The sequence below is a fragment of the Homo sapiens genome, chromosome 7 (genome assembly GCF_000001405.40).
Source record: "Homo sapiens chromosome 7, GRCh38.p14 Primary Assembly".
Taxonomy (NCBI): domain Eukaryota; kingdom Metazoa; phylum Chordata; class Mammalia; order Primates; family Hominidae; genus Homo; species Homo sapiens.
This window is the reverse complement of record NC_000007.14, coordinates 155,881,901-155,953,989: the sequence shown is the minus strand read 5'-3', so window position 1 is coordinate 155,953,989 and position 72,089 is coordinate 155,881,901. Positions and strand designations below refer to the sequence as shown.

Sequence of the window (72,089 nt, the reverse complement as noted above, 5' to 3'; positions counted from 1 at the left end):
CATCAGCAACGCAGCTCCCACTGCTGAGAACAGCCGCCTGCTAAAGACCTCGGAAAAGCCAGAGGAAAAATGCAGGCAGACAGGAACCGAGGCAGCCGGGCAGCTGGGCAGACCTGGGCAGAGTGGGCGGTGACGCTGCAGTGGCACAGGAGGGCCTCTTGTGTGTCCCCCCAACCATCCAACGTGCTCTGCTCATTGCCCCTGCAGACAGGACAGGACCTGCTCGGGCCCCACTCATGCACAGCAGGCTCTTCCTTGGAGCCATCCTCCCCGGGCTCTCGGGGGTTCCTCTCAGCCTCCCTGGGAGCTCCTTCCAGCTCATTGGTGGCTTCTCTGTCACGCTGGCGAGCACTGCATCCCCCACCCCTGGCAGGGCTCCCTTTTCTCCTCTCTCCCTGACATCTCCCTACCACCCACTACCATGGCTTCAGTCTCCACCCATTGCCTTCTCCTAAACTTATGTCCCTTTCTTTTCTTTCTTTCTTCTTCTGTTTTTTTTTAGACAGTTTTGCTCTTGTCACCCAGGCTGGAGTGCAGTGGCGTGATCTCGGCCCCCGCAGCCTCCAGCTCCCAAGTTCAAGCGATTCTCCTGCCTCAGCCTCCAGTGTAGCTGGGATTACAGGTGTCCACCACCACCCCCGGCTAATCTTTGTATTTTTGGTAGAGAAGGGGTTTCACCATGTTGGCCAGGCTGGTTTCAAACTCCTGACCCTCGGGTGATCCACCCATCTCGGCCTCCCAAAGTGCTGGGATTACAGGCGTGAGCCACCGCGCCCAGTCTAAACTTATTTTCAACCCAAATCTTTCCCCCGGGCCCCACTGTGTATTCCCAGGTACCTTCCTATTGAATATCTCCAACCAATTACCCCTTAGACTCATCCAACTTCATCTACCCGAGATGGAGCCCACCCATTCTATGCACCCACATCTGACATGGCTCTCCCTCCCCTGCCTTCTGCACCAGGAGATGCCTGCTCATCCCAAGCCGCTCATGCCGGGACAGGATGTCCTCTCACCACTTTCTCTCACGTGCCCTCACATCCAAGCCCTGTCCCACTCGCGCCAGGCCACATCTGCAGCAAATCCACTTCTCTGCAACATGGTGCTCCAGCCCCAGCCACATCCTTGCTTCCTACCAGGCCACACCAGCTGCCTCCCCGCTGTCTCCCCACCGCTGGGCTTCCCCTGCACCCACGTTATATTTAATACAAGAGCCAGGTGTTCTTTCCAACACCAAAACCAGGTGAGTTTACTGGCTGAGCCCTTCCTGGTCTGTCGCGGACGTGGTCCAGGACTCCCTCCCCACTGTGTTTCTCCCCTCCTGGGCTCCTTACTCACTAAGCCCCCACACCTGGCCCAGGGCAGGCACCGTTAGCAGAGCTGAAGGCTCAGCTTGTGGGCTTGGGGGCTGGCTCAGAAAAGGCAACGTGAGCACACCCACATCTTTGCCTATTTCAGAAGAGGAATTCAGGGCTTTGCAGCCTAAAGCCATCAGACCCAAGAGGACATCCACAGGGATTCTTATCCTTGAAGACGCAGAAGCCCCACCTCATCGCTTGAGGCAGTGAAGGGGAAACCCACCTGCCAGGCACCTGCAGGCTTCCGCTGGCCCCCTTCACTCCCCTCTCCATCCAGTAGTCTTGAGTTCTAAGGATCCTCACAGGTCATAGCTCCAAGCACTCAAGAGAATGGAGGTGTGGGGATCCCAGGCAAAGAAACCACCTGGTGTCACTGAGAGAAGCAGAGGAGGTGGGCAGGGGCCCGGAGTCCCAGACGAACAGACAACCGCGAGGATGTGGGGTCTGAGTGCTCTCCTCATGATCAAACACACTAAACTGTCACCAGAAGACTCCATTCTTAGGCCTGGCTGTGTCACCAACCAGCCAGGTCACTAGGCAGGTCTCCCTGCCCCTCTGGACACAGCTGCCTCTCCTGGCAGAGCTGTGGGTCGAGTTGGAAGCTCACACGGCCCCTTTTGGCTCTGACACTCCACTGTCTGTGAGTCACTCTGGGTTCCGGTGGTTTGTCACTGGGGCTCACAGGGAAACCAAAGAAAGAACAATCGCAGCCCAGGGTAGCGAGTTCATGGGCGCCGGGTCCAGGGCTTGCGTAAGGAGGCCCAGTGACCTTCAGCACCGCGGTGACTCAAGGCGGTACTTTTCCACTGCTGGCAGGCACAAGCCCTCTAACGTGTGGCACCGGCACCTGCATTAAAACAATGTTTTGATGATGTTGCAGGGCTTAGATCCACCCTCAAACATGAAAACAAATAAGAGTCCGGGCCTGATGTTGTCGGAGCAATTCCCTGGATTCCTTGTCGAGTCGAGTCCTGCACGGAGGGACGGTCAGGGCTCGCTGGTTACCCGGCCTTGAGTCACCAGCAGCCTTCTCCCAGAGCCTCTGATTCATGGGCATGTTATTTGGGGAAAGAGTCACAAAGCCATCACCGGCTCCTTCCTCTTGTTCCTCCCAGCTCCACACTTGGCCATCACGGAGTGTTTTTGTTTCGCTGCAGTAATCCAGATAAGCCCTAATTGTTTTCGGATATCCCAAATGAGAGGCATTAAACCATCAGAATTTTCTGCATTCAATGTGTAGGACTAAGTGGCAATTCCTTACAGAATGGGCTTAGGTTCCAGATTCATCTGAAAACAAAACACTTCTAGCTCTGACCCCTGCGGAACAATAAAATCATGTTTTCAGTGTTCCCCTAGGGCCTGGCCAGATCCTCAGGTATCCTCAAAGAATCTGTCCTCCACATCATTTCTGCTCCTGAAGTCGGGGCAGACGGGTTCACCAGCCAACATCCTCTACCGAATCCTGGTTGACCAGCACACTTTTCCTCCCACTGTTTGTAGGTAGAACTTTCCTAGGCCACGCTCACTCTGCTGGCCGTGGACTATGCTCTTTGATGGCAAGGGCAGTCACGTGAGCGTGATGCACGGGGCCTCTGCCATCAGACCCCCCTGTTCCAACCCTGGTGCCCCTGTTCTGCCTGAGGTCAGCAAAATGGGGCACTCACGAATCCTACTTTAGAGGGTTTTCTTCTGAGTACTTAGTGAGTATTCATGTAGAGAAATTAGCCCAGCTCCTTCCCCACAAGGACCTTAACAATCCTGTCCATGATTGTCATCCAGGACAAACTGCTGCTTACTTATAACCAGAAGAGTTAGAACTCGTTCTGAACCTCCTGAGGCCAAACTGCCACAAAATTCCAAACAAATAAAATGTGAATGAATATTTGAAGACAGGGTCTTGGAAGCCCGACTCTTTAAGAGCTTGCTTTTAAGTGAAATATGTACACACACACACACACAAAGTGGAGAGAGGGGGTAAAGCAAAGATGTCCTTGAAACTTAAATCATGCGGCTTTTCCGTCCAAGAAAAACACAGGTCTTCCCTTGACATTTGGAGGCAGTTCCTTGTCTCTATTCCCCCACCCTCTTCTCTGGCATTTCTTTGAGAATAGACTGAAGAAAGGGGCTGTAATGCAGCTATAAATCCAGGTTGTATGCATTAGTAGTATTTGGAGCAGGGGGGATCTCGAGAGAAAGAATCCTGCAGAACTGTGGGCCCAGATGAATAAAAATGTCTTTCTAACTGTTTGGCTACCAAACCAAATAGAAATTAAATGTTCACCCTCCCAGATCTTCCACTTTACTTCGAGAAGCTTTTTGTTGCTCCTGTTTTGGAACCCACCACATTACGTTCAAATGGCACACAAGTGGGTCCCACTCATCGAATACCGTGACCCTGTGTATTCACTGAAGGTCAGCTTCACATAACTCCGAAATAGCAACACCGAAAATCTGAAATGATGGCATCTGAGTTATTTTATATCAAAAGTTACACTTCTTCTTGGAATTGAAGGGGAAAACATCAATAGATTCAACATAAAAACATAAAATTTTGTACATCATCAAAATGTAACATTTAAAAAAATTAAATAGGAATCTTGAGAAGTGCTTGTAATACATGTAGTAAAGAAAGGTGATACGCCAAACTACAAAAGTTACAGAAAAAAAACCACTAAGAGGCAGACAGAAAAATAGAAAAGGCAGCTAAATGGACAGAAAAGGAAATAAAAATCGCTAATAAAAAATTAACTGCATTAGTATAAAAGAAGTACAGTTAAAATAGCAAAGTGGTGTTTTTGCCTATCAAATTAGCCAGGGAATGTTAGGGGTGTGTACACAGCCCTACAGAGGGCTGGTAAGGTATGCTGGCGGGAACATAAATTTATTTAACCTTTCTGCAAAATAATGGACTCACATTAATCACAGACCTTGAAACAACACCCTTGCACTTTGGTACACTAGCTCTAGTGAGAGTAATTTATCTGAATGAACCAAGGAAAAATTGTTAATAAAAACATAGTATTTTGTTGACCAAGACAGGTATCAAAACCTCATTTGTAATAGCAAACATGTGAAATCAAAAAAGCATACCCAAATCATGAAATATTATTAAATCACTTTAAAACCCTGCTTACAAATAATCTTTAAGAGTAGAGGAAAATTATATGACAATACCAGAAGTAAAAATAGAAAAGGAAGAATATTAAATTTTAATAGTCTATAAGCTCAACCATTTAAAAATAGGAATAGGGAAAAGACTGAGGGGAATATATTCATATATCGGAGTAGTCATTTCCATGATCCTCATTTTATTTCTTTTTCTCATTTAAAAAGTTGCTATATTTTTAAAATATTCAATTATAAGCATAGATTCTTTTCCAAATAATTAAAAGGTTTTTGAAGCTATTCTATTCTACAGGAATTCTGAATGTGCTAAAACACTGGTGTAAGGTGAATCCAAAGAGTTGTAAGAAACAAACGCTGCTTCCAGACGTGCACAGGTGAATCCAACATGCGTGCACTTCCAACCTCGTGCATGATTCACCAGCCACCTGTCACTGTGGGGCCTGCCAGCCTTCACCTCACACACCTCCGTGACACGGTGCACTCAGCCACACGCATCTGTCTCCTGCACTAGACACACGGCTCTCAGGGAATATGTCTTATTTCTCCTTGTATCTCCAGGGCCGAGCAGGGTTTGTGCAATGCAGTAAACACTTAATAAATATTTGTTGAATAAATCAATGGCATATACCAGGCATTAAATAACTTCTTGTTGAATAACTCGAAACAAGAACTGTCGGGACCATGACCAGGGCAGCTCCACAGAGCTGATGGGGATTCGTGATCTTCAGCTGGGCCATTTCTGAGTCAGGGGTTTAGAACACACCCCATGGATTGGACAGGTGTCCGGTGGGCAGCAGGGACTCCTCCTCCTTCCCAGCCTACTCCTCCCTCTTGACCCCACACCTGCTCACAGGGTCAGTGGGCCCCTCAGCCCATCACAGGGCCGACTTCATGCCAGCCAGAAAGTTAAAGACTTCCCACAGGATGAGGTCCCAGACCTCCCTGGGATGACAGAGGATGACCAGCCCCACAGCACACCCCAGGCTGCTCCACAAAGCTGGTTTGGAGAGAAGCTTGTGAGGAAGAAGCACAGTTCGGTGACTGCAGCTGGACAGCGGTGTTCTCCAGCGTGCCACATCCCCATGGTCCCTTGCTGGCTCAGGAAATCCCTGCAGCTCCCTTAAATGAAGAATTCTACACAGAAGGACCCATCCTTGCCATGAGAAATTTAGACATCTAGGCTGATAATAACATTTTAAGTCTAGTCCATTCTAATTAAAAAAAAGGACCATGATGATTAAATTCCTACTCACAGAAAATTTAGAAAGCAAGCCATGAAAAACAAGCTCTTCGTTTCCTTACTGATTAGATCAAGGAAAGATACTAACAAGCAGTGGGGAAGTTTCATTTTGTTAGAGGACAGGACATTTTACGAAAATCTTAGAGCCCTTCTGCAGAGCTAAGGTGAGAAAAGACACAGTAATTTTCGCCTTGTTGCCATCCCACAGGCGTACATTTTTTCAGCAAGGTCAAGTATGACTCCCTGATACACGCAGTCTAGTAGTTTGGTGGCTAACAGGCAGTTAAGTGAAGGCTTTTGCTTAAGAGGAAGTATCTGGAACATACTTAAACTAGAGCATGTAACGTGTCTGCCTTTTTTTCATTTTTCTAAGGAAGAAGTAGCATTGTTGTCATATAATAAAAAGCAATTGCACAGGCCTGATATTCAAACTCAATTTCACATCAGCATCTCCTAATTCCTTATCCTGTGTTATATACCAACAATGCCCCTTCCCCACCTCCCACCTGACCCCTCACACCCTTTTTTTAAATACTGTAAAAGGCCCCCTTGTCAAAAGTCAGAAAATGCCAAGTCCAGGCTGAAGCTGGGCAATCTATAGTCTTGAAAAAGAAATTTCTAAGGCAACACAATGCCAAGAGTCCAGGAACATCAGCCTTAGCTGTGAATTTCCTCAGTTTGAGTGAGTTCCCAAAAATATCACTGACAAGAGCTCTTCAGTGCTTGAGAAAGTTAGATCACGAAAGATGGGGAAAAGCCTCTATTTTCTCCCTTCGCTGATTCCTGAATCCTCCTTTGAATCTTTGGAAAATAGTTTTGCAGATGACCTGAGAAACATGATGCAGATACTTTTCAAAACAATCTCTGGGAAACTTCATGCAGATAAAAGAAGGAAACCACCAGGTCTTACAAAGGAACATCGCTGAAGTCACCAGCAGCAACTTGAGACTACCTGCTGTATTTGAACTAGCTGGTTCTACGGAAGAGGCAAGAACAGAAAATGACACAGCACTCATGCCCTCAGAAATTTGACCAGAGGCCAGGTGCAGCGACTCATGCCTGTAATCCCAGCACTTTGGGAGGCCAAGGCGGGTGAATCATTTCAGGTCAGGAGCTCGAGACCAGCCTGGCCAATACGGTGAAACCCAGTCTCTACTAAAAATACAAAAAAAAAAAAAAAAAAAAACCCAGCTGGGCATGGTGGTATGTGTCTGTAATCCCAGCTACTTGAGAGGCTGATGCAGGAGAATTGCTTGAACCCAGGAGGCGGAAGTTGCAGTGAGCAGAGATCCCACTGCTGTACTCCAGCCTGGGCAACAGAGCAAGAGTCTGTCTTGAAAAGGAAAGAAAGAAAGAAAGGAAGAAAGAAAGAAAGAAAGAAGAGAGAGAGAGAGAGAGGGAGGGAGGGAGGGAGAGAAGGAAGGAAGGAAGGAAGGAAAGAAGGAAGGAAAGAAAGAGAAGGAAGGAAGGAAGGAAAGAGAAAGAAGAAACAAAGAAAGAGAAAGAAAGAAAGAGGGAGTGAGGGAGGGGAAAAAGGAATGAAGGAAGGAAAGAGGGAAAGAAAGAAAGAAAGAAAGAAAGAAAGAAAGAAAGAAAGAAAGAAAGAAAGAAAGAAAGAAAGAAAGAAAAAATTTGCCCAGAGTATAGAATAACTAGAATAGAGAATTTTAGGAAAGACTTAGTCCTTATGAAGGATCAAGGGAGAGATCGGACCCATCAAGTTCTACACAACGGACAGTTCTGCCTCCTCCCGCCGCCAAGTGGCACCCAGCACGGAGATACCCAAAAAGCGCCCGTTTCCTCGTCCTGCTCAGCATCCTGCCTACAGCCCCAGGATGCGCCTCCACCTTCAACACAACATTTACAGCTGACAGGGGCTTTGCAGGAAACGATACAATCTGGACGAACCTTTTCAGGAAGATCAAAGCGGCCCATGTTAGCAGAAGAGCGTTTTGATCGGAACCACGAGTTTGGAATCGCGCTGGCGATAGTGTTCTTGCCGTGCGCCAGCTAATGCTGACAGACAGAGGGCGGTTTATCCACGGTAGCCGGGTAGAGGGGACATGCAAGGGCGTTAGGGAAAGACTTCCTTGGAGTCCTGGTGTCACTAAGGATACGGCGAACCGCGTCATCTTAGCCCAGTGCCTTGGACCCTTGAACTTCTGTCTCTGCATCCTATGAGGAGGTTAAAAAAGATAATCCACCTGTCAGGGTTGTGAGGATGAAACACAGCAGCGTGCGGGGAAAGCTTGTGAAAATGTCCTCAGGACGTCCCCGGTGAAGGGCTTCACCCTAACACCTAGTGCAGCGGCAGAGTTGAGTGGATCACAGCTGCCGAAACGCACAGGGAAAGGTCCCTGCGGAGGCTCCTGGGTGGCCCAAAGGGATGAGAGCGCAGAAGGGAACCCGGGGACACGCCTTCTGAATGAAGCAGAGTAAAAGTTGTTGACACCAGCATCGGAACCCAGGGCACCGTTCTCACACCCCTAACAACCGCGGCCAAGGAAGCCAGAGTCAAGGCTAAAGTGTCACTGGTAGAGGGCTGTGACTGCAAGTTGTCCAGGTTCTTGGCGTTTTGAACAAAGAATTGGACAAGGCCAGGCGCCGTGGCTCTCACCTGTAATCCCAGCACTTTGGGAGGCCGAGGTGGGTGGATCACCTGAGATCAGGAGTTCGAGACCAGCCTGGCCAACATGGTGAAACCCTATCTCTACTAAAAATACTGAAATTAGCCGGGCATGGTGGCAGGCGCCTGTAGTCCGAGCTACTCGGGAGGCTGAGACAGGAGAATCGCTTGAACCCAGGAGGCAGAGGTTGCAGTGAGCTGCGATCATGCCACTGCACTCCAGCCCGGGCGACAGAGTGAGACTCTGTCTTAAAAAAAAAAAAAAAAAAAAGATTTGGACAAAACGCCCAGCAAAGCAAAGAAAGAATGAACCAACAAAAGAACAAAAGCAGGGATTTGTTGAAAACAAAAGTACGCTCCACAGTGCAGCGGCTCCAGAGCCCAGATACAGAATCTTCTTGGGTCCAAATACCCTCTAGGGGTTTCCCATTGGCCCCTTCCTGCTCACCTCATGTAAATGAGGTGGTAACCAGCCATCAGTCTGACAGGCTGTGGATAGCAACCATTCAGAGGCTAGAGTGAAGTTACAAAGTTGCAAACAAAGACTGGACCGGCAGTCAGCCTGATTTGTTGGGGACAGCCAGTTTCCCATCTGCCGCACAGAAAAGGTCAAAGGGAGTAGCCTCTGGTCCTTTTGTTATTTAGCATACAAAGCTAGGCTTCTCCTTTCAGTTTAGTTCTAGGAAGTCGTCGTGAAACAGCCTTAGGTCCTCTGCCTCCAGACCCTATTCTCCTGCCTCGGAAGGACTGTTCCCACACCATCTTGATAGGTTTTCACCTTCATTCCTGCAGAAGCTGCCCTGGATGAAGTAAACACTAGCAGCACCCAGTTCTCAAGCTCCATGAAGACCACACCTGGGCCCGTTCTGCTCCTACAAGCTCTGACCAGTAAAATGGCACCTTCCAGTACCCCAGGCTCAGATGGGATGCTGGTGTCCAGGGAGAGGTGAGCACTCATCTACTTTACTTTAGGAGAAAGAACAAGAATAATCTACTGAGCAAAACTGCTTCACCTGATGTCAGGCCTCACATGGCCCTTGCATGTTCTGTGATCCTACACGTCCCTCTAAAACATCTGCTGTGTGCCCAGGGCTACACTAGGTGCTGGATACCATAATGAAACCCAAAACACAGCCCCTGCATCCCAGGCAGATGGAGAAGAATGGCAGCGCGGTTAACGGGAGGGGCGTGTTCACAGCCCCGGAAATACTGCAAATACTGCAGCTACTTCCATCGCAGAACCGTGAGCTTGTTGCCCACTGACACGTAAGCTCCATGAGGGAGGGATTTTTTTACTGATGGATCTCAGAGTGTAGACGAGTATCTGGCGCACAGTAGGATCTTTGCAAATATGTGTTCAGTGGATACACGTATCGTCTTTTGCAAATTATCAAGCTACCTGGTGAATATTTTGGACCAGGAGTTCATGATCATAAAAAAGAGATTTCTAAAACACGTCTGTGCTTAAATGGGGGGAAACAAAAATTATCAACACATTTCCTGTTGAATGTAGGATCATTATTATGTACATTTTAGGTTAGAATGACCACAGCCTCTTGCACCCTAATTCCACCACCATCACCGTGAGAACTTTCTATTATCTTTTTGCATTTATCCTTACTGAAAGAACCCATGCCTGATACCAGACTGAACCATCGAGGTATCTTAACTCTATGTCTTAACTCATAAAAGAAACTGCCCCTGCCCCCTGCCCATCGTCATTTAATAAATCAACAGGTCTGTTTCAGTGGCCTGATGTGTAATGGCATTTATGAGCACTGGCGAAGTTATGAACACTTAACTGAAGCAATTAAGCCATGCCTTGCTCTTATTATTGTAAGAGATTGACTGGTGGTAATTTATTTTTTCCAATGCAGCTGACAAAAAGAGGTAATATTCATACTTACAGGTCATGCGGAATATGGGTATCAAAAAACCACTTCCTGTCATTGTTCATCACTGTGTTCTATTTTTCCTCTGAAAGGGATGGTGAAATATTCTCTTAACACAGATTTGGGTATATTTAGTGAGGCTTTCCTCAGAACCAGGTGCTGCCACGGAATCTCAGAATTCTTCTAGAAACCAGAGCTGGGGCTTTAGGGCCAGTCTCAGCTGAGCCTCTTCACTTATGGAGGAGAACACCAAGACCCATGTAAAGGAAGTGGCTGTCCCTGTTCACCCAGAGCCAGCAGAACAACCCAATTAGATGGTCGCTTCCCTCCAGCCTTCCCAGGGATTCCCCTGGGTGGGTGAGGACGAGTGCAACCCAACACTTCCCAGGTGGAAGGAGGCAAATTGAGCAGAGCCTCAGTATGCCTTCTGGAGTCGGGGTTTCCAGATCAAAAGCCATGAGCTTTTTTTAAATAAGTAATTTAAATAAGTTAAATATTACACATTGTTTTAGATAAAAATGTTAACGTTTTAAAATAAATATACAAACCATCCCCCAAAGGGGTGAACTGATTTATACTCCCCTCTACTAATATACGCTTATTAAAATAACATGTTAGCATTAAAAAATCCCTGCCGGTTTAATGGGCAAAAATGATCTCATTATTACTTTGATTGGTGTTTGTTTACTAGTGAGGATGAGCATTTTCTTACGTTCCAATAGCTTATTGCATTTTTCATTTTGTAAATTGCTAATTTACATGCCAAGTATAGTTTTAATAACATCATGAATGGACCGTGTGGCCTTGGAAAAGTTGCTCAAGGTCTGTGAGCCTCAGCTTTGGGACCTGTCTCTCGGGGTGCCTGTGAGACCTGAACACAGCATGACAGAGACCAGAGTGGGCGCTGAACTCCTGAGCCCCACTGTCTCCCCCAGCACTTCTGTCCATCCAGCTCCTCTGACCTCATCGACAAGAGGAAAGAGAGGACCGAGCCCCTGTGACAGCCCCTCCCCATGGCAGGGGCAGCCACCAGGGCACTGGGGCTCCGGGCAGAGGACATATGCCTGCCGGGTGTTCCTTCAGCCCAAGTCTCCATGAATGAGTCCCTTTTCTGACCCTCTTGTCCCTCGATGGTGCGTGAACAACACAGCATCTTTCCTTCTGTGCTGTTTGGGGGGAATCCCAAAGTCTAGATCAGGGAGATGACACCCTCCCTATTTCACAGCCTTCTCTCTTACATCTCAGAGGGGGCTTGAAAGATGGCATAAGGAAGAGGAGCAGAATGGCGCACATACGTCATGAGCAGTTGGTTGAATCAGTTTCTTGCCTGGGCTACACTGGTCTTTCCTCGGTGAGTGTTTGAGTTGCATGCGTGTGCACGAGTGTGCCTGTGTTCATACGTGAGTGTGTGAATGCTTGTGTGGTCGTGTGTGCATGTGTGCGCTTGTGTGTGAGCGCACGTGTGTGAGTGTGAGAGTGTGCATGCATGTGCATGTGTGCGTGAGACAGTGTTTAATCGAAATACTTGTAAACACTGCCCTGTGTGGTTTCCTTACAGACGCAAACAAATGCCATTTCCTCAGGAGCCAAGAATGAGGTGCTCTTTTCAAATTTTCTGTGCTCCACAGAGCTGTGCTTAGATGCTTCATGCTGCTTCGAAGTTCTGAGGCAAGATCCTAAGATCCTGCAACCTCACAAGCTCACTTACAAAGCATTACTGTAATGCATCCCAGCAAGAAGCTCTGTTTCACTGTAGCTTGGAGCACAAGATTGCCTTGTAAATAGGAAACGATGATGGATGGAAGACAGCAGAGGCTTGTGGAATTTTAACCCTGATGGTAAGGCTGCCGCTAAGAATAACCCTGCTGTGCTTCAGGCCAGGGAGGCTGAGCAGAAAACCCTCTTTTCTCATTGCCCCACCTGCCTCTTCTGGACGCAATCAGCCAAGGAGTGAACAGTCTTGTGGATCCCTTGTCTGCATAGCCTCAGAGCACTCTTGAGCCTGCGTTTTCATCATTCCCAGGCCTCCTGGATGAAACTGAGCAGCCCTTGATGCCTGCAGACAGTCTCCACTGAGCTTTCCTAGTTTATCTTTAAGTCCTGTCCCAAGAGGTTTGTCAGTCTCTGTCAAATAAGACATGTTGCTCACACTGAGACCTTGTTCTTATCCAGGCACAAATAAACTGCTATTTTCCATGATGCTTGGACTTCACTCTTGTTAACTTATTAAGGCCCTAAGGGCCCAGAGGGACAAGTTCTATTGTCATCTGCATTTAGTGAACGGAGTGTGTGGATGTCACACGGCAGAGCCAAGACCCATCACATCTTCAGGCTACATCACCCTGCTCACCGCATGGCTCATGGCAGGTGGCAGGTGAGGGTGACAGTGGAGGCACACTTTCCCTAGGATGCTGTTACAGAGCTCAGGGGATGTGGAAAGGCATCACTTTGGAAGTGTTCCCCACACATTAAAGTTACCTATTCCTGAAGATCCTTACAAATGTTCAACCACTTTGGAGGGATGTATGCATTGCCTCTTATAAAGTAGGTTTTTAAATTTGTCCTAAATCCCCTTCCTCTCAAACGTGTTCTCATTAGAGAACTCCAGGATTTCAGCAGACATATCCACATGCTCGTTTTCAAGGTCCTTCATGATATCAGAGACCTGGAGCCATAACCACTGACTGTTACCAGCCACACCCGTCTCATCTGCAGCCTCTCCAGAAGCAAGGAAGCCAAGCTTCACCTGCCTGTGTGCTGAAGCTGCCTTTACCCTTCTTGATTTGTGTTCTAGTGTTTTATTCACAAAGTCTTTTCCTACCAAGGATCTTTTTAAAAATGTATATTTTCTTTTTAAAAAGTTTTGCTTCACATAATGAGAAATGCCCCTGGAAGTTTTTCTAGCCAATGTGAGTTCGGTATGTAATTTTATTGTTTTTCATTTGGAAAGCAAATTGTCCTAGCTCTATTGTTTGGCTACTCCAACTTTTTTCCCACTTCCCTGCTAGTTTTTAATGGTCACTCTTTCATATAATCACTTATTTATTTAATCTATTGGATGCCTCTAGTATGCCAGGCGCTGTTGTAAGTGCTGCTGATATGACACAAAGGCAGAAAACAGCCCTGCCCTCGTGGAGCGCAGATTTTAGTGGACCTGGAGGATTTTCCAGGCAGAGAAAATACCAAGTACAGGGACAAGAAGCAGAAGTTCTGTGTGTTTGAGACACACTTGAGAAGGCAGTGTGTTGGGAAAATAAATAAGGTAGGAAAAGGATAGAAGACAAGATCAGAAAGGTAGCACCTAGAGCCCAAGCTAAAAATTTCGGGATGCATTTAAGTGTGATGAAAATCCACCAAGAGTGAAATCAGCGAGGCCGATAAGAAAGCTCTTCACACAGTTTAGACAGCAGACAATGGTGGCGGCTTAGACGCATGTGCAATGTATGTAGTGCCCTAGGAAGAGTGACTGGATTTTAGATATCACTTGAAGGTCAAGCTGATGAATTTGTGTATAGTCAGAGGGAAAGGGAGAAGGTTTTTTTTTTTATTGGAGTAATTATGTAAAATAGTGGTGTCGTTTTATTGAAATAGAAATCCTGCAGAAGCAGGTTCAAGGGCAGGAGTAGAAAGTGAAGACAAGAGTTCCATTTCTAAAATGTAAGCTTTACACACTTGTTAGACATGGAGATGTCTTGCAGACAGTTAGGAATGCATTCCAGGAGCTCAGGAGTTAGGGTTGTGGATATAAATGTGGTTGTCTTTAGCACATAGCTGAGAACTAAAGCCATAGCATGAGATGAGGTCACCCAGCACATGAGTATAATTAGAGAAGGTGGATTTGTATTGGCTTTTTTTTTTTTTTTTTTTGTAGACTGCAGTGGGAAAGTCATTGGCCCCTTTCTAGACTTAATTCTGTTTCATTAATCTACTGTTTATCCATGTGCTAAAAAACACATTGATTTATTTATTGTAACTTTATCACGTCTTAATTTCCATAGGGTTTGCCCACCCATAATGTTTGTATGCTGATAAGAAAAAGCCAATCAAAAGAGAGAATTTGATAATGAAGATCAATAGTTGCAGGATTAAAGTCCATGAGTAGATGAGAGATGATGAGACCCCCTGCCTTTGCCAGTGTAAAGAGTGACTCTAGATAAGGAAGGTACTCATTCCTGTAATAGATAAGAAAGAAAAATGCTTGAGTCTGTATTTCTGTTATATCCCATTGATCTATTTTGACAGAAATTACACTGAATTTATAAATTAATTCAAAACAAATTGACATGACATTATGCTTGTTTTTCCATGAATAAGGTTTACCTTTACTTTCTCTTTTTCTTATCTTATTGCATTGGCTAGAAATGTCAATGTCTTTTTTGGGGCTTTATTGAGGGTATTTGGTGGGGATATGCTCAGTAAGTTTAACATTTGTTATAGATTTCAGGTTAGGAAAATTGCTTCTATTCTTGGTTTGCTAAGAACTTTTTATAATGTGTTAATGTTGAATTGTAATAAATGCTTTTCTGCATTTAATGACATGGTCATAGTTTCCCCTTTACTCTATAATCTTTTCACAGGAATAGATTTTCTTACCCTGAACTGTGCTTGTCTCCTCTACTTACGCATTGTAGTATTATTACTTTTATAAATGGCTAAGTTTATTTTATTAACATTTTATACTTGATTTTTGCCCCTGTGTTTATAAGTGAGATTGAAATTTTAACCTACAGATTTATTTTGAGTTGAAGATTCTCTCTCTCTCTCTGTCTCTCTCTCTCTCTTTTTCCTTCTTTTCCTCTCTCTCCAGCACCCCTCTTTGTGTGGCAATAATACAGTTGCTTCTGCCCAGCTCCCCACTCTCATATTCTGTAGCCACGTTTTCTAATGGTGTTGGGGGGCTTCTATTCATCACTACTACAGGGGAGATATCAGTTATAGCCAATAAGGAGCTTGGCTCAGTTCCCAAGTATGAGGCTGTATATTCACCATTTCACTTCCTTAGACACATACTTTCATAAAAGACATACCTGGGTCAACAGCACTTCTTATTTCCAGCCTCCCTTATTGAGCTGGCTGGCCTCATGCCCTTCCCTGACTCCACGCAGCAGGCTTGGCTGGTGCTCCCAGCTCCCGCTCAGTCCAGCAGGAGGGATACCCTCCTCCACTGCCTGTAGGAGGTGGGCTCCTAGCCTTCACTGGCTTCTGCACCTGGATTCAGCAGGCCAGCTCACCACAAGAGTGTCAGTTCCATTGCTGATCCATAAAGATGTCTGCCTTGCTTTTCCGCCAGACTATTTCTTTTTAGCTTCCTCTTCTTTGTGTTTTATATATCATTGCTCTGTGTAATGCAGAAAGGATGTATCAAAGTGTAAACTCGTAGCACTCTCTGCCTAAATGGCACAACACACTCTTTAGAGGGAAAACTATGTAAAGCTTTGTTCAAGCCAAAGCTTGCCTGAATTCATTAGCCAATGCATTCATTGCCTACTCTATCCACAGTATAACAGTAGCATGAACAGGAAATGTTTCATCTTTAACTTTCCCAATATCTTCCCAAGAGAAATTTCCTAGTGTCTTACATTTCTATATTGGGTGGAAACTTTTCTATGAAGTTCTCTCTCATTGGCAAGTCATGATTACAGAAATGTGTAGACAGGCCATAATTTCAGATACACATAGAAAATCCCAGAAAGTTAAGTGACTTACCCATGGTATATCAATGAGTTAATGGCAAAGATCAACCTAGATGTAGGCTCCCTGGCTCTGCTTGAAGCTTCCATGAATCCTGGTTTGTAGACCTTAACTTGGAGAAGAAAAGCCTGGGGAGGACCAATGAAACTGGGGAGTGAAGGAGCTGTTGCAGAAACCCACCTGATTGTCACACCTCCATCATATCAGCCCTCATCACACCCCTGTCCTCCAGATTTGCCCTTGACCCCACTTGGCCCTGGAGCTCTGGTCCCTGTTAAACTGTCCACCTGGACTGACCCCAGTCTTGACCACGTGCACCTCTGGACCCATGTTTCATTGAACTCTCAACCTTGGTTCCTAGGCGACAGTCCTACTTTCTCATCACACAGTTTATATCACAAAATCTTGTTTCAACCTTAGAAACAAAGGGAGGGGGATTTTCTTCCTTCTCCCTAGGAGGGAGATTTTCTCTTATGCTCCAGTCTTGTTTCAATAAATATTTATCCAAATTTGATAACCATTTATCTAGAAAGCTAGAAATAATCACAACAGATTTTCCACCCAGCCCCTCACCCCTGACTGCTTTTCCCTGGGGTTATCCTGCCTTCCAGCTGCTGACTTTTCACTTATTGCTTTTGACTTATCCTCTGATAACTCTGTGATAAGTTGTTCAAAGTCAGCGCCCCACTGTCTCTGATCTTAAACCATCCCTGCCCCTACATCTTCTGAAACCCCACTCTAAATAAAATTCTAAAAACAAAGGGAAATCAAGCAGTGCAGTGTGACTATACACAGGAGCTCTCGTTCTCTAACACTTTCCTGACAGCTCTAACCTCAGGCCTCATGGTTATTTTTCCCTCCAGAAGATGGTGAAACTCACTGCATGTGGACCTGACTTTTTCCTCCAGAAGATGGTGAGACTCACTGCACGTGGACTTGTGTTCAGATCTTTTTCTGTTCCCCCTGGGAAGGATGAGGGGAAGGAATGACCATTCCTGTGCGTCTATCATATGCCCAGCACTGCTCTCCAAGCATAACGATTATGGTCTGTTTGTTGGCCTCATTGCATAGATCAGGTACATCAACCTTCGAGGAGCTGCCATTCAGCTACTGAGCGACAGACCCACGATCTGAACCCAGGTCTGTTGGATGCAGAGGCTAGGCTGTCTCAGAATAGAACAGAATGGTCTTCACTCTGTGTGAGAATATGTGTCTTGCTTGGAGACAGCAACAACGTGCAGAGAAACTGCAAAGCAATGCTCTGCAGTGGCTCGCTGGGAAATGCAAATGGGAGGGCTGTGGAGGAGTCCACTCGGCTCTCCCACTCCCCATCTGTGGACTCACAGCCACCTCCTGTCTTCTCCAGTCTGCAGTCTCCTAGTATCAGTTTCTGTTGCTCCCAAAGAAAAGGACAGGACCAGAGGGCAGAAATCACAGCATATCAGGCTGTGCTTCACAAAGTGGAAGCTGCTGGCAGCCTAGTGGGCAAACTTTGGATGAGGTGATGCCCAAGTGGAGACAGGATGACCACTGGGCAGAGGGAGGCCGAGCATCTTTTCAGACATGGGACAAGGCCAGGCCTCCTAATGCCTGGGCTCCATACCGGGGGCAGTTTACTGGGCCTGGGGTCACCATGGAGCCCTGCACAGACCTTGGCTGGCTACCTCAGTCCACCTTCAGTCAGCTCATCCTAGCTCCAGTGCGATGTGCACGTCTTGTTTTCTCTGCGTGCCATGATGTGAAAGAAACTAAGAAACAGCAGGCCAGACACCATTTATACTATCCCCAAGCCTGAGTGTTGATGGTTCTCCCACAGTCACAGGATGGGGCTCTTGTGAGACCCAGCAAGATGACTCACTAACAATTCCCCTGAAAAGCCTGGGAGAGGCAAATCCATCTCAACTCCCATTCCATCTCCAAGCTATGCCAAGTGCTGTCTGGAGCTCTGGAGAACCTGTGGGTCAACCAATCTCCACCCCCATATGCTGACCCCACACACGTCCACACTAACTGCTGCCTGTGGCCTCAGGCCACCTCCCTTGCTGCCTAGGGTCCCCTCTTGTAACCACCCATGGAGCACCTCATATCTGTGGGTTTCAGTCGACTTTTCTTGCCCTGGCACTGCTCCACCACGGCCCCTCTCTCTGCAGCCCCTGGTCTGCTGCAATCGCTGGAGCAGAGAGATGAAGCATCATCTGGCTCTGCCCCTCCCCGACAACACTGGCACTTTGCTGTGGGCATTTCAGGCACCTCAGCCAAAGAGGGAGACTTTGCCAAGTCTGCTGGTGCCACTGCAGGCCCTGCAGAGCCCTGTCTACCAGGCATTCTTCCTGGACTTGGGAATCCCTCACCTTAAGCCCAGCAGGCTCTTTCCTTCTGTGTCTGCCCCTCTCTTTGCTTCAGGCTGAGTCTGTGCCCAGCAGCCTCTCATCCATTACTGCTCTAGTCCTCCAGTCCTCATGCCACATCTCTAGATGAAAATATTATGCCCGTTTTACTGATGAGGAAATGGAGGACCACAGCCTCCCATGGCTGGGGGCAGGCAGCCATTTCAGTTCTACATCAGGAGTAATAGGACCACATTCCAGTTCCACAGCTTCTGGATGGAGAGCTTGAGCAATCCTTCCTCACCTGTAACAGGATGATAACAATAACAGTGCCCTTCTTCCTGGGTAGCTGTGAGGATGAAATGAGTCAATACATGCTAAGTGTTTAGAAAGCACTTCACACGTGGTACTCAAGTGATGATGACAATGAGGGCGATGATGAGAAGCACTCCATAAGTGAGGAAGAGGAGAAGAAGGGGCAGCATGATGATACTGATGACAACAATGATGATGATGATGAGCACTCCGTGAGGAAGAGGAGGAGGAGGGGTACCATGCTGCTGATGATGACAACAGTAGTGATGATAAGGAGGAGCACTATGCAAGTCATCATGATGAGGAGAAGGAGGAAGAGGAGTAGGAGCACTACACAAGTGATGATGAGGAGGAGGGCTACACAGTGATGAGGAGGAGGAGGACTACACAGTGATGAGGAGGAGGAGAAGGACGAGGACTACACGGCAATTATGATGATGATGAGGAGGAGTACACAGTGACGATGAGGAGGAGGACTACACAGTGAGGAGGAGGAGGACTACACAGTGATGAGGAGGACTACACAGTGATGAGGAGGAGGAGGACTACACGGTGATGATCATGAGGAGGAGAAGGAGGAGGACTACACAGTGATGAGGAGGAGGAGAAGGAGGAGGACTACACAGTGATGAGGAGGAGGAGAAGGAGGAGGACTACACAGTGATGAGGAGGAGGACTACACAGTGATGAGGAGGAGGAGAAGGAGGAGGACTACACAGTGATTATGATGATTATGAGGAGGAGTACACAGTGATGACGAGGAGGAGGAGAGGGAGGAGGACTACACAGTGATGATGATGAGGAGGAGGACTACACAGTGATGATGAGGAGGAGGAGAAGGAGGAGGACTACACAGTGATTATGATGATGATGAGGAGGAGTACACAGTGATGAGGAGGAGGAGGACTACACAGTGATGATGAGGAGGAGGAGGACTACACAGTGACGATGAGGAGGAGGAGGACTACACAGTGATGATGAGGAGGAGGAGAAGGAGGAGGACTACACAGTGATTATGATGATGAGGAGGAGGAGTACACAGTGATGACGAGGAGGAGGAGAGGGAGGAGGACTACACAGTGATGATGAGGAGGAGGAGGACTACACAGTGATGATGAGGAGGACTACACAGTGATGATGATGAGGAGGAGGACTACACAGTGATGATGAGGAGGTGGCAATGATGATGGTGATAATGATGATGGTGGTGATGATGGTGATAATGATGATGATGGTGGTGATGATGGTGATAATGATGATGATGGTGGTGATGATGGTGATAATGATGATGATGGTGGTGATGATGGTGATAATGATGATGAGGAGGTGGCAATGATGATGGTGATGATGATGATGATGGTGGTGATGATGGTGATGATGATGATGATGGTGATGATGGTGATAATGATGATGAGGAGGTGGCAATGATGATGGTGATGATGATGATGGTGGTGATGATGGTGACGATGACAATGGCAATTAGCACTACGCCAGTAGTCACAGCAATGATCATCACCATCATTTGCCTGGGTCAAATAAAGAGGAAGTGGCAGTACCAAGAGTTTAGCTCAACCCTTCTGGATTCCCATCCAAGGCATCACAGGAAGAGCCATCGGGCATTTTGGTAAAAGGAAGCTATCTGGTATCGGCTTGTTGCCTTTTGTAATTGGCTGAAAATATTAAGGGTGGTAATTCATAGGCCTTGAGCAGATTCTGACATGCGCCACTCATTTGAGCTCAGCTCCTGAAGCCAAATACACTGGATGTGGCAGCCTCATTTTCAATAAACTCTTCCAAAAGGGAAAAGCCCAAAATCTTTGAGCCCGAATGATCTTGAAATCCACATGAAGAAAAGCCCCCGAATGAAGATATTGCCTTCCTTTTTCTCCCCTCCCCTGACAAGTCACTTTGCCATGTTGTTGGGAAAGTTGGCGTTTTCCTGGCATTTTCCAGGATAGGCCGTAGCCCCTGACACCCAAGATGCCTAAGGGAGGACAAAGCCTTCTTCTACAACACCCAGAAGAGGTGGGGCTAAAGTGCAAACTCCAGAGACCCATGTGCACACACATGTGCATTTTGCACATGCACACACATACACACATGCACACATGCACACATATACACATACATGCACACATGCACACATATACACACACACATGCACACATATACACATACACACATACACACATGCACATTCACACACATACACATGCACACATGCACACACATACACACATGCACACATATACACATACATGCACACATGCACATGCACACACATGCACACATGCACACATATACATATACACACATGCACACATGCACATGCACATGCACACACGCACACACGGACACATGCACACACGCACACACACACACACACATGTTCACACACGCACACATATACAGATACACACATGCACACATATAAACATGCACACATACGCACATGCACACAAACGCATACACACATGGAAGCACATACACAGATACAAATGTGCACACATGCATGCATATACATGCACACATACACATGCACACATGCACACACACACATACACACATACACACACATGCACACACACGCACACGTGCACACATACACACATGCACACAGGCACACACACATGCACGTACATACACACACATGCACGTTTATACACACATGCACACATTCACGCACATACATACACGTATGCACCCATGCACACACACACATGCACACACACATACACACATGCACACACACATACACACATGCACACACTCACACATGCACACACACGCACACGTGCACACATACACACATGCACACAGGCACACACATACACACATGCACGTATATACACACATGCACACATTCACACACATACATACACGTATGCACCCATGCACAAACATACACACATGCACACATACACACACATGCACACACACATACACACATGCATACCCACACACACACACATCCTTCCTAAAGATTCAATGACTGGCCGGGTGCGGTGGCTCACGTCTGTAATCCCAGCACTTGGGGAGGCCGAGGCAGGCGGATTACCTGAGGTCAGGAGTTTGAGGCCAGCCTGGCCAACATGGTGAAACCCCGTCTCTACTAAAAATACAAAAAATTCGCTGGGCGAGGTGGCAGATGCCTGTAATCCCAGCTACTCGGGAGGCTGAGGAAGGAGAATCGCTTGAACCCAGGGGTCAGAGGTTGCAGTGAGCCTGGATCGTGCCATTGCACTCCAGTCTGTGTGATAGAGCAAGAGTCTGTCTCAAAAAGAAAAAAAAAATTTAAAAAGACTCATTGACTCATTGACTGAATCCTCAGGCTTCCTGGGAATAGGGTTTAGAGTGGGGAGCAAGCCTCGAAGGTGGAGGGGTCCCCTCAGGCAGGAGGCATGGAAAGGGGGTGCAGGGACACAACCCCAAAACTGAATGCTTCACAGGCTGATAACAGCTTGCTGTGCTAGTGAAGGACGCAGCCTGACACTCACATTTGCTAAGCCTCTGAGGCAGATGGACCACGCCGCGTTTCCTTCTAAGGCGATGTCTTCATTGTGGCAGGACAGGGGACAGTGCTTCAGCACAGAAGCACCCGGGGGCGAAACCCTCGGTCTTGCTTTCCCACCTTGATCCTCTGATGCTCTTTGGCTGCCAGAGCACAGAGCATCAGGTGATTTTCCAGCTCCATTGCTCCCTTCATATGTTCTGGGGCCGCAGTCACAGCCATCACGTTCTGATCCAGCCCCTCAGACCCCAAAGACAAAAACGAGAGCTGGCAGGGGACTGCTGGCTGCCCTCCAAGGCTGACAGACGGGTCAGACTTCGGAGGAACGTTTCAGGCCGCCATGTGTGCGGCCAGATTCTCCCCGGGATCCGCAAATCGCTTGGGTCAGAAAATGGGGAAGGAAAACCAGCCAACTTCCAGCCAATGTGCGAGAGAAGGGGAGGCAGAGTCTCGGTGTAGGCTGACCTGTGCTCAGCGGCAGTGTGACTGTGGTCTGTTTGACGACTTCATCTTCCATTGCCCTGATTTATTCATCTGCAAAATGGGGTTATTAATAGTATCCTCATCACAGGGTTTTTTATAATGATTAAGCAAAATAATACATGTAAATAAAAAGTGTTTCATGGTGGTTTGCATGTAGGAGGAACTCCACAAGTGTCAGCTATTGTTATTATGGACTTTAATAATATTAAATAAATAATTTTAATCATGTTAACAAACTCTGCCTTTCTGACCATCTAATCTTTTCTGTATAAGTACCGCATGCTAGCCGATTGTGCCACCGGAGCTCCAGACCATCTAATCTTTTCTGTTCTAGGAATGGATTAATCGTAGAGATGGAAGAATTCCAGAGATGACCACAGTTAAGTTTTAACAGGGGTACAGCAAAGAAACAGCACGGGGTGAGCTGGAAGCACGCTGGGCTCAGGGGTGCACGTGAGACATGGATGGGGAGGATGAGGGGAAAGAGGTGGTCAGTGAAAGTGCCAATATTTGCTGGAGCCAGCTGGCCTGGGAGGCAGGTCTTCATGGCTGGTGAGCAGGACCACAGGATCCTCAGCTGCAAAGAGAGGGGCAGAGTGGTTCCCACTTCACAGAGCCCCTGTGAGGCTGGAAGGAGCTCTCATGTGCACGGCATGTTGAGAAGAGTGAGGGACACATGGCAGCTGTCCATCCAAGGCTGGCTCTCATTCCAACAGGGCTGACATGCTTGATGGACAGTTCTAGTCAGTTACTCAAAAGCACTCTGCATTTTTCTTTCAAATAAATCTTTCCTGTGACTAGAGTAACCAGATAAAATTCAAGATGCCAGGTAATTTCAGAGAAACAACAAATGTTTTTTAGTATAAGTATGTCCCATGCAATATTTAGGAGGTGCTCATACCAAAAAAAATTTGTTGTATATCTGAAATTTGAATTTAACTGGGCATCTTGTATTTTCCATTTATGCTAAATAAGGCAATCTTATCTATGATGGGAATTGGCGTGTGCTGTCAACAGTAGAAATGTGCCACAGGAAACGGAGCCTGATGGAAACCAACAGCCAGCAGCAAGGACCTTTAATGGAAATGGTGACTGCGACTTGTCCTGGTCCTCAGAAACTTCAGCTGTGTGAGGCAGATGTGCGATCCTCCTTCCTGAATGTGATTGCATGAAACACACAAGCCTGCCGGCACCGCGGCTGGGAGGTGCATCCGCTTTCAGAGACAGAACCAAGGGAAATGATCATGAGTATGTACAAAGAGTTTGCCAAAATATTAGTCCTGGTAATATTTTTATAACAATGAAGAAGCATAAACAATTTAATTATCCAATAGTAGGAGACAGGTTCAATTCACTGCTGGGCTTTCTACAAAGGAATGAGAGACAGTCATTGACACCCACGGCAGTCCTACTTAGTGGTAGAGAAAGATACTACTGATTTTTTAAAAAAAGAGGGAATAAAACAGAATGTATTGTGTGGTTCAAGTTGTTGGCAGATTAGAAGAGTCTGGAAAGATTAAACCAAATGTTAGTGGTGATTTCTTAGGCAGGTACAATTATGAGTGTTTTTGTTTTCTTCTTTTGTCACTCTGGATTTTCTGATGTTTTTACATCAGGAAGGTTGAAAAAGCATCTATGCTTAGTGTAATAAGGGGAAAGTGGATTGATAAATAAAGTCCTCTGCTCGGCTCTGCCTTCCCAGGTTGGAGCCCCGAGGCTGCTCCACGCTATGTGGAGCTCGCCTTCCCCTCCCTCCCTCCTCATCCAGTGTTGTTGACATCAACAGCCTTCTGCAGCTAAACCCACTCCTGCTTTTCCAGGCTGTGTTTCTCATAGTTCCCAGCATGGCACTTCACAAAAGGAAAAAATCATGATAATATGTAAGTTCTCAAATTATTTTGCAGGAAAAAAAAGGGTGAACGCATATATGCCAGGCACTAAGCTCAGTGCTTTCATGTGCAATGTCTTGCTCTTTAGCCGTGGAAAAGAGTACTAGCACCAAGCTTCTTGTCAGCTTTCAGGGATGGATATTCATAAGTTTTGCACGAGTTCACATGAAGCTTCTTGAAGCTAGAGACCAAAGCTCATCTTGCCCAGTGATGTATTTAGTCGCTCACTGGTTCAACAAGTGGCCACTGAGCACATCCTTCATGCCAAACCCCACACTGTGTCTTGGAGATCCGAGAAGCAGGGAATAGGAGCAAATGCTCCTGTTCTCACTGAGGGTGTCACTCCACTGGAGAGACAATTAGGCAAGTCAGGAAATGTCGCAGTGCCAGAATTGTGGATGTGCAGACTCCCGGCATCCCTGAGCACACAAGAGGCAGCCTTGGACGCCGTGCCTCCGTGCCTTCGTTGAGTCCTTCTGTAGTAAGAATTGCCTGAAGCCAGGCTCCTCTCCAGGTCCAAGGCAAGCAAAAGCGACTTTGCATGAGATGGCTAGGTGACAGCTGGACTGAGAGGGGACATTTGAGCTGAGGCAATGACACCTGAGCTAAGACTTGGATGATGGATGGAGTCTGTCCAGGCGAGAGCTGGAGGAAGAGGGCTGTGGACAAAGGTAGGCGCAAGTGCAAAGGCCCCCGGGTGGGACTGGGCGTGGCTTGCTTGTGGAACAGAAGGAACATCAACAGAGCAGGGGCAGCGCAAGGCAAGAGCGGCGCAAGACGCAGAAACTGGATCTCCTGGAGCTTAGCAGAGCCAGGTCATGAACTCGCCTTGTAGCCTAAGTGCGAGGAAATGCCAGAGGAAGTCTTGGCCAAGTGGGTGACATGACTCCATTCGTATTTTCATCGGGTCACTCTCTCTGCTGGTGAGAAAAATACATCACGTGGGAAGAGGGACAACAATAAAAACAAAAGACCAATCAGGAAGCATTAGGATAACCCAGGAAGGGAAAACAGAGAATGTGGACTAGAGTAGTAGTGGTTGAGGGAGGGAGAGGTGTGACCAGCTTCAAGGTGTCATTTAGAGGTAGCCAGGAAGAGTGACAGCTCCCGTGACATGGAGCTCCCAGGGATCTCAACACTTCATGCACGCTAACCCCACGGAAGCCGCATGACCCTGTGAGTCAGGCGTACTTGTGTCTCCATTCTACAGAGGACATGGAAGTCTGAGATTATGTTTGTGGCGCTCACTAACAAATCTGCTGTGAGAATTAAGAAAAACATTGGACAGGGAATGGGGAGATGTTGGCCAAAGGGTACAAGGTTTTAGTTATACAGGAGAAATAAGTTCTGGGGATCGATTGCACAGAATAATGACTGTAGCTAATAATAATGTATCATATACTTGAAAATTGCTGAGATAGTAGATTTTAAATCTTCTCACCACAAAAAATAAGGACATGAGGCAATAGATATGCTAATTAGTTTAATGTAATCATTCCACAATAAACACATATATCAAAATGTCACATCGCACACCATAAATATATATGCTTTTCCACTTTTCAATTTTAAAACAAATACATTATAAAATAAAATGATAAAAATAAATAAATAAACATTTAAAAAAAAGAAAAAGGCTTGACGTTGCAGGTTGACCGTTGTGTCAGTCAGGATGGTCCAGATTGTGCTGCATAACAAACAGCCCCCACATCTCACTGACTTAAGACATTTCATTTCCTCCTCACACTATGTCCGTCACAGGTCTGTGTGGCCACATGGTGCAGGAGTAGGAGTCAGCCAGTCTTCAGGCTGCCCAGATAGTCACCATCTCGAATGTCAAGGGGTCTGGACCAGAGGGAGAGAGAACTCTTGATTTTCCTAAATTCACAAGTTAGTGATTTGATCCCCAAATGACACCAGTGATATCCACTTATGACTCATCAGCCAGCGCCAATTTCATGAGAATGGGGTCTGGAAAGCATAACCTAGCAAGCAGTATGGCACTAACAAATGTCATTGCTCCATGAATTAAAGTTCTTTGGTTGCAAGCAACCGAAATTAGCTCTTCTTGATGTAAACATTAAAGGAGGGGAGAGTTCAGAGGAACACAAGCTAACACCTGTGCCTCAGGGAGGACAAGAATCCAGGCGGCTCCCAGGGTCCCTGCAGGAGGAACAAATGGACAGCTCAGGACAAGTACCACCAGGAGAAACAGCTCCACAGCCTTCATCCTTGAGTAACTCTTCCCATGGAGAGAAAGCATAGTCAGCTCAGCTCAGATCACACACCAGCTCGGCGGCCAGGGAAGGCATGACACCTTGATGAACCCACCGATGGCAGCACTAAAGGAAATGCACGAAAATGGGAGTGTAGTGCTGAGATGCAAAAACAACGAATGTGCACCTGGTGGCCTGAATGTCCTCATCCATCACATCCGTGTGGTCTGTGATCTTCATCAGGGCCTCCTTCGTTTATCAGTGGGTTTGATCAGCAAGCATTTAGTGTGTGCCTCCAAAGCCACACTCACCCACAGCCACTCCGTGGACCCGCAGATCTTCCCACACATCACATGTCTTTCAGGGAGCAGCTGTGCCCACCTTCATGATGCTGGGTGTTACTGTCGAGCACAGATGCCCCACGTAAGATGCCACCTTTCTTACCTGTGTCCCCAGAAGCCACATGCTTGCATGTGGAGGAGGCTGTTCTGGGAGGAATCCTGTCCCCATGCTTGAGCGAGAGGGTCCTCAGGTCAGAAGCTATTCAGCCAGGGCTGCCCACGACTGACCCCCAGACACAGAGGACCTGCCAGTGGGTGACTGAGGGCCCCACAGGATCGCCTGGGCCAGGGGTTCCCAAACGGTCGTCCTTGGACTAGGTCAAGATTTCATGGAGGAAATGAGCACAATAAGTACAGTAGAGGTGAATGTTTCCATAAACCCAAATTATTAAATTTAAAGGACTGTCTTCATTCTGAAGGTTTCCTTTTTGATACTAAAATGTTCTATTGTTTATAAAGCAATTAAGCTAGCTGGGCATGGTGCCTCATGGCTGTAATCCCAGGACTTTGGGAGGCTGAGGCAGGTGGATCACCTGAGGTCAGAAGTTCAAGACTACCCTGGCCAACATGGTGAAACCCTGCCTCTACTAAAAATACAATAATTAGCTGGGCGTGGTGGCAGGCACCTGTAATCCCAGCTACTCAGGAGGCTGAGGCATGAGAATTGCTTGAACCTGGGAGGCAGAGGTTGCAGTGACCCGAGATCCTGCCATTGCACTCCAGCGTGGGTGACAAGAGTGAAACTCAGTCTCAAAAAAACAGACAAACAACAAATAAACAAACAACAACAAAAACAATTAAGAAAAAAAATAGATCTTTCTAATGTCCTCGGCAATAAAAGAGAGAGAAGAGGCCAGCTTGTTAGTCAGCAAATTCATTTGTTCATTTGTTTTGAATGTCCCAGTAGACGGTATCCAAGCCTGGGAATCACTAACAGAATCTAACTGCTTACTGATCCGACGAGGAAGTCAAAGCCTAGTAGGTGGAGATGCCCAGGCTCACATGCTCCCCACGGGCCTGGCTCTTCCACTCAGCGAGTGTGACGCCCTCTCCCAGTTCTCCTCCTGCCCGGGTCCTTGCCACCTCCTGTGGGTCCTTCTTTGACCTGAAACTCACAGGAGCAGCACTCCCAGCTGGCCGCTGAATGTTCCTGTCCCCAGACCGAAGAGAACAGACCACCTGCCGCCTCATCCGGTCATCTCAGCGCAGGGAGCCGCTCTGCACTGACCACGTGCCTCCTTCCAATCCAACATGGTTTTCAGTGGAAGGTTAAATTATAGGTGCTGCCTTCTTAATGTTATCAAAAGTAACTATAGTCATTTAAAAAGCCAAGAAGTCAAACTTCCACCAATTAGTTAGGTAATTTGTTTCTTTAAGAGCCCCCACCATGAATTACCCATTAAATAAATATCTGATGCATTTACTGTGTCCTGCACCATCAAGCTGAAAGGGCAAATGAATGATAATTACACATAAATATACTCCAGTTCCATAGTACTCATTCCCAGGGTCGGATATAATTTACAAACCCCAGTGAGATTAACTCAGTAACCCTAGGCTCTCACCCATTTTCATGACAGGAAAGCTGAAGAGAATCAACAAGAAATATTTAGGTAGAAAACATGCCTTTTGGACTACTAAGAATCCCCAGTATCTCATTTATTTATTTTGAATCATTAATGCATGCTTACCATGCACCAGGGTTTCAGTTCGCAGCCCAGGGTTTTGACTTCCGATTGCCATTTGTCCTGGGCTATTGGGTTTATAGAGGATGAGGTTGTTCAGGAAAATAACTTGGGAAATGCTTGGTTAGATGCCAACGGCCCTTCTGAACTTCTGTGACATGAGTGTTCACCAAGAGCCATTTTAGGATGTTGTATTAGGCCATTCTTGCGTTGCTATAAAACAACACCGGGGCCAGGCACGGTGGCTCACACCTGTAATCCCAGCACTTTGGGAGGCCGAGGCGGGTGGATCACAAGGTCAAGAGATCGAGACCATCCTGGCCAACATGGTGAAACTGCATCTCTACTAAAAATACAAATATTAGCTGGGCGTGGTGACATGCCTGTAGTCCCAGTTAATTGGGAGGCTGAGGCACGAGAATTGCTTGAACCCAGGGGGCGGAGGTTGCAGTGAGCAGAGATCACGCCACTGCACTCTAGCCTGACAACAGAGCGGGATTCCGGAAAAAAAAAAAAAAAAAAAAAAAAAAACCTGAGACTGAGTGATTTATAAGAAAAGAGGTTTAATTGGCTCACAGTTCTGCAGACTGTACGGGGGCTTCTGCTTCTAGAGCGGCCTCAAGGAGCTCTTATTCATGGCAGAGGGGAAGGGGGAGCAGGCATCTTACATGGCAAATGCAGGAGTGAGAAAGAAGGGGGGAGAGTGCTACACACTCTTAAACAGACAGATCTCACGAGAACTCACTATCGCAAGAACTGCACGGAGAAGGAAATCCACCCCCATGACCCTCACCCCACTAGGCCCACCTCCAACACTGGAGATTACAATTTGACATGACACTTGCGGAAGGAACACAGATTCAAACCACATCAGATGTGGAAAGTTGACAGCGTGTGCCTGTGGTCCCAGCCACTCAGGAGGTTGAGGCAGGAGGATTGCTTGAGCCCAGGAGGTCAAGGCTGTAGTGAGCCATGATCACACAGCTACACTCCAGCCTGGGCAACAAAAAACAAAACAAAACAAAACAAAACAAAACAAAGTGGAAGAAATTCAAGAATATTCCCAAGAACAAAGATCCTAGTAATTTTTTTAACCAAGCTGGAATGTTTCATGAAAATGAAAACCTTTATTCTGCCTAATATCCTATCTTATTAACTTGATAGAAAATGTTTCACTTTTTCAGAAGAAAAAGCCCTTTTCTAAATGAGTCAATGTTTGCATGTTTTCTAATTAATTTAAACCTCAGGGCCCTTCTCTTCTTAGAGGCTGCCTGGGACTTGGGATCCACCAGACGAGCATGGCCCTCATTGTTCCACTGCCTGCCCGTGGTGTGACTTTTTCGGCAAATCACCTCGTGTTTCCAGCCTGTGCTGTCTGATCTGTAGAATGGGGAGCATTGCAGCTGCCCCGCGGGGTTTGTTACGAGGAATGAAGATGGTGAGCTTGAAGCACACAAACCCTCAAGAAATGAGGCCTAAACCTTCCCAATGACACTCATCTCCAGGAGGAGCTCAGGGATTGGTCTCGATGTCCGTGAGTACCAGCCTGCCCGGGCATCGCAGCCGCCATCCACAAACACGAGCACAGCACAGACACACAGCAAATGTGCTTGTGAGTGATCCAAGCCCACACTGCCAATCTCCCACCACTGGATTAGGACATTTAAAGAATTGCTTCTCTTTGGAACTACAGTTTTCTCTTAGAACTCAAATGCAAAGAAAAGCCTCTCAGCATGGGGGTGGCACAGAAAATCTGCAACCCTGATTACTCTACGATGTACAGTTTTATTTCTACTGATGTTCACGTGAGCTTGGGAAACAAGATTTTAGCTTCAGTTCTCAAATAATTAGAAGATGTCAGCCAGGCATGGTGGCTCACGCCTGTAATCCCAACACTTTGGGAGCCCAAGGTGGGTGGATAGCCTGACGTCAGGAGTTTGAGACCAGCCTGGCCAACATGGTGAAACCCCATCTCTACTAAAAGTACAAAGATTAACTGGGTGTGGTGGTGCCTGCCTGTAATCCCAGCTACTCAGGAGGCTGAGGCAGGAGAATCACTTGAACCCCCACTAGGCAGAGGTTGTAGTGAGCTGAGATCGAGCCACCGCACTCCAGCCTGGGTGACAAGAGTGAGACTCCATCTCAAAAAAAAAAAAAAGGAAAAAAGAAGATGTCCTCTCTAGGTGGAAAGGGCAGTGAGCCTGCCTTCTTGCCTTTGTAGCATAGTGAAGAATGGGATGTTCAACTTGTCACTTAATCGCTTCAGGTTGCGGCTTTTAATCTATTAAATAGAGACATTCACAGAACAGTTGCAAAGGATTAATGAGATAATATTTGTAAAGCGATTGGAGATAACATGATGAAAAGCACATATAAATACAGAGTATTACTATTAAGTCTCTAAAGAATAATAAAATGCATAATGACACGTCTGTGGTAATCTATACTTAATTATGTAATTTTCTAATACCCAGAAGGTATGCACAAGCCTAGATGAGTAAATGGCATTGCATGGCATTCATTTCATGAGGTCACTGGCCATTAAAGTTTAATCATGTCCCATTAAAAAATAAAGACTTCTGTTTTCACTCTTTCCCAATACTTACTAATACGTGCGTGTGGTAAGGTATGAAGTCATATCGATTTTTTAAAGAGAGAGAGGTTTCATATCAGGCTTAGCCAACTCTCTCCACCCATTCCCCATAAGCACCTGCCAGGCCATCACAAATGCCAGAGGCGGGGTCCCCGTCTTCCCTGGCTGGTGCTCCGGCTGGGCAGTGAAGACCAGCCTATGTGAAGGATGGTGACGGACAGGCGCTGCACAATGCCCTGTCGGGCTGCAGAGCCCGTCTTTCAGAGCTGGGATCGGGAAGCAGCAGTAGCAGCCTCGTGAGGTCGGGGATTTGATTCCTGTCCTGTGCCCAGAGCCTCAACGCTGGTATGTAGGGAGCGCCCCACAGGCATTTTTGGACACACAGCTGAGTGACTGCATGAATGAGGCCCCGCTGAACCGAGGAACGCTCCCGGAGGAAAGGGCCCTGGGAGCCCCTGCAGGAGGGCTGAGCTGGCCAGGGAGGGCCCCCGTCACCAGGAGCAAGGCCCAGAGGGAGTCAGCGTGGTGCGGCCAGGGAAGAAAACCGGTTTGGCTGCTTCACACAGAGCCAGGGAGACGCTGGTGAATCACAGAGGGAGGCCCACCCAGCGGCCTTGCAAGCCTGGCTGTTCTTAGCTCCAACGCCTCTAAGAGTCCTTTTGCCCAAATTTCAGACCCAAGAAAGAACAAAACTGCATAGATCCGCCATCTCACCATATCTTCTCCTTCCACGGCTTCTGGCCACCGCAGTGCACACAGATACCAGGTGTCGGGCCTAGAAAACAACAAGTGCTTCCAAATGGAGCCCATGGGGCCTGCAGGACCCCCAATGGCAGCCGCAGCGACCACGGGCGGACCCACCGTGAGACAAACAGCCCCAGCCAGCAAAACAACCAGAGGAGGCCTCCCTGGGCACTGCAATGATCACAGGCTTTCTGGGTTTCTCAGGAGGACCACTGGGTGCAGCTGAGGGTACCCGACGTCCCGTAGCTAGCCAGTGAATTCAACAGGTGGTGAGCCCGACCGTCTGGAGTCAGACTCTGAGTCTGACCCTCACCCACCGGGGACCTGGGACAAATCATGAAATGGGTGAGGCCTCTAAAGCACCAGCTTCATCTACCCAATGGCCTCCTGCAATGCCCAGGCCATGCATATGGAAACTCAAAGCTGCCCCAGGTGGCACTGGCCACAAGGATTAAGGGGCGGTGGACAGAGCACACACAGGGCAGGCAGCATTTGGGTGCACAGCTTTGTACAAATCACTCAACTGCTCCAAGCCTCAGTTTTTCCACGCATGAGATGAGATTGTTGGATGAGTTTAGTGGCTCCCCAAGTCGCAGTCCGTGAACCAACTGCATCACAATTGCCCGGGACTCCCATTTCTAATGCTGATGGCCAGGCCCCACTTCAGACTGGCAGGGCCCAGAATCAGCAGCTGGAATGCTGTTCCCAGTTCCTGGTGATGGATGCACAGGCAGCTGGGTTTGGAAACCAACGGGCCATGTCCCTCCCTGCTCTGAGCCCAGGGTCTCATACACCATAGCAGGTGCAGCTGAGGTGTAGAGCTCAGTGAGGGGTGGCTACAGGCAGGTACCCACCAACCTAAAAGCTGCAGCTGGCTCAGTGGGTCCCCACCAACCTAAAAGCTGCCCCTTGCAGGGCTATCTGTTGGCTTCTTCCTTGACACAATGGGCTGTTGGTACCATCCATGCTGTTCATGCCACGCTGCACAAAGGGTCCCTCAGGGGCCGCAAGTCCAAGCTGCTCTGGGGCCACTACGGCCTCAGATCCCGGGAAGAAGCGTGGGGTCTGCCCCCACCCAGCATCAGCTCCTTCTGTGCACCACTATCCGCTTCGATTTGTGCTCTGGAAGGAAGTCCAGCAACTGGAGTTAGGCCTGGTCTTTTCTCGGAGAACAGATGCCCCTCCTCCCAGCCCCCTCAGCTTCCCCCTACCCCCGCCCCGCCAAAGCTCTACTCATCCTTCTTTCCAGACCTCGTTGTTGATGCCCTACTCTATGCAAGGCCCGGGCAGGCACGGGGGCAGACACCAAAGCTCCATGAAGCTAAGTGAGCTGCATCTCCACATATCCTGGTTTCTAAAACGCTGATGTGATTGAAGCAGGTAAATTTACACGCTTGGCTCTCCTAAAGAATGCAGTAGAGCTCCTGGAGCTTCCCAGGTGGAGGGGGCACCTGCTGATATGACCAGGGCATCTTTCGACCATGAGGGCATCCTACGTGGTATGACCTGGTGATGGGGGGCACCTGGTGATATGACCCAGGCATCTTTTGACCATGAAGGCATCCTATGTGAACAATGCCCCTGGGGAGGGTGGCTTCTCCACCTGCACTGGAGCAGGACCACACTGGGCCATCAGGGCACCGGGTCCCCCCCAGCAGCCCTAGCCCACACCGCGACTCCCCTGGCTGAACCCCGATGGCCACACGTCTCTGTGGCCCCTCAGTCCTGAACAAGCAAAGCATCCCTCAGCCCCGCCTGGGCATTTGTCTTCTCTCAGGCAGGTGGAGCGTGCCGCGGACAGCATAGTGCAGCCTTCACAAGATGAAGCACAATTTTGAAGAGAAAGGGAAACTAGGTCTGGACGACACCCTACCAGGAAATTTTTCTCTCAAGGGTCTCAGATCCTCAGACAAAAATAAGCAGCATGAGATCAAAGTTAGGGGAGTTCTTCCACCCCCACCTCAGGCCTGGATTCAGGATGTTTTGTTACATTCAGGTTCATTTTTATTGCAACGCATCCCTGGAAAGTCATCACCAAATAAAGAATGACACAGACCCCACACCCATGGATGGAGCAGGACGGCAGGGGGAGGCCTGAGCAACGCTTCTGGGACTGTCTCAGGTTCCAGGAATCCTTTTCCGGGGGGTTTTCACCAAAGCCCTGAGGCCCACCCCTGCTGCCGCCTCCTGGCTGGGAGCTGCTGCCCCCTCTAAGGTGATACCCCAGTCTGCAGGGGCGAGACCTGCTCTCCCAGCCTCTCCTGCCCCGAGCCTGCACCCAGGCCCTCAGGCTGCTATGTGGGGCTGGCCACTGGGGACACAGGCAGGACCCTGGGGGTGGGGAGGCCACGATCACAGCGGCCCTGTGGCGGTGGCTGCAGCCTCAGCAGCACAGCCCCACATCCATCGCTGCCCTCGCCAGGCCCTATGACCCCGTCCTTGCCAGGCCCTATGACCCTGATAACCCCATCCAGACTTGGCTCCTGCCCTCCACCCTGCTGCTCCCACATCCCACAGGGGCTTGGAGGGTCCCATGCTGGCCTCTGCAGGGCCCCCCACCCTAAACTCTTAGCCCTGAGTGACACTCCATCTCCCGCGGGACCCTGCCCAAGGCAGTCAGTGGTCACTGGCGCCTTTGACTCCCTCCCACAAAGTTTTCCTGGAACACGCCAAGCCGTGGTGACCTTTCTCCTCTAAAGCCTCGTGTGTTTATCTTGGAACTCAGAGCCACCGCGTGCTGCTGTCTGGTGCATGACTGTACACCCCGGGGCCCAGTGATCTCACCAGCTCCTCTGAGATCACGTTTGCATCCTCAATGCATAGTTCAGTATCCGGCGTGGCCAGTGCTACACACACACACACACACACACACACGCACACACACATGCACCAAAAAAAACACACAATGCACACACAAACACACACCACACACACAATGCATGCAGAAACACACACACTACACACAATGCACACTCAAACACACATGCACACATGCCACACACCATGCACACACAAACACACACACAAACACACTACAAACACATGCAAAATGCACACACAAACACACCACACACAGACACACACAAAATACACACACAGACACACACACAAAATGCACACACAAACACACAAAATGCACACACGCACAAAATGCACACACAAACACACCACACACATGCAAACCATACACACAAAATGCACACAAAAATGCACCACACATATATCCACACACCACTCACAAAAATGTACAAACACACCACACACATATACACACATGCACACAAAATACACACACACAAACACACCACCCAAAAACATACCACACGCATATATTCACACGCATCACACATACATATACACACACAAACCACACACATATACATACAACACAGGTGCACAAAATGCGCACACAACACACCACACACACATATACAAACACAGATATAAGCTCCACACACACAGTTACACACACACACAAACACACGTGCTGGTCATATTTATTTAGTTCCGGAGTGGTTCTAAAAGATGTCCACAAACAATTCTCCATTGAGGAGGGGAAGCTTAGACCCTCCCGTTGAGCGTAGGCATGACTTAATGACTCCCCCTCTAACCGACAGATGTGATGGAAGTCATCCTGGGCCACTTCCAAAACCAGGTCACAAAAGCACTGTAGCTTTCTCCTCACCCTCTCCAATCCCTCGCTCTGGGGAAGCCAGCTGCCTTATCAAGGGCACCAGGCAGCCTGTCGTGGGTGCCTGCAGGGAGGAGCTGAGGCTTCCCCCCAGTAGTCCTGAGAGTGAGACTCGGAAGTGGGCCTTCTGGCCTCGGTCAAGCCTTCGGGTGAGCATGGCCCTGGTCAGAGTTCTTGACTGCGGTCTCCTGAGACCCAGAACAAAACTACCAGCTAAGCTGTTTCCAAATTCCTGACTCAGAGAAATAGTGTGAGGTGTTAAACATTTGTTGTTTTAAGCTGCTGGGTTTTGAGTTAATCTGCTACACAGAAATTGATCACAATTACAGGCTCTGACACATCAAAGCTATACAGCAAATCCATATTTTCTCTGATAACTGGAAATAGAAAAAAAGAAATAACCTCTGGTTGCAAAATCAGTTGCCTCCTGGAGCACCTCTCCCCACTGGTGCCATTGTTGTGTATGAGGGATGCTTTTTAGAGCAAAAGTTGAGATCTGCCTGCCTACCTGCCACTACCCATGTGCTGGCAGGGGCCAGGAGAAAGTGATGTGGCCCAAATTAGGAAAACTGGGGATATGAACAGAGAGGAAGAGAAAAGGAGAAGAGGCTGTCTGCCTGGGGCCATGGAGAGTGGCCCCTCTGCACCTCCTGCTTCTACCTCTCTACTACACAGAGATCTGCCCTCGAATAAGTGAGGAATCTGTGTCTTCGCCAAAGGCTGCAGCCACAAGCACCTTCCACCAAGCCCTCACCAAACACACAGTCGAGATAAGTGTTCACGACGGATCACTGAAGGCTCGTCACTTGGTCACCTTCCAGATCAGGGCGAGCAAATGCTTTCTGTAAACAATCAGAGAATAAATACTTCCAGCTTTGCAGGCTATGTGGCCTGGGCCTCAAACTACTCAACACTTGGAGATATTGCAAAGCAATAGTGAGGTGGCAAGTGGTATCACTGGTAAAGACAGAAGCAAAGGCACAGAAGACCATGGAGACAGAAGTGTCTCCCCTGAGCTGAGCCTCAAAGGCTGCAAGGAACCAGGCAGATGGAGGGGATGGTGAGAGAGGGGAAAGGACACTAGGAAGGTGGAGGTGAGAGCAGTGGCATCAACAGAGGATGGCGTTGAGGGTCCCCCAGAGTGCTGAGGAGAGGGGCCCGTTGGAACCGGAGGTCCCACAGAGGAGCAGTGGACACCAGGGTTCTGGAGCTTGGAGGACATCGGCTACTGTGGGCCAGAGAGGGCAGGAGGAAGTGTGGAGTTAGCTCTTAAGAAAATGAGGGATCTACTGAAGGTTTAAATGGAGGGGCGCAATGTTCAAATCTGCATTGGATTGAGAAGAGATGAAAGGCACCTTGGCGGTCAGCAGAGAGTGGGATGAGCTATCAACAGAGGATACTGCTGAAGGCTTTCCATGAGCCCTAAGAAAATGGAGTAGGTGACCATGGGTCAGAACTTCCTGTGGAGCTCCCAGGCAAGCTTTGCAGATATTAATGTCCAGAAGGCCACCGATCTCTGCCAGAAATGCCACAGCCTTGCATTCAAGGTCCCCAACCTCCATCTTCCAGGTGAAGGTGGCATGCTTATAAGAAGACTGGTGATCTTGGCGTGCCATCCCACTTAATCTTCACAACCACTAGGCTAAGTGAGCATCACTATCCCCACCAGATCTGTAGGTAATGGTGGGAGGACATGGCCAGGATCACACACCTCCCATTGGACAGCGTCTTCTTTCCATCTTTCATTGGATGAACATTTGCTAAGCCTCTTAGGCCAGCCAGGCAGTGGGCTGGGCACCAGGCACTCCTCAATGAGCACAGTCCCTCCCCAAGGTCAGCCCCATTATTGTGGGAGAAATCAATTGAATAAATAAGCAGATGGTGGTGGCAGCCATGGAGGAAGAGCAGGGAGAGCAGACGGGATGGAGTGGCGGCTCTGAGAAAAGACTGCAGGTAAGTGAAGGAACAGCCACGTGAAGGTGTCTGGGGAAGAACATTCCAAGCAGATGAGCCAGCCAGCCAACCCTACCTACATGTTCAAGGGAGAGAAAGAACATCTGCATGGCTGGAGAAGGGTGGGACGGTGGGGAGAGGGTAGTGAAAAGTGGTGTCAGAGCAACAAGCCAATGGGACCCTGTATCAGTCAGCTCAGGCCACCATGACAAGCCCTGAGGATGGGAGGGACGGGCAGTGAGGCTTAAACAACAGAAGCTTATGTCTCCCAAATCTGGAAGCTGGACCTCTAAGACCGAGGTACCAGCAGGGCTCCCTTTTCCTGAGCCCTCTCTCCGAGGGTCTTCACATGGTCGTCCCTCTGTGTGTCTGTGTCCTCATCTCTTCTTCTTATGAGGATACCAGGCAGGTTGAATTAGAACCAAACCTACTGACTTCGGTATGACTTAATGACCTCGTTAAAGACGCCATCTCTAAATACAGTCACATTCTAAGGCACTGGGAGTGTAGGACTTCAACTTATGAATTTGGAAGAGACACAGTTCAGCCCATCATGGATTTATAAGCCATCACAAGCCTCTTACCAGAAATGAGGCACCCACAGATCACTTTCCCTCATCGAGTTTCAAATCATGCTCCTCGCACTTCCATAGAGGGAATGATGTCTGCTTGGCAGAGCCATTATCCCAGAAACCAGCTGCTACCAGGAACAGCCAAGAGCAGGACCAGGGGAGTGCTGGGAACACAAAACCCTTTACCAGGTAAGATGCCTCATGCGAACAATTTCAGTGGTTCGGTGCTGGAGGCTGGGACACGCAGAATCCTCTGCACCATGGGGCAGGTGCATCTCTTCTTCATTGCTGTTTCCTGGTGTGTGACACAGTCGGGGCTCCAACATCTGCTGCATAAATTGCACCTCTTACACACACACACACACACACACACACACACAGAGGAGCTTCGCCTTAGGAGCCAGAGGCAGACCCCTTCACAGACCTTCCTTTTGAACAATGAGATCTACAACATCAGTGAATATGCTAGTGATGCTCATTATAAAAGAGCAAGTGCTAGTCATCAGCAATTCATTAATAGCTGACCTGCAATGGGTGACAACTCGTTGGGGTCTTTCGTACTGTTTAGAAACTCCAGCCTGTTGAGGCAGAATGTAAGTTCAGAAGCCCCAGGGGCCCTGGCTGATGATGGCGGCCTCCTCACACTTCACTTTCACGAACAGAAAGTGACGCATGCTTCCTCCAGCATAACCTGCTCCAAGATCCCACTTGGTAAGATTCCAGAAGCAGATGTGGTTCCCCATTTAAACTACTAGTTATTAATATACACTATGAGGCACAACTGACCAAAATTTTGGATGAATCTCTGTTTGGGGAAACTAGATGTTTTGGTTACTTGGAAGAGCCAGCAAAAATAATCTACTTCAATTAGCACAGTGGGTTTACAGATTACAGTCAGCTGCATGTGGTCACAACAGACCGCTCAATACATTTGGGGCCAAACGCACCAGAAGCTCACTTCTTGTTCAAGCAGGAGTGCAAGGAGGGCAGTTCCTGCTGCAGGAGGTGGCGACTTTGGGACCTGGGTGAATCCCATCGTCTGCCCTATGTGGTGGACTCACTCGTGCTTCCAGTGCAAGAAAGGAGGAAGAGTGTGCAGAGGCCCAGTGCTTCTTAAGGACTTAGTCCCCAAAGCAAAACATGTTCACTCTGCCCATTTTCCATGATGCAGCCATGTCTAACCATAAAGGACCTGGGACGTGTGGCCCAGCAGTGTGCCGGGGAGAGGGGTCCATGTGTGAGTAACCAGCTCCATGTGGCCCAGCGGTGTGCCGGGGAGAGGGGTCAATCCGTGAGTGACCAGCTCCGTGTAATCCAGCAGTGTGCTGGGGAGAGGGGTCCATGTGTGAGTAACCAACTCCATGTGGCCCAGCAGTATGCCGGGGAGAGGGGTCAATCCATGAGTGACCAGCTCCGTATGACCCAGCAGTATGCCGGGGAGAGGGGGCAATCCGTGAGTGACCAGCTCCTTGTGACCCAGCAGTGTGCTGGGGAGAGGGGATCAGTGTGTAAGTGACCAGCTCACGCCCCTGCACGCGAAGCTCCCTTGGCAATGTGGTTTCTCTCTGGCCTCCACCTGAAGGGCCCAGAAGGGAAGCGGTCTGTTGAACGTGAGTCATTATTGTCAACGTTCCCCCAGCTCAGGACAGGAGGCAGATGCAAAGGTGGAGGGATCGAACCTGCCTCTGTGCTGGCTCTGGGGAAGCCCCTCTCACTCACGTCATTCTGGACTGGATGGGAATCCGCATGCCCATGGAGCCCCCGCTCCAGGCCCTGCCCATGCGTGACCAAGGCAGAAGCACCCCTCAAACCACGGCATCCCCATTGTGGACCAGCCCTGCCCTCACAGGCGCCTGCCCCAGTCAGACAGTGCGGACCCCACATGTGGGCTGCAGGGCGCCCTGCAAGTGTTGGGGCTCCCACCCTTTCAAGCATCACATGGGGAATCTACTCAGCTCTGGAAAACAAACTTCTGAAAGACTTTGGTGCCCTTTTTGTAAGACGTCCTTCTCTTGCAATTCACATGGAGCTAAGTCCCCCGCAAATATAAAAGCCCTGCTCAGGTGCCCCAGAGCCCTGTGAACATGGGCACCATGGAAATAGGCCACTTTCTCTACCCTCTCTCCCAGACTCCTTTGCCCTCTTCCAATCCCCTTTCAAAGACGACAGTTACATAAGTGGATTCCTTCTAGCAAATAACAGCTGGTGATGTGCTGGCAAGGAACGTCCAGAAATAAAATTTCAGCCGAAAAGAATGCTGAGAAGTTCCAGCTGATGAGCTGGGAAAGGAAATGTTTGGGGTAAGAGAGACTGCCGATGTCGCTGGCCCTGCTTCTTCTCCCCGCGAGGGCACCTCAGTGACTCTCCTCTGTCTCAGGCTGGGACCTGGCATCTCCTGCTCCTCCCCATCCCTCCCCATCAGATGCTAAGAGCTGGGGCTTGTTGAGCCCTGTCCCTGTGCCAGGCATAATGTTCAGTATTTTGTACTCATGAGCTCATTTAATTCCTCACAATGACCGTGTAAGCAAGGTGTGCCCATCTACAACTAAGAAGAGTGAAGCACAAATAAATTTAGGAGCCTACCCAAGGGGAACAGGAAGTGCCACCTCGGTGCTTGAACCCAGGTAACTTGGCTACAGGGCTCACAGCCAGTGAGCCCAATCCTGTACTGCTAGTCTGTGTCCTGTCAGTTCCCCAAATAGTAACTCACAGCTGAGCCTTCCTTTCTAGCCTCCCCTCTCCACTCATGGACTGTCATGAAGATCTCAAGACTGAGGGTTCTGTCTCCAGCCTCCATCCACTGTCATCCATAGACCATGTCCTTGAGAATTGTCCAGCCACTGGAAAGATTTGAATAAGCACTCATGTAATTATCAGCGCAGAATGTGGAAAGTCATAAAGAAAGCTGGTCCAAACCAAGCCCGATCCAAACCGAGCCCAGTCCACATGCTCATCATACACAGTAGTTATGCCATAAACAGAAAATCAGCAGCTGAACCTCAGTGCCTAGGAGAAATACAAGGCTAGGTTCCTACAGGCCTCTGGTCACATTCTCATCAGCAATCAGTACATGACCTTGTTTCATCTGTGTTTTTGTTTAGAGATGCCTTGTTTAATATATACTATTAATTATATTATATATACTATTGGTAACACTCATAGCCAGTAGCACCAGAACACAGCCTGCTTGAAGCTTCTCTGAGACACATATTTTCTCTTAAGGCGCATCATTGCCTTCCTGCATTGGGAACACAGCACATCAGCACTGAGCTTGTGGGCCACTCTAAACAGCAAAAGCACCAACAAAAAGCATTAAAATGTGGAAAAAGTAGCACTAAATAGACCTTAAAACAACACATTTGTTTACAGCGTGGGTGCGAGAAGGCAGGCAGAGCTTTGTTCCACCTGAGCTGGGAGCTCAAATCTCTCACCCCTCTGCAAGTCTGCAGATGACTGTGAGAGTGCTGCCAGGGTTGATTTGGGGGTTAGAGATGGATTTTCAAAAGTAGGTGAATTCACAACTGTGGAATCCATGAATGATAGGGATCGACAGTGCTTTGTTCTAAACAGGACAGTGGGGGAAAGTAAGGACTCACAATGGGGATTAAAGGTAGAAGGAGGACGTGGTGCTGGAGCAGGAAGGGGGTGCTGGTGCAGGAAGACATGGTGCTTGTGCAGGAGGACATGGTGCTGGTGCAGGAGGGCATGGTGCTGGAGCAGGAGGACGTGATGCTGGTGCAGGAGGGCGTGGTGCTGGAGCAGGAGGGTGTGGTGCTGGTGTAGGAGGAGGTGGTGCTGTAGCAAGAGGGCATGGTGCTGGTGGCAGGTTAAGCACACTCAGAGCTTCTGCTGGGAGAGTGTATGGAGCACATGGAGACACCCTGAGGCAAAACCACCCACCTCCCAAAGCCTGCACTCCCGTGGCTTAGCCTGAGTATTCCCAGCATGGTCCACACCTGCCACTCCTGCCTCCACGCTTGTTCTTGGCTCCTCCACTCCAATCCCAGTTTCCTCTGCCTCCCTCCCATGCTTCACTGCCCATCTCAGAGCTCAGCCCCGGCCTCCCTGTGGTGATCCAGGCCCTGCTCAGAGCTGGGCTGGAAGCTTCACAGGTCATCGCCCCAGCCCTCCTGCCAGGCCACACCCAAACTACCCCTGATTTAAGGGGCTGCGGCATGTCAGGTGGCAGACATGTGAGAAATTAGCCACTGCCCCCCTCCCTTGAAGCACAACTCCCTTCCACCACACACGTCCCCCTGTACTGGAAAGCTCCATGGTGGAGAATTAACTACTTCATAACACACCCCTTCTACTTCCATGTCTTTTAGGATTGCTTTAGTCAGTCCAGGCTATCACAAAATGCCTAGACTGAGTGGCTCGTAGACAACAGGAACTCATTTTTCACAGTTCTGCAGCCTGAGAAGTCCAAGATCAAGGTGTTGGCAGTTCAGTGTGGTGAGGGCCACATCCTTCTCCCTATAACCCTATGCCCTGGAAGAGAGGCAAAGCCTCTCTGAAGTCTCTTTCATTAGGGCACTGACAAGGTTTGGCTGTGTCCTCACCCAAGTCTCATCTTGAATTGTAGCTCCCATAATTCCCAGATGTCGTGGGAGGGACCCGGTGGGGGGGTAATTGAATCATGGGGGCGGTCTTTCCTGTGCTCTTCTCCTGGTAGTGAATAAGTCTCACAAGATCTGATGGTTTTACAAAGGCAGTTCTCCTGCACACACTCTCTTGCCTGCCACCATGGAAAAAGTGCCTTTGCTTCTCCTTTGCCTTCCACCATGATTGTGAGGCCTCCCCAGCCATGTGGAACTGTGAGTCCATTAAACCTCTTTCCTTTAGAAATTACCCAGTCTTGGGTATGTATTTATTAGGAGCCTAAGAACAGACTAATATAGGAACTAATCCTATTCATGAGGCTTCTCCCTCATGACCCAATCACCTCCCAGAGGTCGCACCTCCTAACACCATCCCATCAGGTGTTGGGATTTTAACACAGAATTATGGGTGGGGGGTGCAACATTTGGTTCGCCCCCCCATAATAGCATTGATATTTAAGGAAGAAAGAGAATCAATTTCCCTGTAACTTCCACCCATCGATCCTAATGGCTGTCTCAATGGACACCAAGAAATGGGATTTGGGAACAGCCACCACGTTCCTTCATGGCTCTCACACCTCCCACCACACAGAGCACTTCTGCATCCTCCCTACCTCCCCTGCTCTGGTTTTGAGTCCAGACCTTTAACCATTCTTGCCATGTTTCTCTGCTAGACCCAGAACAGAATCACAACAAATCGAGTGTGGTCAGCACAAAACAGAAACGTGGCCTCTGCCGGTCTGGGTCCAAGTCTTCCTGCTTCCCCAGCATGTGCTCAGGAAGCCGAAGTCAGGACCCGTGCTCAGCACCTTACATTCATTCCCGTAAAATTTGGTCCTCATCATGGAGTGAAGTCCCAGAGGAAGCATCACCTAAATAATCAGCTGGACCCAGGCAGGCAGAGGAGGAGGAGCAAGGACTCAGGCTGGGGCAGACGGGCGGGCAAAAGCTCAGCAGTGGGAAGATTCAGGAATCGCAGAGTCCGACTGGAACATTAGGAACATTCCCTACTGTTCCTTGTGGCACATTAGGAAACTCCTAAAGAGCTTTTCTCCATAAAGAAAAGATGGAAGAGAAATAAATAAGTAGCAAGCCTTGAGCGTGAGCCCAGTGACCTGGGATCATGAGCATCATCAATGTCTCTTGGCAGATGGTCCAGAACTCCTAAGCTCCACAGCCGATAACGTCCTTACTTTGGGTTTACTCCATAAAAATGAGTGGGATCTCGGCTAATTCTTGGAGCAGCTCCTGGACAGAATGACTTGAGTGAGCCACTTCAGGTGTCAGCCCCAAGTGCTAACAGAACAGGCTCAGTGTCTCTGCACCCACCAAGAGGCAATGCACTATCTGACCCTGAAGGCCCACAGAATGGCCTTCTGCGAGAAGCCCAGACAGGAACACAGCAGACGCGAGGCCTCGGGACAGGGAGCACTGCTGCGACACCTGCGCTCCAGCCCCACATGCACCGAGTTTAAGAGGTGCTGTGCTCTGTTAATGCCCTCCCCTTCTGAATGTGCTCTTGTCCATTCCACATTCCACCCCATAACCTGGAAAGAGATCTTGGATTAATATGATTGTTAAACTGAGGCCCACAGAGCTGGAGCAGCTGCCCGATATCACCCAGCTAATGAGTGATGCTTGGGGCTGCAATACTTTGGATGTGGCTTGCTCGTCCCACCCCAGCGTGGGGTGTGGAGAGGTGGGCCAGTAGGAGGGGTTTGGTTGTGGAGGCAGCTTCCTCCCAAATGGTTTAGTGCAGTTCTCCCATAGTGCCTGAGGTCCCCCTCTCTAGAGACGATTCATTCTGGCCGACTTACATTCATTTGTTAAAAAGCCAGGACAGCCCTTGAGTTTCCCCTCACTGAAGGCATCTTGTTCCCCTTTGTCCTTCCCCACCATGTTATGAGGAAGCACAAGAGGTCTCCCCAGAAGCCTGGGCCATGCCCTTGAACTTCTCAGACTGGAGAACCGTGAGCAAAATATACCTTTTTTCTTTATAAATTACCCAGTCTGAGGTATTATTTTATAGCAAGCACAGAGTGGACTGAGACAGGGGCTAAGCATAAGGCCCCCAGAGCCTGGCCTGGCCCCCTGTGTGCAATGCCAGCTGACCAGGTGGCCCCATCGGCCAAGCTAACAGCATAGAGCCCAGCGCTTTCTCCCACTCAAAATGTGATCCTTTTTGGCATCTCTGAGCCTCACACACACCCTGAAAAGCAGCCTGGGCAGGAGTGTTTTTCTCATTGGACAACTGAGGAAACTGAGGTCAAGGGAAGGTGAGTGACATTCCCAAGATCACACAGCAAGTCGTGTCAGACCCAAGAGTAGCCCCAGGTCCCTCTGTGGCAGCCCAAGGAGCCAGCATGGCCTCCTGTTCCAACGCCAGACCACCTTATCCTCCCACCCTCTGCATTCGGCCTCTGCTGTCACATGGGATTGGGGGTCCAATCACTCAGCCGTGGCCAGGTAAACCGCGATGCAGCTGAGAGGGTGGCCAGGCTGACAAGCACAGTTACAAAAAGGCCCCTTCACCATCAGTCCTCCCCGCTGACTCGCCACACTGCCCTCCTACCCAGGGACCCTGCCTCGGGGCTGGAGTAATCTGGGGCTCCTGGATTCATCTTGAACAAGGCAGTCTAGGCTGGAAACAAAGGCCAGGCCAATGCCAGATTCCTGAACGTGGGAGGGAGACAGAAGCAGAGGAGGTTAGAAAAGAGGGGAAGGAAATGAGGAGAGGAGAACTGAGGGCAGGGAGGAGAGGGGGATTCATGAGGGTGTGGTGGGAAGGATGCCTGCACTCACTGCCAGGGTCAGAGGCTCCAGAGGGCTGGGCGGAGCACGCATGTGAGGCTGGGCTCAAAGAAGGGGCTTCACCAGGTACCCAGCAGGCCACTGAAGACCTGGAGACGAAGCAGGAAGTCTGAACAAAAAGCTTTATCTCTTTCCCCCACCCCTCCCCCTTCTCCCTACCTCTCCCTCCCCTTCCTTCCCACCTTCCTTCCTCTCCCCCTACCTCTCCACCTCCCCTCTCCTTTTCTCTACCTCCCTCCTCCCTCTCCCTCTCTCTCTAAAACACTTTAGCTCAAGGTAAACAGAACAAGTGAACACCTTAGGTGAACTGTTCAGATGAGAGCAAGGAGTTAATTTTTCAAAATCCAGGAGCTGCAAAGCAGAGGGGAGGAAATATGCTCTCAGAACACACCACACACTTCAAGGTCAAAGTCAGCAATGGTCATTAAAAAAAGTATTAATCTTGGTGCTGCTGCTTGACATCTTGTGGCATATTAGGAAACTTCTAAAGAGCTATAATTGTACAATCCAATACTGCAAGAACAGGGCAAGAGCAAACTTCGGTTCCTGAATCCGCCCCATGCCAAATCCGGATATTTTTATAACTGACCAAATCCTGGGGCTGGTGGGAGGGTTCGTGATTCATGTCTCCAGACCCGAGGGCACTGAGTGAGGCCCCCCTGCCCCAGGATGGACCCTACAGAAAGAGGTGCCAGCAGAGTCCAGCACACACACGTCAGGACACTCCAGACCAAAGCATGGACGGTGACCTGTGGGTGGCAGGAATAGGGCTGGGATGTCACCCTCCCTGCAGAGAGCCATATCCCAACACGGCTCTTCAAGATCTGGAGCAGAAAGTGCTTGAGGTTGGTCCCCTGGCAGGAGGTGAAGAACCTGCAATCCGCCCACAGACAGACCTGGCTCCAGCCCAGCTTTGTCATTGTTTTTATTTCATTGTTATTACTGTTACCTTAGCCTTAGTTTCCCCCTCTGTAGAACAGAGGTAAACACACCTACTCCCAGTGTTATGAGAAAGAAGCGGCCCACAAGTGTCCAGCCTGCTGTCTGGCACTGATCACGTGCTCGGTGGATCAGAGCTCCTGTGGATAATCCTCCTGGGATCATTTTCCCTACAGGGCCGCTCACCTGGACCCATCCTCAACACGCATTGTCACTGGCATTTTGGATCTCCAGGCAGCATGATGGCTTGCCCCCCACCTCTTACCACATCTTCGGCCATTCACTGTCCCTGTGTCCACCCACACAGCGTGCCCATTGCTCCAACAGTGCATCCCACAGCCTGTGCTCTATGGGTCCTCGGGCCCTAGACACACAAAACATCTTACCTAAGCACAAAATATCTTCTAATTCAAGCCCCAGCCACCATTCTCTTCCCTTAGTCTTACCCATGGTCTTCCTTTCTTGGACTGATGACTTCTGTCTTCCTTGGACTTGGAGAATGACTCAGCCTTGCCTCCACCTCGAAGCCTTTCCCAGGCCCCACTGCTTCATCCTTCCCTGGGATCCCAGGGAGAACCAGAGTCCAGGGTGCAAGGAGCGACTGCTTCCCTTAAGACATGCACCATTGCTGCCCGGATCACCGTGCCATCTGCCACCAGCAGGTCCAGACTCCAGGCATCATCCACAACCACTCCTCCACCCACCTGATAAAGCTGTCTCTAAAACACACCCGTATCTTGTCCCCTCCCCCACAGCCAGCCCCAGGACAATGTCCAAAGACTCAGTGTGGCATCTGAGGCTGACCCAGGAGGACCATCACCCATCACCCATGGGCTCAGTGTCCCGCTGTTCCAGACCACACACCACATCCTCACGCACTGTTTTTGTGCCTCCACCTTCTGGCTCAGGCAAACCTCTTTTCTGCATCCCGTTTCCTGCCTGGCTGCCCCTTAGGGTCGCTCGCCTGGACCCATCCTCAACACCCATCCCTTTTGCCTGCCTGTACTGGAGATGTCTTGATATAACTGCTTACTCTCTCACCTGCCAGGGCAGCTAAAGGTGGCCTGGTGGCACCATTCCAACAATGAGACTGAAATAGAAGTCTGCGGGTGTGCCCCCTCCCCTTCCTCTCTTTAATATAAGTTGATCCTGGAACTGTGGCAGCCATCCTGTGACAATGAGGAGATGAAAAAGAGAAAGTCCAAGCAAACCCCAGAGACATGGGTCCCAGCATCCTGAAACCTCTGAGCCAACATCGAAAGTCAGCGCCTCCAAGCTTCTTAAGGGAAGAGAAACCTCCCTTTCTACCTGGCACACCTGCTAGGCTTAGGTCAAACGCTCTTCTTTCTAAGCACTTTCTGAGTCTTCCAGCCCCATCTGTAACACAGTGTATTGTTCCATCCTCATCAGTCCTATACACGTGGCATTTCGCTGTTCACTGTATGACGCTGGGCTATTTGACCTGACTGTCCTCCAATCAGATTCCAAGCACTGCTGTGTACCTAGAACCAGGGTGGGTGCTGGGTCAACAGTGAGGAACAAAACCTATGTGGTCCCTTCTCTCAAGAAGCTGAATTCCAGAGGGGGGCTGCTGACACTTTGCAAGCACAAGTGATGGCAGAATAAGAGGCCCTCCAGTGATGTCTGCATCCTGAAATCTGTGAATATTCGGGGTGACAGGACAAAGGAGACCAAGGTTTCAGGTAGAATTAGGGCTGTAATCAGACAATCTTGAGATGGGAGATTGTTCTAGTTTATCTGGGTGGATCCAACGTCCAATGTCACAGGGGTGGCATTATAAGCCAGAGGGGGATGCAGAAGAGTGAGTCGGTGTCAGAAAGGTATTGCAAGAGGCCAGGCTGCTGTCTTTGAAGAGGAGGAAGGGCTATGAGGTGCAGAATGTAGGCGGTCTCAAGGAGTGAGGGCAAGAAGGCCACGAAACAGATCATCTCCCAGGGGCTCCTGGAGGAGTGTGGCCTTTGCAATGCCCACATTTTAGTGTATGCAGGATTTATAATTATGGAATGGTGAGATCACATAGTTGCATTGTTTTAGGACACTAAATTTGTGGGAATTTATTATAGCGGCAATAAGACACCAATGCACCCACAGATCATGTCTAATGATAAGTGGACTTGGTGCAGGTGGACCTGCTGGGTCTCAGTGTCACCTTCCCTACTGCACTTAGCTTCTTTGTCAAATAGGGGGATGATATGGTTTGGCTGTGTCCCCACCCGAAACTCATCTTGAATTTTAATCCCCATAATCCCCACCTTGGATGGAGGGTCCTGGTGGGAGGTGATTGGATCACGGGGGCGGTTTCTCCCATGCTGTTCTTGTGACAGTGAGTGAGTCTCACAAGATCAAGATGGTTTTATAAGTGTTTGAAAGTTCCTCCTTCACACGCTCACACTCTCCTGCCACCTTGTGAAGAAGGACATGTTTGCTTCCCCTTCCACCATGATTGTAAGTTCCCTGAGGCCTCCCCAGCCATGAGGAACTGTGAGTCAATTAAATCTCTTTCCTTTATAAATTACCCAGTCCCCAGTATTTCTTTAGAGCAGTGCAAGAACAGACTAATACAAGGTAATAATAACAGACTTGCAAGATTGCTGTGAGGACTCAATTATATCTCTGAATCATAATGCTCTTAGGATAGTACGTAAAACACAATAAGTCCAAAAAAGGGTGGATAACACTTCTGGTATTAGTAGCATTCGTGTTGTTTTCATTAATGTATGTAAATAATGTCTCCCTATCTTTATTGATTGGAGTACTGTCCAAGCTTCTATAGCAAAATTATCCCAAATACCATGGTTTAAACAAGATTGGACTTTGTTTTTTCTTGTGTAACGGTTCAGACGTAGGTGACTGGGGACCCTAAGGATAGCTGTGCCAACCTCAACATAGACCTTCCATTCTGGGCCAAAGGTGGCTAATTCAGCCAAAAACCCGGTGGTGGCAGGTAAAAGCAAGGAAAGTGCACAGCCATTCCTTGTAAGAACACAACCCAGAACAGACACACACCACACCCCATGGGCCAGGACGTGGCGGTGGAGATGTGCCCAGCTGCAAGGGGAGCTACAGACGCTGCTGTGACAGCAAAGCAGCAGAGGAAGCAGGGAGCAGCTGTGTTCATGAGCCACCAGCCAAGTCTGCCACATGGTACCCACTGCCTGTCTCTAAATGTCCCATGACTGACGGGCTCTGGGAGGCCCAGTGCTGGCGATGGGGGAGACACTGGAACCCCATTCCGCTCTGTCCCTTCTCAGCCTCCATGGGACGTGGGGTCCTGCCCATCCCTCTGTGGCATCCTGTGGTGTTCCCCATCCCTCCCCTGGTGTCCCTGCAGGCCTCGGCACACATCATGGCTGGGGTTCTGTTTCCCTCTTTACGTTGCTGGTAAGAGAGAACCCTGGGTTTCTGAGGACGGTCAAACCCATGACACCTGGCACTGGACAGATGCAATCAGTTTCTCAGCCACATAGACGGGCAGCCGGGAGGCCACACGAGGCTCTGCTGGGGAGCAGAGTGCACATGGCTGTGGGAGGTAGGCTTGGTAGTGACATAGTGAAGGCGGAGGGGCGGGAGGCTGGTTCCTGCAGGAGATGGTGAATGGCTTCAGTGAGTGGTTCCGGGAGTGGACAGGAAGGTAGAACCAAGCTGTGGGCCTGGTGGGATGTAACCCGTGCAGCCGAGGGGCAGGAGCCTTTCCCACTTGGTCGCAGGGAGGGGATGGTAGGGTCATGTCTGGGGAGAGCAGGGTACTCAAAGTTTAGAGTTAGGGGACCTGGAGGCTCCAAGATGTCAAGGCAGTGCTGGACGTTGTGTGCCCTCCGATGCAGCGTGCACCCAGTGGTCTACACAAGGCTCATCCCTGTGCAAAGCCAGCTCCCTCCAGGATTGGGCAGCCTGGCTGAGAGACGGCTGGCCTGGGGCTCCTGCACTCAGAACCACTGTGTTCTCTTCAGAGCTACATTCCCTGTTCCACCCTTTGGGCACACTCAGGCTTTCCTTGCTGTCTGTCTTTGTGCTCAGGTTTCCGACCAATGCGGATGGTTTAAATGGCAGCTTTCACTCCACTCCAGCATCCCTAGTCCCCAACCTGCTTTTTATTTCCACAGTAGCATCACCTTCAACATGACATGTTTTTATTGATGTCTGTTTACTGTTTCTCTCCCTTCACCACACATAAGCTCCTTGAGGGAAAGACTTTTTGCCTCCTTTACCTGTGTCCTGATCCCCCTACCTGGAACCGTGCCTGGAACATGGAAGGTGCTCATTAATACCCCACGAATGAATAAGCAGATCCAGCAACCATCAAAAAGACCAGCCAAAGTCCACTTCCCCATCACTCTATCTGAAACAAGAGGCTTCTGACCGTCCTAGCTGCCAGGCTAACAACAAGTAACCTACTCACCCCTTCTTGCCACCCAACACCAGCCTCAGCCCCTTCCACTCTGCAGAGGGCTCAAGTTTAGTGCTGGTCGGGCCTAGGTGTGCATCCTCGGCCAGCCCTCCCCAGTCACTACTGGTCACCATAGCCTTGTGGCTGCTCCACTCCTGCCTCCCTGTGGGCCAGGCCTCCCGCCGCCTTTCCAAGGCACCCAGTCCTCCCTTCCGACCCTAGAACCTGGGCTCAGAACTGAGCTCACAGCAGGAGCCCTGCTCAGACTTAGGACAGCCGGGGCCTCACCTCCACTCTGCCACTAACAAGCTGTGTGGAAAGTCACATTTTCTCCATTTCTTTCTCAGGAAAATGGGATGCCAACACCTGCCGTGACTCACAGGGTGGTGCCTGGAGCAAGTGGAATAACGACCATCTGTCCAAGAGGGTCTCTAGCTTGTCACGGTCATCACCCCCGTTGCTCCTCTCCCTAGAGTCATGGACAGGTCACACGAGAGTTTAATCAATGCAAATGCCTGGAAAGGGGGCCTCTTGATGCCACCCTTTCCAGGGAGTTCTGAATTTGATCCAAGCTCAAACCTCTTGGGAGGAAGCAGCAATTTTGCAGGGGTGGCCTGGGGGCCGCTGAGCACTGAGAGGGAAACAGCGACAGCCACCTTGATGGAGCCCACAGCTCTGTGAGGTTGGCCATGTGCACCCCACTCTGCAGACAAGGAAACACAGGCTCAGGAGCTGAAATAACAGCCCCTGAAATCATGGTGTTGCTGGAATTTAAATCCAAGTGTCCATGTGCTGTTTTGTCCCAGAACCCTGGAAAGGACAGCAGGTGCCTCGGTAACCCATGAGTGGAGGCCCTGTTCGGAGCCATCACCCTCCTTGTGGTCACTGACGACACAGGTGGAGGTACCTCGGTAACCCGTGAGTGGAGGCCCTGTTCGGAGCCATCACCCTCCTTGTGGTCACTGACGACACAGGTGGAGGTACCTCGGTAACCCGTGAGTGGAGGCCCTGTTCGGAGCCATCACCCTCCTTGTGGTCACTGACGACACAGGTGGAGGTACCTCGGTAACCCGTGAGTGGAGGCCCTGTTCGGAGCCATCACCTTCCTGGTGGTCACGGAGGACATGGGTGGGAAGTGCTTGCTTTGCCGACATGGAGGCAGAGCATTTGATTACTTCTTTGTAGGGGAATGGAGCCCTTGTTATCACCCGGTGCAGTCCCACTGTCCCTCGGAGGGACCTGTGCTATGGTCTGCGGCCACCATGCTTCTGGTCCGTGTGTTTGGGGAATCTGCCACATTCTCCCCAACCTTGTGACATTCTACCAGCTTCAGCACTGTGGCATTGCACCAGCCTCAACACTGTCCTCAGCACTGCCCTCAGCACTATCCTCAGCACTGTGGCATTGCACAGGGGTGACATTTTACTCACCCTCCTGCCACTGACTTAGGGACTTCCGCAAACAGCAGTAGGAGCCCCCGCAGCCAGCAAAGGTCAAGCGCTGACATCTTCCAGGGCTCCCAGAAACTCTGCCGTGAGCTGCTAGGGCACTGTCATCCGGGGACAGGAGTGGGATTAGGCCCAGCCACCAACCCTCCCCAAGTCCCCACACCCTCACCCTCTCCCTTCTTGACACGTCAGTGAGAAAGCTGGGCCGGGGCCTGGCGGGGTCACACAGCCAGCCTGGCCAGAGGCCCAAGCTGCTGCCGTTAGCTGTGGGCTGGGGCCATTCACTGCTTTATGTGCTATCTCATCACAACACAGGCGTTTTCAATAGCGGTTTAAAGGCCCACTTGTTACCATACATTGTATTTCAGACTCCTACAGGTTTTGAACGAGACAGATAGCAAAGCCGGGTATTGAGAAAAGCTGGCGCTTGGGGTTTTCATTGTCCTGGATAAAAGTAGGCTTTCGTGCCCAGACCTTCCAAACAGTCCCCAGCCTGAAGGTCACAAAGCAATGTGACCAAGCCAAGGCAAGCATGGGGTGAGCAGTAAGTCTCTGGAAAATCAAAATCCTTTTGTTGTCCAGCTGGAAGGTCAAAAATTGCCATTTGAGATTGCCTAGACAAGCAGGGAGTCCGCCCCCATGAAGGTGACTGCATCTGGGACAGAAGTCAGCATCGCCACCATTGGCCAATAATGTCACATTGAGCAAAGGCCCCATGATCCACTTGCAAACAAATGCCATTGTCATCTAGAAATTGCCCAAAATAAAGAGGTGCTTGTTCGAAAGGCCACCAACTCAGCTGGGCCTGGAAGGAGAGGTGGCCCCGGGGCAGCACCAGGCACCCAACTGCAGGACAGCTGCCCACCCCACCCAGACTCAGGGGTAGCTAAGATGCTGTCAGCGCCTGTGCATAGCAGTCATGTTCTGTAAAGTCTCCATGAACACAGAATTAGCGGGCACTGAATGGTGGTTCCTAGGGGAAACTCAGGGTTAGGTTCCTGTGAGCTTCTGGTCACTTCAGTTTCATCTATCAATAAATACATGACCTTGTCTGATGCGGGTTTCTGTTTAAAGACACTGTATTTAATGTATATTGTCAGCTTATCAACACTGAACTCAAGGCCAGCAGCGCCGTCACTCAGCCTGAACAAAGCTTCTCTGACACGCATATTTTCTCCGTAAGGTGCATCACAGTCTTCCTGTGCTCAGGAACACAGATGCCACCACTGCACTGTGCTTGGGGCCATTTCAAACATCGAAATGACCAATAAAGAACAAAATTGCAAAACGTCTGAAACTAAATGGAGCACATGGAGGGGAGGCCACGCTGCTGCCCTAGCTGGGGCAAGAAGGCAGTGCACCCAGTTCCACCTCCCCAGGAGCCTGTGCGATGGGGGCTCGCACTTTCCACCATTCAGAATGTGTCCAAAAATGACCACCAATGTTCTGCAAGTACTGATTTTGAGGGTGCAAACATACTTTCACAAGCAGACAAACTCACAATACAGAATCTGTGAGCAATGAGGATCATGGTCTAAAGGCCATTTCTCAGCAGAAGTCTCCCAGGTCTCCTCAGGAGACATCACCTCAAGTCACCACTGCCCAACAATCACCAAGGGCTTAAACACAGCCTCTCCCATCTAGCACCATCTCGAGAGGGTCCTCTCCACCCGAGCCACACCCCGAGCCCACTGCCAAGCCTGGCTCCCTGCTGAGACCCCCAGTGCTGGGGTCCCTGAGGTTGGACCAGGAAGACCAGGTCTCTGTAGAAGACAGCCAGCTCCCTCAGCCTCAGAAACAGCTGGGCCACTCTTGAGAAACTCTATTTTTTTATTATAAACATTTTCAGCTAGTGCTTGATAGTATTTCCCTCTTACAGGGAAGCATGAAAACCTCAGAGCGAAATTGGTGGTCCACCCCTTGTGAGCTGGCAGGACCCCGTTGTATGGTTTATGAGAAAATCTCCCATCAGGTTTCGTCCCTTTGTCTCCATTCTTGCTTTCCTTTTATCTCTTCTTCTCTTGATTATTATAGTAATTTTAGCCTCAAGTCTTTTCTGAAAAAACATGGGAAGAGAGAGTATACAAATGACCACAGCATGAGAATTCTTTGCTAGGCCTCCGGTGGGAAGCCTGGGGTTAAGACTTCTGCAGGGAGGGCTGGGGCTGAATTTCCAGAGGCTGGACACCAGGGAAAAGGCTGGAACACAGGGCTCCACCTTCTAACTCATCTTCATCATTTGTTGACATCTTTGCGAGCAATAGCAGAAATGAGACAGAGACAAGATCCCTGGAGTTGAGGAGCGAGAGTCAGAAGTGGGGTTGGGTACCAGAAAGGAGAAGTGGAGCATAGATTGGGAAGGTGGAAATAGGCCAGAAGCAAGTTTTACCAGCATCACATTGTTCCTAGGACAGACCACAGTGCACAAGCATCTCAGCAGCACCTTGTGGACCATGGCATTCAAAATCATGTCACAGGCTCACTAAGAAAGGAACCAGGAGTTCTAAAACCCCAGACCTTGGGCACCATGTCTAAAATCATCACAATTGGGCAAAAGCTTTGCCAAGGATCCCTTGAGAGTGATTCTGTCTACCAACCTCAAATATGATTAAAGTTCTTGCCGTTCTAGGCTGGGCATGGTGGCTCATGCCGGTAATCCCAGCACTTTGGGAGGCCAAAGCAGGCCAATCACCTGAGTTTGAGACCAACCTGGCCAACATGGTGAAACCCTGTCTCTACTAAAAATACAAAAATTAGCAGGGCTGTAGTGGCACGCATCTGTAATCCCAGCTACTTAGGAGGCTGAGGAGAGAGAATCACTTGAACCTGGGAGGTGGAGGTTGCCGTAAGCCAAGATCACACCACTGCACTACAGCATGGGTAACAGAGGGAGATGCTGTCTCAAAAAAATAAATAAATAAAATAAATAAAAAATAAGAAAAACCTTGCCATTCTGGACAAAAATGTGATGGCCATTCCAGCAAAAGTTTGATTTAGTTCAACATTTCTTGAGTGGCTACTATGTGCCTGGAATCATGATAGTCACTGGTGCTACACAGGAGGTAGTTTCTATGCTTGAATCTACCAGAAGGTAAAAACTTCACTAACACTTTTCAGAAGGAAAGCAGGTATCATATTTGACACCGAGAATTTTCTGGCATTTTGAAAAAATTTAGTTGCCCAGATTGAAATTCTCTTAAGAACCAAAATACTGAAATAATCGTCGGTGTGAAACTGTCAAGGGTTGGTAAGAGAAGAACAGGGCACGGTGACCCATAAACGAGTCATCTGAATCTCAGGATGTTTTAACCCACAGATCACAACCCAAAGGTTAAAAGCCACTTTGAACGCTCGATATCTGGCCTCATCTCTCCCCGCTAATCCCTCGCCAGGAAGGTTCACGAATTCGTCTCCTACTTCAAATGCTGACCTGTTTCTGCCTGGGAGATCAGGCTTCGCCCTCTGTGATTTTCCCCAGGAGGAGCTGAAAGCACAGCAAGGGCTCCTGGTTGCAGCACGGGATCCCTGAGGCTCCCTGCAGCTGGTCCCCTGGCCCCCTGTCCAGTGTCCACAAATCCCTGGCCCCACAGCACTGACTTTGCCCTGCGTGTTTTCTGAGGCTCAGCATGCCTGCCTGGCTCTGGGAAGCAGCCTTCTCCAGCCTCCAGCAGCCCGGCAGTCCTGAGCTCTGCTGCCCTCAGCTCTCCCCCTACCTGGGTCCCAGTCCATGGTGGGGCAGGTGACTATGTTTCATCCGCCTTACAGCTTTTCCTTCAGGAACGGCCTCTTCCCAGCCTCATGAGACTCTAAGGAGTCTCTCACCCAAGGGCCTTGCTTCCCCTCCTTCAGGGATGTATCGGTGTTGACCCAGTCTGGGGCAACACAAGTCCTTCTCTGCAGGGTTTCAAATGTGGAAGGCAGAGCCTCCCTGAGCCCCTGGAATTGTAAGCTTTGAGCACCGTGGAAGTCTGCAGCTGCTATGGCCATCTTTGCTGAAAGGTGGTGAAGCCACAGCTCAGAATGAAGCCGAATACTTCTGGGAGGCCTGGAGAAGGACAGTCTTCGGGTCTGCACCTCTGGATTCAGCAATACCAAAAACACCGGCCCCCAAACTTCCCACCTACTTGAACCAATAAACTTCCTCTTGTGTTTAAACTAATTTCAGTTGGGTTTCTACCACTTGGAAGTGAGACTCCTATTAATCCACACGGCCTTGGCATAGGGACAGCCATTCTGTTCATAGACAAAGTTAATTTATTCACTGAGTTGCGGAAACTAACAGACTGACACCCACAATACAGAGGACATGGACAGAGTAGCTGTTCAGGGGATATTAACTAAATGAACAAAGCCACCTTGGAAGCACCTGCCCCTGCCTGACCAGCTGTGGTGAAGGTTCCTTCCTCCCTGGAGTGAGGTCAGCAAACCTCATCTCTAAAGGGCCAAAGAGCTCAAAGCTGAGACTTTGAGGGCCACCCAATCCCATGTGAAACACACAAGAGAAAGTCGGGCAAATCTCCAAGAAGAAAAGCCCATTATGGAGCCAAATGCAAACTGTTCTCTTCATCGTAGTAGCTAACACTTTGCATCCGCTCTTTAGCGAGAGAAGTTTATGTTGTAAACATACAGGCAGACCTCAGAGATACTGCAGGTTGAACTGAACCTGCACTATCAGAGATAAACCTGCAATATCATCTCTGAGGTCTGCCTGTATATTTATAACTTAAACTTCTGCCCGCTCTACTGCACCACAATAAAGCAAACATCACAATAAAATGAGTCATACAAACTTTCTGGTTTCCCAGTGCATATAAAAAAGTTATGTTTTAACTGTATTGTAGTCCATTAAGTGGTCAACAGCATTGTGTCTAAAAAAACCAGTGTTCATACCTTAAGCATCTGAGCTTTCAGTGAGTCATCATCTTTTTGCTGGACAAGGGTCTTGCCTCAATGTTGATGGCTGCTGACTGCTGGTGGTGGTTGCTGAAGGTTGGGGTGCCTGTGGCAATTTCTTAAAATAAGACAATGATGTTTGCCACATCAGTGGACTCTTCCTTCCATGAAAGATTTCTCTGCAACACATGATGCTGTCTGATAGCATTTTACCCACAGTAGAACTTCTTTCAAAATTGGAGTCAATCCTCTCAAACCCTTCCACTGCTTTATCAACTAAGATTTTGTAATATTCTAAATCCTTGCTGATGTTTCAACAGTGTTCACAGCATCTTTGCCAGGAGTAGACCTGATCTCAAGAAACTACTTTCTTTGCCCATCCTTAAGAAGCCACTCCTCATCCGTTCAAGTGTTATTCTGAGATTGTAGCAACTCAGTCCCATCTTCAGGCTCCACCTCTAGTTCTATTTCTCTTGCTATTTCCACCACATCTGTAGTAACTTTTTCTGCTGAAGTCCTGAACCCTCAAAGTCATCCACGAGAGTTGGAATCCACATTGTCCAAACTCCTGTGAATGTTGAGATTTTTACCTCCTCTAGTAAATTTCAAATGTTCTTCATGACACCTAGGATGGTGAATACTTTCTAGAGGGTTTTCAGTTGAGTTTGCCTAGACCCATCAGAGGAATCACTGTCTATGGCAGCTATAACCTTACGAAATGTATTTCCAAAATATAAGACTTGAAAGTCAGAATTACTCCTTGATCCATGGGCTGCAGAATGGATGTGGTGTTAGCAGGCATGAAAACATGAACTTCCTTGTACATCAATGTCAGAGCTCTTGGATGACCAGGTGCATTGTCAATGAGCAGTCATATTTTGGAAGGAATCTTTTTCTCTGAATACTAGGTCTCAATCAAGAACTTAAAATATCCAGTAAACTAGGATGTAAACAGATGTGCTGTCATCCAGGCTTTGTGGGTCCATTTATAGGGCATAGGCAGAATAGATTTAGCATAATTTTTAAGGTCCCTAGGATTTTTGGAATGCTAAATAGCATTGGATACAACTTAAAGTCACTTAAATTGCATTAACCCCTCACAAGAGAGTCAGCCTGTCCTTTGAGGCTTTGAAGCCAGGCACTGACTTCTCCTCTCCAGCTTTGAAAGTCCTAAGTGGCATCTTCTTCCAACAGAAGTCTGTTTCATCTACACTGAAAACCTGTTGTTAAGTGTAGACATCTTCATCCCTGATCTCAGCTGGATCTTCTGGAGAACTGGCTTCTTCACCTGGCACTTTCATGTTATGGAGACGGCTTCTTTCCCTACGGCTCACGAAGCAACCTCTGCCAGCTTCAAGCTTTTCTTCTGCAGCTTCCTCACCTTTCTCAGCCTTCATAGAATTGAAGAGGGTTAGGGCCTTCTCTGTGGCTGTGGCTTCAGGGAATGTTGTGGCTGGTTTGATCTTCTATCCAGATCACTCAAACTTTTTTTCATATCAGCAATAAGTCCGTGTCACTTTTTTATCATTCAGAAAAGGTCCAGCTTTTGGACTAGCTTGGCTTTTGAACTGGCGGCCTCACTAAGCTTAATCATTTCTAGATTTTGATTAAAAATGAGAGATGTAGCTGGGCACAGTGGCTCATGCCTGTAATCCCAGCACTTTAGGATGCCGAAGCAGAAGGGTCTCTTGAGCCCAGGAGTTCAAGGCTGCAGTGAGCTACAATCGTGCCACTGCATTTTAGTCTCAGTGACAGAGCACGACCTCCATCTCTTAAAATTAAAAAGAAATGAAAGTGAGAGATGTGAGACTCTTCCTTTCACTTGAACACTTACAGGCAACTGTAGAGTTATTAACTGGCCTAATTTCAATATTGTTGTATCTCACGGACTAGCAAGGCCTAAGGAGATGGAGAGGGACAAGGAGTGGCCAGTTGGCGGAGAAGTCAGAACACACAGAACATTTATCGATTAAGTTTGCTGTCTTCACATGGGTGCAGTCATGGCAACCCAAAACAATTACAACAAGAACATCAAGAATCACTGACCACAGAGCACCGTAACAGATACTATAATGAAAACATTTGAAATATTGTGAGAATTACCAAAACGTGACGTGGAGACACAAAGTGAGCACATGCTGTTGCGGAAATGGTGCCATTAGCCTGGCTCGATGCAGGGTTGCCACAAACCCTCAGTTTATAGAAAACATAATATCTGCAGAGCCCATAAAGCAAAGTGCAATAAAGCCAGGTTTGCCTGTACTTTGTGTCTTTTGCAATCATATATGTTCACACTCAAATTAAGAAAGAGGAAAACATAGTTCTTTAAAAACAAAATGTCTTCCAATTGACATTTGGGAATCTCTAATGAAGTTCCTTTTCCACAGAGAATTAAATACTGAATTCCCTCATCAACAGGTAGGATCTCTTAGTGGGCAGTAATAGTTTTCTCAGCATACTGGTTTTTTAACTACCAAATAAAAAAGAAGACCTGGCAGATAACAATGGTAATAATGATGGTTACCAAGGCTCCTGAGCCCCTGCCATGATCCAGCCACTAGAGAACCATTTGCCAGCATCATCTTACATGGACAATATATGGTAAGCACTAGTTCCATTTTATTAGAAAACAAGACAAGGACCTCACTTTAATGACTACGTCTCTGCAATTTCTCATTAAGTAGCACTGCTGGGATTGTATCTGGCCCTGGGAGGGTGGCGTGGCCAGATGCAGTGGGGAGGAGGAGGCAGCGGGAGCTGGGCTGGGCGTGGATGGTGGATCCTGCAGGACACTGGGCTCAGGGTCACGAGGCCTTCAGACCCGGCTCAGCCACAAACCACCTATGTGGCTTCCAACAACTCTTCAAGCCTCAAAGTGATTAGATTTGTTCCTCTCTAAATTGGAGAGGTCAAGGGTTGCTAGACTGTGAGAATTTTACAGCCTCTGCCAATTCTGTGAATAAGTTGACAAATTGGAAAAATGTCTCTCAGTGGCAGCAGAGAGGGTTTCAGACAACTGACTGCTCCCTTTTAACACCCTGGTGACAGCTTGACCCTGGAGCAGAGATTCTCCTGCAGAAACAGAGAAGCCCCACAGCCACACAGTGCTGCCTCCCCTCTGGCACACAGAGTGTCTGCCCTGTCTGCAGCCTTCCCAGGCGATGGCCAGGGGACAGCCTGACAGCAACTCATGGCAATGTCACCTCCCCGCACCAGGGAAGAGCCGCTGCCTGCTGAGCACGCTGGCCAGGTTCCCCTCCTGTTCCCTCTCCTTGTCCAGCCTTATTCTCTGACGAACCTCCCCGCGCCTGGGTGGGGAAGGACCGTGAGTGTTGAGGGAGCCAGGCCAGCAGCTCCACACTTTCGTCTGCAGTCCCGAAGAGAAGCAGCTGTGGGGGCTCATTCAGGGGTTCATTCAGGGGCTCATGTTCCTGCAAAACGCCACGGGGGACTCAGGTGCTCTGGAGAAGCAGCTGCAGGGGCTCATATTCCTGCAAAACGCCACAGGGGACTCAGGTGCTCTGGAATCCAGCATGGATTTTCTCTCTCATTATTCATGCAGCCCTAGGCAGGTGGGGTGGGATAAGGGATCCCTGAGGTTCCTTCAAGCTCTCCTGGATGCTCACCTCCCTTGCCCTCTCCATCACCACTATATCCACCATCTCCAGCACCTCCATCACCCCCACCACCACAATAGCCACCACCTCCACCTCCAGCACCTTCACTACCTCCATCACCACAGCCACCTCTATCATCTCCATCAACTCCACCACAACAGCCACCACCTCCACCTCTACCACCTCCACCACCACTCTTACCACCTCCATCACCACCACCTCCACCACCACCTTCACCATCATCATCTCCACCTCCACTTCCACCACCATCTTCACCACTTCCACACCACAACCCCCTCTATCACCTCCATCACCTCCACCACCATAACAGTCACCACCTCCACCTCCACCACCTCCACCACCACCTTCACCATCATCATCTCCACCTCCACTTCCACCACCATCTTCACCACTTCCACACCACAACCCCCTCTATCACCTCCATCACCTCCACCACCATAACAGTCACCACCTCCACCTCCACCACCTTCACAACCACAACCACCTCTATCGCCTCCATCAACTCCACCACAACAGCCACCACCTGCACCACCTCCACCACCATCTTCACCACCACCACTTCCACCACCACAACCACCTCTATCACCTCATCACCCCCATCATCACAACAGCCACCACCACCTCCACCTCCACCACCTCCATCACCACCTTCACCACCAGCACAACCACCTCTATCACCTCCGTCACCTCCACCACCATAAGAGCCACCACCTCCATCTCCACCTCCACCACCACCACCTTCACAACCACAACCACCAGCACAACCACCTCTATCACCTCCATCAACTCCACCACAACAGCCACCATCTCCATCTCCACCACCTCCACCACCACCTTCACAACCACAACCACCTCTATCACCTCCATCAACTCCACCACAACAGCCACCACCTGCACGACCTCCACCACCACCTTCACCACCTCCACCACCACAACCACCTCTGTTACCTCCATCAACTCCACCACAACAGCCACCATCTCCATCTCCACCACCACCACCTCCACCACCACCTTCACCACCTCTATTACCACAACCACCTCCATCACCTCCATCACCCCCACCACAACAGCCACTACCTCCACCTCCACCACCTTCACTACCAGCTTCACCACCTTCACCACCACTACCTTCACCACCACTACCTTCACCACCGCAACCATCACAACCACCTCTGTCACTTCCATCACCCCATCCCCACAACAGCCACCACCTCCACCTCCACCTCCATCACCTCCACCACCTTCACCACCTCCATCACCACAACCTTCACCACCTTCACTACCACTACCTTCACCACCTCGACCACCATAACCACCTCTATCACCTCCACCACCACCCAGCACCTCCACCACCTCCTCCACCACCACATTCATCACCTCTCCCATCTCTACCCCCTACCCCCATCCCCTTCACCATCACCTCTATCATCACCAACAACATCATCACATCCACTACCAACCCACCTCCATCACCTCCACTGCCTCCATCATCTCCACCACTTCCACCACGATCACCACCTACACCACCACCACCTTTACCACTTTCACCACCATCACCACCTCACCACCACAACCACCACAACCACCGCCACCACCACCTACACCACCACCACCTTTACCACTTTCACCACCATCACCACCTCCACCACTATCACCACCTCCACCACCTCTACCGCCTGCACCACCTCCACCACCTCCAGCAACTCCACCCCAGTACTACCACCATCTTCTTCACCTCCATCACCACCTTCACCACCTGCACCACCTCCACCACCTCCAGCAATTCCACCCCAGCACTACCACCATCTTCTTCACCTCCATCACCACCTTCACCACCTCCATCACCATTACCTCCATTGCCTCCCCCATCCCCACTACCTCCTCCACCTCCATCACTTCCCACACCACCTCCACCACCATTTCTACCATCTCACCACATTCACCACCTCCACCACCACCATCACCTCCATCACTCCTACCACCTCCCTAATAGCTATGCCCCTTCTGGTGAAGCAGGGCTAAATGCTACTGTCTTCTGGTCTCTCTGGAGAAAGCTTTATGGGAGAGGAAAGGCTTCAGCAATCCAAAACGCTCTATTTAGAAGCCACAGATGGTTTTTAGACCTCTTTGCTTATGATCCCCTTTTGGGGGGCTCCAACAAAGCCCGCTGGAGGAGAGTCCATGGCCAGCGCCCCTCTCTTGGGGAAATCATTTGGAAGAGCCCAGCCATGTCCCAGGCCACAGAATGCCACTCAGGTCTCGGGGCCCTGGGCAACTCTCGTCTAGAGAGGCTGCTCTTGGAATGCATCAAGAGCTCCGTCTTGGAATCTGTCCTTTCTGAGGGGTGTCCTCATGGCCAGCACCCCTCTCAGACCAGCTGGAGTCTCTCGGGTCTTGCCCTGTGCACTCTGCAGTGTCTGCCTTGGCACCAAGGCCCTCCTCACCCCTTGGCTGTGTCTTAAGGGTCTGTAGAAGTTTAGGCTTCCCAAGGCTGCTCCTCCTCCTCCACCTCTCAGAAGGCAGTGGAAGGCAGACGGAAAACCTTCCGTTTACTGAGCAGTAGGTGCTGGTAAACTCCCTTCTGTGCTAGAACAGCTGCGAGGGCAAATAACGGAGGGCGTTGTCCCCCAAACACAGCTGCTGCGAGTGAGCAGACCTGCGGAAGGGCGCGCCGAGGCCAGTGACCTTGGCTTCCCTTGCAGTTGCTTAGGGAGAGTTGAGATGGAGTTGAGTGAGGCCCAGGCTGGGGCCTGCACTCTTTGCACCACATAGAGCTCCTCTGTGTCCGGCTGCCAGGCCATGGGACATCCCCCGTATTGAAGGTGGGGCTGGGAAAAATGTCCTTCGGCCAAAAAGTAAACCACTAGTGTGTGCCCAGGCTTTGCCAATTTTATAAGAAGTGGATTTATTTCCTTCTTACCTCCAAAGAGGGCAGGGGAGAGCGTATGTGGGTGCAGCAGGCAGGTGCTGAGCACCTGACTCCACGGAGAAGGCCTCGCCAGGCAAATTCGCGGGAGCCGAATGCAGACCAAGAATTAAGGAGCAAGTCAAGTGAGAAGGGGCATCTGTCCCCCAGCCTAGTGCACTCAGCTGCACAGCATCCCGGTGAGGGGTGTGACCTGGATGCCAGGGGACTGGAGCTGGGGTGCTGGGGGCTGTTGAGTCCCCCAGAGGTCATGGCCAGCCCTGGGCAGCCTGTTTCATGCCTCTGAGGAGAGACTTGAGCACTGGAATTGATGAAGGTGTTCAGGTTCATTCAGACCCACTCCTAGGACAGGGGCCAATGCAGGACACGTGACGTGGGGACGTGGTGACAACGGCAGGCACTGGCTTTCCATTCACTTCCCCATTGCCCTGGATTGGTTCAGGGCAGGAGTGGCCCTGAGCTGCCATCATCCGCCTCCCACCTGCAATCGGAGCAGTGAAGGCCACGTGCATTCAAGCCAGAGCTTTGGAGTCGGGGCTGAGCTCAAACCTTGCCTCTCCTGGCTGCATGAGTGAGCTATCCATCGATTACAAGCCTCGGGTCCTCTCCCATTAAATGGAAATAGCAAGACTTCCTTCTCCTAGGGACGTGGTAAGGGTTGAAAGTGTGATTACAAACAAACAAAAAAAGGGGTTAGCACCAAAAGTGACTCCCAGGCAGCCCTCAGTGGACAGTTCCGAGTACAGAGGCGGAGGTGCTACAGTGAAAACGTCTGAAGTTCAAGGCCCAGCCTATCACTAAGTAGTCTGTGACCCGTGAGCTGGGACTGAGAGGCTTCCCAGTATGCGAGACGTTCCTTGCTAAAACTCAGAAAGTCCAGGCAAACTGGGGTGAGTTGGTCACTCTAGTTGGGAAAGTCATTTCACCCTTATAAAGTCGCAATGATGCCATCCAGTTCAGAGGGCCCTCGGCAAGACGTGTGTGAAAGTCCTTCCTGTTCACCAAGTGATGCACTAAGGAGGGGCAGCTGTCCTTGTCACTGTTGTCACTGACACTCCCCTGATCAAGTCCCTTTGCCGGTACAGCCCACACACCCAAGGGCTTTCAGCAATGACACCCTGGGGCAGCAAGCATGCCACCATCTGTGCGTTCCCCTCACCACAATCAAATGTGCCCACACTTCAGCCTGAAAGACCTGACAAGGAAAATCCCTCCACCACTTGCATTGTCTGGGTCCCAAACAGAACAGCAACAAGATCAGAGTTGCTGGGCAACAATCAATAAATAACAATGACCAGTAATGTGACATGGGTTTATTATGTACATGGAAATTCAGTTTCACATAGTTAAAAAGTTGTCCTCAAAGAAAAAAGCAAAACCTAGGCTCTTCATGGTAATCTCTGGCAAAGTGAGGTTCCTAAACTTCCAGCTTAACTAAGTTAGCTGAATGGCAGGCCTGGTTTTATAAAACAAAGAAAGCAAAAGCTCCACGTACTTCTAAGGTCTAGGGGGCTGGGGTTAGTATAGAAAGTTAGATTTATAGGGTGACTAGGCATTGACTGATGGGACCCACAGGAGACAGAGAAGACCCTAAGGGAGGGGACGAGGCCATTGTGTGGATGGGGCCACCAGCCGACACACTGGACACTGCCAGGCTGGCATGGTTTGAGATAGAGTAAGGGTGAAGTTTCCCAGGCTCTTGCCTGTAATCCCAGCACTTTGGGAGGCCAACGCGGGCAGATCATCTGAGGTTGGGAGTTCGAGACCAGCCTGACCAATATGGAGAAACCCCGTCTCTACTAAAAATACAAAATTAGCCAGGTGTGGTGGTGCATACCTGTAATTCCAACTACTCGGGAGGCTGAGGCAGGAGAATTGCTTGAACCCGGGAGGCAGAGGTTGCGGTGAGCCGAGATAGTGCCACTGCACTCCAGCCTGGGCAACAAGAGCGAAACTCTGTCTCAAAAAATAAAATAAAATAATTAACCATAACGTTAATTATGACCCAGCAATTCCACTCCCACCAATGCACCCAGGAGACATGAAACTGACATTCATACGAACAACCTGCACATGAATGTTCACAGCAGCATTACTCACAATCCCCAAAACAAGGATGCAACCCACACGTCCACCCACAGATAAGTGCATCAATAAAATAGAGTCTGTTCGCGCACTGGGCTGTTACTCCACCGTGGGAAGGAATGAAGGCCCGATGCACGCTACCACATGGATGAACCGTGAGAACATGCTAAGTCAAAGAGGCTGGTCGTGTTGTATGATCCCACCTGAAAATATGAAGTGTTCAGAATAGGGACCCCTCAGAGACAGAAACTGGATTTGTGGGCGCCATGGACTGGGGAAGGGAGGATAGAGGAGTGACAGCTACTGCACACAAGGTTTCTTTCACGGTGATAAAAATGTTTGGGACTTACTAATGATGATGACTGCACAACTCTGAAATATACTAAAACATACGAATTGCACACTTCTAAATGGTGAATTTTATAATAAGTGAATCATAGCTCAATTTTTAAAATTAAATTAAAAAATAATAAAACAGCAAGGGCCAAAGCAGCCCAGCCCTGGAAGGGCGGTTGGTAGGTTGGCCTGGCCCCCAGTCCTCACACCCCACCACTGCCGCCTCTGCCCGGCCCCCTCAAGACCAGGGGCCCAGGCCGACACCCCTCCACACCGGGGGAGCCACAGCCAAGTGCAGAAGCTCCAGCCCTGGCTCGGCACGCCTCCTGTCCGACCTGGCCACGCAGCTCTCTCCTGCACAGTCGGAATTCCTTCCACCCCCAGCCCACAGTGCAGCCATGGCAGGACAGGGGAAGACCAGGGGTGAACCATCTGGGTCGCCCTTGAGGGAGAAGAGACCCAGAGAGAAGAGGTCAAAAGAACGCTCTCAGGCAGAAACCGAGTGGCTTCCTGGGCCTGGGAACTGCAGTCCCTGGAGGAGACACCAGGCCAGGGACGAGGACCACGTGCTTGACTGTGCGAGCTGCATGAGCGATTGTGCAGTCCCTGAGCGGGTCTGGCAGCTCCAAAGTGCTTCGCAAAATCAGGACGCCCGGGGTGCTGGAGTCACACTCAGCGCTCTCTGCCAATCTGGGTTAAGCCCTTTCCAATCCCTGCAGGAGCACAGCCAGTCGGCAGGTCTCAGCTCCCATGTCTCACGGGGAAGAAACAGAGGCAGAGATGAGTCCAGGGAGGCTCCCACGGCCTCCCTCAGCTGTACGTGGCGGCAGGGCACCCATACCAGGCGCACGCCCTCAGCGGAGCTGCATGGGTCTGCCCGTGATGTGGAGCCTGGAAGAAGCCGACGTGCAGCAAGTCTTGGATGGGAAGATCATGAAGAACGCAGGCGTCCCTCTGAGCCCCTTCACCCCGCCAGCCCCACCCCAGGCTCCCAGCTTGCCCTCCGAGTTGGCCTTGTCAGGGAAAGGAGCCAGCAGACGCCCTCTCGCTCAGGTGAACAGGACCACCTCCGGGCTAAGCCTTCCATTCCAGTCTGTCCTCCCTGTGATCGCACCCGTAAAACCACATTCTGCTCCCCCACACCCTCTCCACGTCTGCGCATGCTTGCCCATTTTCTCACCCACAGGGGTGGGCGTCCCTCACCCCACGCCCTCTCCACGTCTGCACACGCTTACCCATGTTTCTCACCCACAGGGATGCACTTCCCTCACCCCACGCCCTCTCCACGTCTGCACACGCTTACCCATGTTTGTCACCTACGGGGATGCGCTTCCCTCACCAGGCTGCACCCTCCGTGACACAGGGCAGTGTTGCCCACTCTACATCCCGTGTCCAGCACAGGGTCTGATAAATATCGACAGAGTGAATGAATGAGTGAATGAATGAGTGAATGAATGAACGGGGACTCATGGATTTCTGCTACTCACCTCCCTCAGAGCATCTTCACCATGGAATGAGCAAAGCCACACAACTCCCCAGGACCCTCAGTGTCTGAGGAAGGGAAGGAAGCTTCAAGGCCACTCAATCCAACCTCCTTCCCAGAACTGAAACCCCCAAGCCTGCTTCCCAGGACGTCTGTCCCTTCTGCCCGGCGTGCACTCACAGGCCCCACTCTGACTGTGTAGAATCGGGGGGCTGTTTTCAGGGTGCCTTGCTCACTTCCCTAACACCTCATCCCTCCCGCCCCCACCAACGCCAAAGGAAGAAGGAAAAGGATGGGGGAGGAGGAGGGAAGAGAAAAGAAGAGAATCAAAAGAGAAACACAAGTCTAATCATCGAATAGCCCAGCGTGTGCCGAGAGGAAACGGGAGGCGGGATGAGCTCACAGCCCTGGGAAGGGAAGGGCAGGAGGCCCGGCCAGGCAGTGGTGACTCAGGGCTGTGCTTTTGTGACTTGTCCACAATGGTGGGGCGGTACACGGGCTCCACGCAGAACAAAGCAGTTCTATGGAGCAGCTACCAAACCCAGGGCAGAGCTGGGAGCAAACACTCGGGGAAGAAAGGCAGCTCCTGGGTGTGGGCTGGGGGCCGCAGGAAGTGCAGGAGCATTCATGGGTCTTCCAGGAAGCAGCGTGCTCACAGGGCACCCAGGACGGAGGAGGGGGCACAGAGGCCCACGCTGAGAAGACTCAGCCACAGGATGAACTGCTAGACTAGGCTGGAAAATATTTGAGGCCAAGGAGCGACCTCACCCTACGGCTTTCCAGGACTCCAGGCAGCATCCACAGGCTCCGTGTAAGGCCCAGCTCCTCAGGCTCTGGCCAGAGCTTGTGGCACCGGCCTGGCCCTGCCAGGTGTCCCTAGGCCTGCCTGGCCCCTCTGGTTTGTACCAACTTTAAGCACAAGGATGGCTGCTGCCTCCATCTGCATTCTTCCTGGGACACCCCCTCCTTGCACAAGCTTTGAGGCACCTGAAAGTCCACAGCGTCTCCCCATCACTGCAATCCCCGCGACACTTCTGCCACCGCAGGCACACCCAGCAACAAGGCATTCGCAGGAACCAAGGGCGAACACAGGCAGAGCAGGTGCCCAACAGCTGTGTGGCCTCTGAAGCCTCAAGCAGTCCAGAGCTGAAGTCAACCCAAGAGAATGCCACCAGCCTCTGTGACGGGCTCCAGGGGCCCTACGAGGGGCCTGCCCCTTCCTGACCCACGGCCCCCCTCTGGGGCTCAACTCAGTCTCCCGTTGCTCTAGCTGTGTGGTGTGACCTCTGCATCTCACCTCCTGTGCCATACAGTGCCACTACATCAGGGGTCTTCACGCCTGTGCATAAAGGGCACAACCCCATTTAGAAACCCTCTCCCAGCAAGTGTGCTCTTTGCTACTGGGCTCCCGGCTCCGGGGAACCGGCCTGAAGGGGCCAGGCCTTAGGACAGCCCCTCTTGATAGAGACAGAGTTTTATTTGTTCCTTGTTGAAAGTGTCTCTGGTACCTGTTCACCCACGAGGGCTGAGAAGGTGGTGAATGGGTGCAGGCACAGGTGCCTAGGAAGGGCTGTCCCCCACACTCTCCCGCAAACCAACATCACAGCAAGGGCAGAACCAGGAGCTACCCTGTAGGTAGCCGAGAGCCCCGTGTGCTGAGCAAGCTGACATTTCCCCATCCGTCCTTGCTGTCAGCCACTTGCTGCCCTGCTGAATGTCAGCTCTGCCTCCGGACGCCCAGAGTGGATGGCCAGGCCTCTGCTCCAGCAGCAGACGAGCACAGCGCGGGGCTGGGGGGCTGGAAAGCAGTCTTCCTTAACAAATACAAAACCCCCTGAGTAAGCTTCCCAGACCACTCAAACCAAACCCACCCACCCCCGGCAAATCCCTCTCCCTCACAGCACCTTCAGGGCTACCCAGCCTCTAAGAACCTGCTGTTGACATCCAATTCTTTAGACGTTTTCCTAATCAGATAGGATTTCCAGCAGGAACAGAAATGAATGGGGCACCTCATGAAGTCAAGTGAGCCCCACAGGGACTGAGGGGCTGTCCTCCTCCAGGCCCAGCAGAAGGCTCTTTGACTCCCTTTCTTGAAAGCGCGTCCCTTGCACCCTCCAGCCTATGTCTCAGATCACACCGGTCATTCCTTGGACGGACGGGCCACCCATGGCATCACCTGGAATACAGCACGGGGCACCACCATTAGGAGTCCAGGGCCTGATGCAATCACAGGGCAGGAAAGTGAAAGACAAACAGGAAAGGAAGCAAGAAGGAAGGAGAGACACCAACAGGACACCCCAGCCCACTGTCTTGGGGGCAGCTCATACCAAGAACAGGAAGAGGAGCTGCAGAGGCCATACAGGAGCCTGGAAACCACGTGGGAAGTAGCAGCGAGGGATCACCCGAGCCCTGGCCTAGGCATGCGGGTGGGTCGGGACGGGACTGGTCCAGCAGCCACTTCTGTCCCTGCTTACTCTGCCTGGCCACCATGGCAGACAGGAGCTCTGCTCAGGGACCCAGGGTGGGAGCCTGCCCATCTCTGCGCATGCTTTCAGGATCACGGGGGCGAGGAAAAGAGTGTGATGTGCTGGCTCTTGGAGCTTCTGCCCCAAAGTGACACAGGCCACTGCCACACATATTTCATTGACTCAGGCAAGTCACACAGCCACTCTCAGGTCCAGCAAGGTGGAAATGTGTAATCCTTTCACAGGAGGGGCACCAGGTATTGTTAAACAATCATGCAGACCATAGCAGAGGGAAAATTGGTACAAGCATCTTAGAGAACAGTTGACTGTCTAGGGGAGCTGAGGAAATACACATCCTAGGGTCCAGCAATTCCACTGCTGACAACACAGCCTAGAGACACTTAGGCCCATACACAGGCCACGCAGACCAGTGATGCTCCTAAGAGCTGGAAACGACTCAAATAGCCATCAAATGCAGAATGAGTACAAGATGATGGCACATTTAGAAAGACAGACCCATATACAGCAATCGAATGAACAAGTTAGAACTGCAGGCAGCAACATGGACTAATCTTAAAAACATCATGTTTAGCAAAATCAATGACTCAAAAGAACATCAACAGTGGAATTCCACTTTATAATCTTTGAAAAACAGCAACACTAAATCCTATTTTAAAGACACATGCGTTGTTCAAAACTACAGGGCCAAACAAGGAAGGGCTCCACATGGAAGTCAGCAATGGGGCTCCTCACGAGGAGGGAGGAGAACTTCTGGGGAGACAGCAGGGTCCTGCTTCCCTGAGTCAGTGGGAGAATCACACTGTTGTTTACAATTATTCACTATGCTGTCTGTGAATTTTATGCATTTTTTGTTTGCTTTATATTTCACAATTAAAGGTTTTCATAAATGGAAGCACGATGAATAATGCATTTGGTATTATTACACACGCAGTGAAGTCAGCGTGGGCCAGAGGGCAGGAGCAAGGAGACCTGCTGTGTTCCCTACATCCCCAAGAGGCCCGGATGGAGATGCTCAGCCTCCTGGGCCCTGAGTTTCCTGGGTGGCTACAGAAGTGTGCCAGAACAATTGGGTTTTAAGTCTCTCCCCTCTCTTTTTTATTTTTATTTTTTTGGTTGGGGGGCGTCAGGGTCTTGCTCTGTCACCCAGGCTGGAGTGCAGTGGTGCTATAGCAGCTCACTGCAGCTTTGACCTCTTGGGCTCAGGCGACCCTCCCGCCTCAGCCTCCTGAGTAGCTGGGACCACAGGCACACTCCCCAAGCCTGGCTGTCTCCTGCCTTTCTATTGTAGATTCTGATTCATATTAGGACAGAAAATCCTCTCGCTGTGATCCTGTGAAGAGTCTTTCATCCGAGACACCATGGGCCTTCCAAACAGAAACACCTCCATTCCTTCCCAGTGGCGAAAGGACATGAAGAAAGCCCTTCCTTCAGGGCCCGCGTGGCCGCCGTGGGCTCCGCCTCTGCCCCGCCTCGGGAGGGAGCGCTGTCGTGGGAGAGCTTTCTGTTTCAGGTCAGCTGACTGCGTCCAGGAGACTGGAGGGAGCCCATCACCGCCTGCCCCGGAATCACCGATTGGGAAGAATCCTTGGAGGCAGCCTCAGCTGACGCCTCCATTTCTGACTGACAGTAGTGTAGCGACCATCGCGGTCACGTTTGGCGTATTTCTCCTTGCCTCGTCTACCTCAGCGACAACCAAGTGAGGCAGGTACTGTCATAACCTTCATTTCACAGATGGTGAAAAGGAGGCTTTGGGACGTTCACGGTCATGTGACTGGTCAGTGG

General features: G+C 49.9%; 1 long non-coding RNA gene across 1 annotated transcript in view, besides 3 other annotated features; it reads right to left on the bottom strand.

The window, feature by feature from the left end:
• Positions 1-2,705, bottom strand: part of LOC124901788 (uncharacterized) — a 4,465-nt gene extending 1,760 nt beyond the window's left edge. The window contains exon 1 of the long non-coding RNA XR_007060613.1: positions 1,582-2,705. This is a non-coding gene — a long non-coding RNA (uncharacterized LOC124901788). The remainder of the gene's footprint in view (positions 1-1,581) is intronic.
• Positions 695-1,195: an enhancer, noted in NCBI's record as "H3K4me1 hESC enhancer chr7:155745489-155745989 (GRCh37/hg19 assembly coordinates)". NCBI's record gives its function as "activates a minimal SCP1, AML or CMV promoter by ChIP-STARR-seq in naive H9 embryonic stem cells {active_cell/tissue: H9 hESC(naive)}" and the evidence as "EXISTENCE:reporter gene assay evidence [ECO:0000049][PMID:30033119]".
• Positions 1,581-2,780: an enhancer, noted in NCBI's record as "P300/CBP strongly-dependent group 1 enhancer chr7:155743904-155745103 (GRCh37/hg19 assembly coordinates)". NCBI's record gives its function as "activates an origin of replication core promoter dependent on BRD2, BRD4, P300/CBP, MED14 and CDK7 cofactors, with strong dependence on P300/CBP, by STARR-seq in HCT116 cells {active_cell/tissue: HCT116}" and the evidence as "EXISTENCE:reporter gene assay evidence [ECO:0000049][PMID:35650434]".
• Positions 66,868-68,067: an enhancer, noted in NCBI's record as "CDK7 strongly-dependent group 2 enhancer chr7:155678617-155679816 (GRCh37/hg19 assembly coordinates)". NCBI's record gives its function as "activates an origin of replication core promoter dependent on BRD2, BRD4, P300/CBP, MED14 and CDK7 cofactors, with strong dependence on CDK7, by STARR-seq in HCT116 cells {active_cell/tissue: HCT116}" and the evidence as "EXISTENCE:reporter gene assay evidence [ECO:0000049][PMID:35650434]".